At 35.4% G+C, this 60,948-nt stretch overlaps 3 protein-coding genes across 3 annotated transcripts; all 3 read right to left on the bottom strand.

Moving 5' to 3' along the window:
• Positions 1–19,465: 19,465 nt before the first annotated feature.
• LOC130965718 (protein FAR1-RELATED SEQUENCE 5-like) lies at positions 19,466–20,412 on the bottom strand. Its single transcript, XM_057890476.1, has 2 exons — positions 19,938–20,412; positions 19,466–19,584 (listed from the first exon to the last, which is right to left on the bottom strand). The coding sequence occupies exons 1-2, from the start codon at positions 20,410–20,412 to the stop codon at positions 19,466–19,468; spliced, it is 594 nt and encodes a 197-aa protein (XP_057746459.1).
• A 12-nt stretch (positions 20,413–20,424) lies between these two features.
• On the bottom strand, positions 20,425–21,054 carry LOC130965717 (protein FAR-RED IMPAIRED RESPONSE 1-like). Its single transcript, XM_057890475.1, has one exon. It carries the CDS (start codon positions 21,052–21,054, stop codon positions 20,425–20,427), a length of 630 nt encoding a protein of 209 aa, XP_057746458.1.
• A 159-nt stretch (positions 21,055–21,213) lies between these two features.
• LOC130965716 (uncharacterized) lies at positions 21,214–23,753 on the bottom strand. Its single transcript, XM_057890474.1, has 3 exons — positions 23,626–23,753; positions 23,392–23,497; positions 21,214–21,678 (listed from the first exon to the last, which is right to left on the bottom strand). The coding sequence occupies exons 1-3, from the start codon at positions 23,751–23,753 to the stop codon at positions 21,214–21,216; spliced, it is 699 nt and encodes a 232-aa protein (XP_057746457.1).
• Positions 23,754–60,948: the final 37,195 nt, after the last annotated feature.

Below are 60,948 nucleotides of genomic sequence, written 5' to 3'. Positions count from 1 at the left end.
TAAGGGTGAGGGGCAAGGATATCCCTAAGACCGCTTTCAGGACTCGTTATGGTCATTACGAATACACTGTGATGTCTTTTGGGTTGACGAACGCTCCAGCAGTATTCATGGATTACATGAATAGAGTCTTCCGTCCGTTTCTGGATAAATTCGTTGTTGTCTTCATTGATGACATACTAATTTATTCCAAGACTGAAGAAGAGCATGCGGAACACTTGAGGACCGTATTGCAGATTCTAAAGGAGAAGAAACTTTATGCAAAACTGTCTAAGTGTGAGTTTTGGAAGAGTGAGGTGAAGTTTTTGGGCCATGTGGTGAGTAAGAAGGGAATAGCAGTAGATCCAACTAAGGTGGAGGCAGTGATGGATTGGAAACAACCAACCACTATAACAGAGATAAGGAGTTTTCTGGGTCTAGCTGGCTATTACCGAAGGTTTATCAAGGGCTTTTCACAGATAGCTTTGCCATTGACAAAGTTGACCCGCAAAGACACTCCGTTTGTTTGGACTCCTGAGTGCGAGGAGAGCTTTCAGACATTGAAGAAAAAGTTGACCACTGCACCTGTGTTAGTGTTACCCGAGTCGAATGAGCCATTTGAGGTGTATTGTGATGCCTCATTGAAGGGTCTAGGGTGCGTGCTGATGCAACATCGTAATGTGGTGGCGTATGCCTCACGACAGTTGAGACCTCATGAAGTTAGTTACCCTACGCACGATTTGGAACTCGCTGCGGTTGTGTTTGCCTTGAAGGTGTGGAGGCATTATCTCTATGGGGTTAAGTTCCAAGTTTTCTCTGATCATAAGAGCTTGAAGTATCTCTTTGATCAGAAAGAGCTCAATATGAGGCAGAGGAGGTGGATGGAATTGTTGAAAGACTACGACTTTGAGTTGCATTACCATCCGGGAAAGGCAAACGTAGTGGCGGATGCGTTAAGTCGGAAGTCATTATACGCGTCTTGGATGATGCTTCGAGAGGAGAAGTTGCTCAAAGAATTTGAGAGTCTTAAAATTGGTGCTCAAGAAGTATCCGGAAGTTTGTGTTTGAGCCGATTAGAAATCTCAAGTGATTTTAAGTCCGAACTCCTAAAGGCTCATCAAAATGATGATGCGTTATGGAAGGTGTTACCGGCCATTGAGCAAGGAAAACAGTGGAGAGTGTCGGAAGAAAAAGATGGGTTATGGAGATTCAAGGGTAGGATCATTGTGCCGGATGTTGGCACTTTAAGGCAAGATATTTTAAAGGAGGCATACAAAAGCGGATTCTCCATTCACCCGGGAAGTACTAAGATGTACCATGATTTAAAGGCGATGTTTTGGTGGCCGGGTATGAAGAATGATGTGGCGGAATATGTTTCAAAGTGCTTAACTTGTCAAAAGGTAAAGATTGAACATCAAAAGCCCGCCGGTATGTTGCAACCTCTAGAGATTCCACAATGGAAGTGGGAAAGTATTGCAATGGACTTTGTGTCAGGATTGCCAAGGACTAGGGCTGGCTTTGATGCTATTTGGGTGATTGTGGACCGACTGACGAAGTCAGCTCACTTTTTACCCATTCGTATGACTTACACCCTTGAGGAGCTAGCACGGTTATACATAAAGGAGATTGTGAGACTTCATGGTGTACCTGCTACTATAATCTCTGATAGAGATCCTCGTTTCACTTCGAGGTTTTGGGGTGCATTTCAGAAGGCTTTTGGAACCCGATTAAGCTTGAGCACGGCTTACCATCCTCAAACAGATGGTCAATCCGAGAGGACGATCCAAACACTAGAAGATATGTTGAGAGCTTGTGTTTTGGACCAACTGGCAAGTTGGGATCGGTATATGCCATTAGTGGAGTTTGCATACAATAATAGTTATCATACGAGCATCGGAATGGCTCCGTATGAGGCCTTGTATGGGAGGAAATGTCAATCTCCGTTATGTTGGTATGAAGCTGGAGAGAAAAGCTTGTTGGGGCCAGAAATGATAGCTGAGACTACTGAACAAGTCAAGAAAATCCGTGATAGGATGCTTACGGCGCAGAGTCGTCAAAAGAGTTACGCCGATCAGAGGCGAAAGCCCTTAGAATTTGAGGAAGGAGATCATGTTTTCCTTAAGGTTACTCCGACTACGGGAGTAGGTAGGGCGATTAAGGCAAAGAAGTTGAATCCTCGATACATTGGTCCATTTCAGATCCTAGAGAGGATTGGACCGGTGGCGTATCGGATGGCTCTACCACCTCATCTTTCGAACCTGCACGACGTGTTTCACGTGTCGCAGCTTCGGAAGTACACTCCTGATGCTAGTCATGTGTTGGAACCTGAATCGGTTCAGTTGAGGGAAGATTTGACGCTTCCAGTGGCTCCGGTCAGAATTGATGATACTAGTATCAAACGGTTGCGTGGAAAAGAGGTTTCTTTAGTGAAAGTGACTTGGAGTCGAGGCGGTGTTGAGGAACACACTTGGGAACTTGAGTCGGAGATGCGAACGGATTATCCGCATTTATTATCAGGTAATTGCATTTGAATTTTGTGGGCAAAATTCCCAATTAGGTGGGTAGAATGTAAAACCCGGTTAATTAACGGCTAATTAACCCATAAATGAGAATTTATTCTAGAAAGCCTAAAATGTGATTTTCATGGCTAAATGTGATAGAGGAGACTGAGACGAGAATTTTGGTACCAATTTTATAGAATTCGGACCAAGATTGGACCGAACAGGCCAAACCGGGCCAATTGGACCCAAAGTGGGCCCTTGGCCCAACATAACTTAACCAAAACCCTAGTTTTCAGCACTCTCTCTCCTCATTTGTTACACACACAAGCTGAAATTAGAAAGAAAGGGAGGAAGAACACTCTCTTAAGTTCTCTCCCTTGGTTGATCTTCAAATCACCATAACTTTTGATCTAGAGCTCCGATTGCCGCTCCGTTTGTGGCCACGCGTTCACCGCGGAGAGCTCTACAAAACCCATACAACCAATCTTGAGGTAAGCCACGTGTTGCTGTTCGAAATCTCAGCCCTTATTTTCGAGTTTCATGGGTTAAATGTTGAGATTTTGGGTTCTTTGATGTTATAGGACCCAACCCTCTTGAAGGAGAAGGTTAATCTTGTCTCCTTGGACCTTGGGTGTGGTAAGATTCTCAACCCTAGTGTATTTTGTTGTTTTATGATGCTTGGGTTTTGAGATGTTGTGTATGGGTATGATGGTTGTGGCTTAGGTTGTGTATATGTGAATATTAGAGCTTGATTGGTGACTTTGAAAAGCTTGGAAAGGGTTTGGTGGTGAAAAATCTGTTCTTGGAGGTGTTGAGGCCTTGAGAGCTTGTGGATAGGTGGTTTGGAAGTGCTCCGGTGGAGTTTGGGAAATTCGGCTAAGGTATGGTTTCGGTTTCCCGTATCTAATATGTAATGTGGTAGGAAATACTTAGGCTAGAGGCCCTAAGATAGGCATTGAATTGTTGATGTTGTTGAATGATTGAGATATATGATGTGGTCATATATGTGATGATGATATTTGATGCTTTGGTGATATGATGTATGAGAAATATGCATGTTGTGATATATGCTTGATGATTGGTTATGGTTGAATTGAGGGTTGAACCATGTTGATGGTGAGTATGATGTTGATTGTGGACACTAATGATTTATTGGAATTGGTGTTGTTGAAAATTGGCATGAGGAATAGTATATGATATGTCAATATGTTTGAGTTGAGCCACTTGGGTGAAGTGGGATAAAATGATGAGTTAGTGATTTGGTATATTGTGGTAATGTGTCAATGTGTGGGTTGAGGAGGCTTGATGTTGAGTTTGATACATTTTGATTGTTTTCAAAGAAAAGGGATGAAATTGGCATGTTTTGATTGACTTTGAAAGGAGTTGAAAATGGTTTGTTTTGAAAATGGCATATTGTGGTTTTGTATGAAAATATGGTTTTTGGGCATACTTTGACGGGACATAACTTGGACTACGGATCTCCGTTTTGTACCAAATCTGTTTAGAAATGAAATTGGATTCGGGATGTCCATGCCGTTCGAAGAACGGGTGAAAAACGATTTAAAATGAGGAAGTTATGTCCGTTGGAAGATTGGGGTTTAAATCTGTGAAATTCTGCAGCTTTTAACTTAGAAAATTTTTAGCAGAATGACCCCTTGCGCGTGGGCGCACCTGGCGCGTACGCGCCGACCTTCCGTGAAGTGCAATCCACGCGTACGCGTGATGTGCGCGGGCGCGCCGATTGTGCTGCACCCAATGCCCAGTCATTTTCCCGAGAGTTATGCCAGAACTGTGCCGGTGTTGTGCCTGGGGCACGAGAACACCCGCGCGTACGCGTGGTTGACGCGTGCACGTCGATGGGCAAGTTTGGAATCCACGCGTTAGCGTGCATGACGCTTACGCGTCGATGAGTTTTTGAGGCCATCCACGCGTGCGCGTGGAGTGCGCGTACGCGCGGCCCTGTTTTCATCCCAAAGTTATTTTTGAGTTTTAAAAGCCAAATCTCATACTTCTAAGCCTCCGATCTCACCATTTATGTCTTAAATCATTATGGCATGCCTAGCTATTAAGAAGGGGCTAGTGAATGAGGTAACTTGCGAGTGAAGCAAGGGAAAAATGAATGATCAATGAGGATCAAGATGATTATGTGAGATGCGGAGGATGGTGGTGGAAGTGCTTGTGATGCCATGGGCCGAAAGGCTGTAATTGTTAATGAATTGGCTGGTTATGGATTTAACCGTGAGCCGGAATAGCTGTGTATGCTATGAATATTGGCTGGTTATGGATTTAACCGTGAGCCGGAATAGCTGTGTATGCTATGAATATTGGCTGGTTCTGGATTGAACCGTGAGCCGGAATGGCTGATATGGATGTTGATCCATGGATGAGAATTCATGCATGTTGATGTTGAATTATTGATAATTGTGATTTGCACTTCCACTATCAGAGATACGAGTTTCCCTGGGTAGTAGCAGTGGCTAGCCACCACGTGCTCCAGGTTGAGGCATGAGACTCTGTTAACCCTATGTCGTAAGTGTGGCCGGGCACTGTGAAAGGCCCGGATGAGCTCGAACCCCCGTAAATAATCACCAGTGAGGGTGATGTATATGGATCATGTTTATGATCAAGTTTATAACGAGTATAACTCGAGTTTGGGGATGCACGACAGAGGGACAGTCCAATGGTTAGCGACCAGGACTTGTCGGGTTGGCTCTATAACCGACAAGATGATATCATCGGCCACTAGGGACAGGCATTCATCATATGCATACTATGTGAATTGTTTGAGATTGCCTTTTTGACTGCATATTACTTGCTAATTGTCTAAATGTCTTAACTGCTACTATTTGTATATTCTTTGTTTGATATATCTGTGTTTGCTATAATATACTCCTGCTGGTGGTTGGGAGGTTTGAAAGAATTAGAAAGGGAAGTATTAGTTAGACTGAAGAATCTTTAGTCAGATGCCCTTATATGGTTTAGCTTGTTTATAAGCTTTGATATTATCTGGAGGGAGTTATAGGATTGCCTTTGGCTTTCCCCTATTATTATGTATTATATATGTGGAAGCTGTTACCATGCTGGGGACCTCTGGTTCTCACCCATGCGGATTTTGTGGTTTTCAGATGCAGGACGTGAGGTTTCCCGCTGAGGCATGCTGGAGACTTCTAGAATTGCGAAGATCCTTTGTTCTCGGGGCTATGTTTTGGTTTATATGTTTTGCTTAGATACTTTTATCTCCATTAAATAATACAAACTGTGATGACTCCTCTTATGGGAGAATTTGGAGAATAGGTTTTATGTATTTGTGTCCCTTTGGGTCTCCTTTGGGGTTTTCCTTATTTTATCATATGTATATATTGTTATGCTCGGACCGGTTATCTTCGCAGCCGGATCTTGAGTCTTGATATTCCTGTTTTTGACACTCTTTTGTATATATAATCTCGCGTTGGTCTATCCTTATTCGATACGTTATCGATCGGAATGATGCGCTTTGAGTTGCGGTTTTTGTTTACCCCTTTTTCCACAAAGGCTCCTAGTTATAATTAATCATTCATACTAATATATTTACTAAATTTTTATTTTAGAGGTCGTAATACCTTGCCATCTCTGAATTATGACTTAAGCATAAGACTTTGTATGGTAGGGTGTTACACAAAACTCAGAACCATCAACAAAATTCAAAACTAAAAATCCAGTTCACAGAAGAAAAAGAAGAAGAAGCGGCGGGCGGTGAGGGTCGTGGAGCAACAGAAAAGACGCAGGTAACAGTGCGATCGGCGAGGAGGAGGTGCGGCGAGACGAGGACAACAGGAAAAGTGAGGTGATGACGTCGGCGAGGACGAGGAGGATGAGCAATGGCGGATCACAGGCGGCAGGGCGGCGGTGCGGCTTCCCTTCCCTCTCCCGCGTTTCTCGCGTCCCCCTCTTTTCTTTCTCTCCCCTAATTCTCTGTATCCCTTTTTTTCTTTTTTTATTTATTTTATATTTATTTTATTTTATAATTTTTTAATGAGGGATAATTCGGTAATAAAAAAATAAAATTGATATAAAATACGATTTTAAAATAAACTAAAATTTTAGGGACTATTTTGTTGTAAAAAAGATCAGAGACAAAATCGATTTTCGATCTTTACGTTGAAAACCAAAATCATACTTAACCCTAAACTTACGTGAGTTAGCCTCAACGCGAGTTGTTAGGCCAAGAACTGTGTCAATCAAGTGTGAATGGAAGAACAAATTTGTCTACTAAGTAACAAATTAAGGAGCAATTGGCTGCAGTGTTATTGTCATTCTAGGTTTGAATGCAAGAACAAACAAGTGAGCTATAGAAGGCTATCGAGTGTGGCTTTCTTGACTGAAATGGAAGTGAACACTATAGTCAAGGCAATAGCCGTGTCATCATGTCTCTTGAATATAATTGTTGAGATCACTATTTTTGTTTTTTACGTAAATAAAATGAAAATCCAAATTATTACCAGAATTTTTTAAATCAAAATTAATTATCCTATTCTTAATATTATATAAATTATGTCCAAATATTATATATTATTTAAATTTGTACATAAATTATTGAAAGGTGTCATAATTTATATAATAAATTTTTAATTTATTTTTTACGTAAATTGTAATAGAGTTTTGTGGATCTAAATTGGCCATAAATCGTACAAGACTGCTGCGATTTATACTTAAAAAAAAAATACAAAAATATTGTGATAAGAAGCTAAGTTGGATGTCCATTAATATATATGCGGCTCATTTTTTTAATGAAGAAAATTATTGTTCTTCAATAAATGAAGTGTGGAAAAATAATGTTCCATATGTGTATAAATAGAGACTTAAACCTCGGATGACATACATCAATAACAACTACAATCTTCTCTCTTATATTATTCTCTCTCTCTTCATATTTAATATTAGTAAATATATTAATCATCTTTATATTAAGAAAGGAATTGTGGTGAATATTGTTATATAAGTATACCTCTTTATTTTATTTATTTATTTATTTTACATTACATTATTAGCACGAGACTCTGATCAAATTTTTTGGAAGACTCAAGTAACAAATTTTTATTATGTCGGAGCTCTCTCATCTTGAATTCAATGCTCTTGATATATCTGAAAACAATTATTTATCATGGATACTAGATGTTGAAATCTATCTTGATTCAATGGATCTTGGAGATACCATCAAGGCTGAAAATAATGCATCCCAGAAGGATAAAGCCAAAGCCATGATTTTTCTTCGTCGTCATCTTGACGAAGGATTGAAAAATGAATATCTCACATTAAAATATCCTGCAGATCTTTGAAAAGACCTTGAAGAAAGGTATAATCATCAGAAAATGGTGATACTTCCTCAGGCACGATATGAATGGGCGCACTTGCGTCTACAAGATTTTAAATCTATAAATGAATATAATTCTGCAATGTTTCGAATCACCTCACGAATGAAATTATGTGGGGAAAAGATATCTGATAATGATATGTTAGAGAAAACTTTCTCAACCTTCCATGCCTCGAATGTGCTCTTGCAGCAGCAGTATCGAGAAAAAGGATTTAAAAAATATTCTGAGTTAATTTCTTGCCTTCGTGTTGCTGAACGTAACAATGAGTTGTTTTTAAAGAATCATGAAGCGCACCCAGCTGGCGCCGCCCCATTTCCTGAAGTAAATGCGGCAAATTACCCCAAAAAAGGTAAATGGCAAGGTTTTAATAACAAGAAAAATTATGGAAGAAAAAGGAATTATATTCAAAAGAGAGGATCTCACCAGAAGTAGGATAAAGAAAGAAATATCGGGCAGAATAAATCAACAGAGGATAAGTGTTTCCGCTGTGGTGGAAAGGGCCATTGGTCACGTACCTGTCGTACCCCGAGGCACCTAGTCGATCTTTACTAGGCATATTTGAAAAAGGACGACAAGAGAAAAGAGTCGAATTTTGTTTCAAATGATGCTAAAAATTCCACCACTCATTATGATGTATCTGATTTTTTTGAGGATCCTGAAGGAAATATTGGTCATTTGATCAATAATGGAATAGTTTAATATGTGGGATTATTAAGTATCCATGTAAATAAATAATGTAAAGAACTTATTGTTAAGTTTTATTTTCTATGCATTTAAGTTTCAAATGTGATATATATAAATAATAAAATATTAATGTTTATGAATTTTGAAATTATTAAATGTGTCAAGTTTTAAAATAAAATTTTAGTATATGACATTATGTGCAGTGTTTCTTAAAAAAATAATTCCAATCAAGAATTCGATTTGACTGTGCATGTATTACTACTCATTTTACTATTATTTATCTTTGAAGAAAATGGCAAGGATATGTAATGAAGATGTATGCCTTGCGGATAGTGCAAGTTTGCACACTATTCTCAAAAGTGATATATATTTTACCCATCTTGTACCAAAAGAAGAATGTGTTAATACTATTATTGACTCAGGCAATGTGATTGAAGGCTCCGGAAGAGCTATAATTTTGTTTCTCAGAGGAACAAAATTCATAATAAATAATGCATTATTGTCTACCAAGTCTCGAAGAAACTTGTTGAGCTTTAAAGATATTCGGCAAAATGGATATCATACTGAGACTATAAATGAGAGAATTCATGAGTACTTATGTATCACAACTCATGATTCAAATAAACAGGTTATATTAGAAAAGTTGCCCTCACTTTCATCTGGGTTATATTATACCAAGATTAGTACAATTGAATCACATGCCATTGTAAACCAGAAGTTTACTAGCCCAAATAAATTCATAACTTGGCACGACCGATTGGGTCATCCAGGAACAACCATGATGAGGAGAATTATTAAAAACTCTCATGGACATTCACTAAAGAACCAGAAGATTCTTAAAGCTAGTGAATTTTGTTGTGCTACATGTTCTCAGAGAAAGTTAATTTTAATACCATCACTAGTAAAGATTGGATTTGAGTCCCCTGAATTTTTAGAAAGGATTCAAGGTGATATATGTGGACCTATTCATCCACCATGTGGATCTTTTAGATATTTTATGGTCCTAATAGACGCATCTTCGAGATGGTCACATGTGTGCTTATTATCTTCTCGCAACCTGGCGTTTGCGAGATTATTGTCTCAAATTATTTGATTAAAAGCACAATTTTCAGAAAATCCAATTAAAGCAATTCGTCTTGATAATGCTGGTGAATTTACTTCCGAAGCATTTGACGCTTATTGTATGGCTAATGGAATAAGTGTTGAACATCCAGTAGTTTATGTTCACACACAAAATGGGTTAGCAGAATCACTTATTAAACGCCTCCAATTAATTGCTAGACCCTTGCTTATGAGAATAAATCTCCCAACCTCGGTTTGGGGGCATGCTGTTTTACATGCCGCATCACTTATTCATTTGAGGCCAACAAGTTACCATAAGTTCTCTCCTATGCAATTAGCTTTTGGCCAGCAGCCAAATATTTCCCATTTAAGAATATTTGGGTGTGCGATATATGTTCCCATTGCACCACCTAATCGCACCAAAATGGGACCTCAAAGAAAATTGGGGATATATGTTGGATATGATTCTCCCTTTATAGTGAGGTATCTTGAGATACAAACTGGATATGTATTTAAAGCCCGATTTGCTGATTGTCATTTTGATGAATCAAAATTTTCAACATTAGGGAGAGAGAATAAGCTTCCTGAAAAGGAACTTAATTGGGATGCATCATCGTTGATGCATTTAGATCCTCGATCAGGGCAATGTGAACTAGAAGTTCAAAAGATTATACATTTGCAAAGAATAGCAAATGAATTGCCTGATGCATTTTTTGATACAAAGAGGATAACCAAGTCTTATATACCAGCGGAAAATGCACCAATTCAAATTGATGTCCCAGTAGGACAAGTAGTCACTGAAGCAAATTCACGCCAGAAGCGTGGCAGGCTTATCGGTTCCAAAAACAAAAATCCTCGAAAGAGAAAAGAGGTAAATACTATTCCTGTTGAAAAAGACATAGTAGAGATACCTGTAGTTGTCCAAAATCTTGATATAGTTTTAACGGCAAAAGACGTTCAGGTACCTAAAACTTGTGAAAATGACGAGATCTCGATAAATTATGTCTTTACAGGAGAGAAATAGGACCGAAATAAGACAATTGTCAATTAAATATTTACATATAACGTGGCATTAAATATCATGCATGAAAGTAAGGATCTTGAGCCAAGATCAGTCGAAGAATGTCGACAAAGGAATGATTGGCCAAAATGGAAAAAAGCCATGAAGACTGAGTTAGACTCACTTGCAAAAGGTGAAGTCTTTGGACCTGTAGTCCGTACACCAAAAGATGTAAAACCTGTTGGATATAAGTGGGTATTTGTAAGAAAACGAAATAAAAAAAATGAAATTGTGCGCTACAAAGCCCGACTTGTGGCACAAGGTTTTTCACAAAGGCCCAGTATAGATTATGAAGAAATGTATTCTCCTGTAGTGGATGCGATAACATTGCATTATTTGGTCAGTTTATCTGCATATCATAAACTGCATATGCATTTACTGGATGTGGTAACAACCTATTTATACGGCTCATTAGATCAGGATATCTATATGAAATTCCCTGAAGGACTAAAGATATCTAAACCCTCCAATGAATATTCGCAAGAGTTATACTCAATTAAATTGCAAAGATCTTTATATGGTCTAAAGCAATCTGGACGAATGTGGTATAATCACCTTACTGAGTATTTGGCCAAAAACGGATTCAAGAATGTTGATATCTATCCATGTGTCTTCATAAAAAAATCTGCATCTGGGTTCATTATAATTGTTGTGTACGTTGATGATTTAAATATCATTGGGACTCCTAAAGAGATTCCAACAATTATAAAAACTCTAAAAGAAGAGTTTGAGATGAAAGATCTTGGAAAGACTAAATTTTGTCTCGGCCTGCCAAGGTTGCGAGAACCGAATTGGTCATTGAACCGGTCAAGTTACTGGTTCAATGGTTCAATGGTCTAACCGTGGTTGAACCGTGGTCAAACCGGTTTCGTTAAATATAAATTAAAATTATTAAAAATATAATATAAATCTTTTAAAATTTAAATTCAATCATTCATATAATAATAAAATTTAAAATTTCATAACCTACCCACTAACTAAACTATATCTCATCTCATCATTAAAATTCTACATTCAAATTTAAAAATCACAATTTATAAATAAAAGAAATCATGGCATAAATACTATATCCATAATCAATCAACAATCACCAACAATCAATAATAATATCAATAATTATTTAATTAGACAAAATTCACTCAATTAATGTCAAATTACTAATTAGAAATAGCTATGAACCAATCTCAGCAGCAACAATTTTTCAAGGTGTGCAAAACAAACTATCCCCTGCCCCCTTAAAACCTAACTTCATGTTTTAGCAACTACAGCAATTACAGTAAAATAAAACCTCAGCCATTACAGCATTTACAGCAAAATTCAGAATTACAGCAATTCAAAATCTAAAATTATATCAATTCTGTTCAGCATTATAAAATTATACCAAAATTCAATTCAGCATTCAAAATCCAGGATCTGAAATTATATCAAAATTAGAAGGATAATTAGAAGAATACATTACAGAATATAGAATTCCATAATGAGATCACTAGTTTTCAGCCATTAACAGAAAATAAATTCAAAAGAAAAATTCAAGTTCCTTCATAAACCAAAGAACAAAACAGAAAATAATGTTAGAATTACTTTCAATAGCAAGGGTATGTGCCAAATATTCGGCACATCATGGAGACAGAAGTAATGTTCTGAAAAACGATTTTGAAATTCTATTCAGCATTCAGTGTTACAGCAATTCTGTAGCATAATTAACAGAATAAAAAATTAATTGAAAAATAAAGAACTCTACAGCAACTCTAACAAGCCAGTGATTCATATAATTAATAGAATAAAAAATATTAATTGAAAAACTGAAAAACTCTACAGCAACTCTAGCAAGCCAGCAATTCATATCATTATGAGTTTATCAAAAAAATTAATTAAAACATTAAGAAGCTCACTGAGACAGAGAAAGCAGAGACGGCTTAAAGTGGCATAGAGATGCTCGGCAGGACAAAGGCGGCCGACGACAGAAGCTATGCCCCGATCTTCTGACGACGAGGGCGACAGAAGCTTCAAACGGACCACCCGACGACGACGATGGCGATAGAAGCTTCGAGTGGTGATGGTGGCAACGACTGGTGGCCACTGCCGGTGCCGATAGTGGTAAGGACGGTGGAGCGGAGGCGTTCCTGCTGGCTTCAGCCTTCAGCTCATTGAGGAAAACAGGGTTAGAAGGGGAGAGAGAGGCATTAGGCTCGAAGGGATTGGGTGGGTTATGGGCCTTTCAAACTTTTTGTTTTCAAGCATCAAAAAACGACGCCGTTTTCTATAAGAATGGCAAAACCAGACTTCTGAAAAACCCGTCTGGTTCGTCCGGTTCCCCGGTTAACCACCGATTTGTCCGATTTTTTAACCGGTTTTTTACAGAACGGTTTTAAAAGTCACCCGGACCGGCCAGATGACCCGTTCCCGGTTAATTCGGTTGAACTGGCCGGTCCGGTCCAATTTTCAGAACATTGCGGCCTGTAGATCAAGCATACAAAAAATGGGATCTTTATTCATCAAACAACATACACAGAAAAGATCTTGAAAAGATTTTATATGGATAAGTCACATCCGTTGACTACCCCAATAATCGTAAGATCTTTGGATGTGGAGAAGGATCAATTCCGTCCTAAAGAAGAAAATGAAGATATCCTTGGTCCAGAAGTACCATATCTTAATGTCATTGGAGCGCTAATGTATCTTGCTAATAATACACGACCTGATATATCATTTGCTGTGAACTTACTAGCAAGGTATAGTTCCTCTCCAACCAGAAGACATTGGAGCGGAATCAAGCAAATCTTTCGGTATCTTCATAAAACGGTTGATATGGGATTGTTTTATCCTTATGGATCCAAGTCACAACTAGTTGGTTATGCAGATGCTGGCTACTTGTCTGATTCACATAAAGGGAGATCTCAAACAGGATACCTGTTTACATATGGTGGAACAGCTATATCATAGAGGTCCACGAAACAAACAATTTCTGCAACATCCTTTAATCATGCCGAAATACTAGCAATAAATGAAGCTAGTCGAGAGTATTTTTGGTTGAGGAGTTTGATCCAATATATTTTGTCATCATGTGGACTGATTGATCATAAGATAGCTCCAACTGTCCTGTTTGAAGATAATACAGCATGCATTGCTCAACTTAAAGGCAGATACATCAAAGGTGATAAAACAAAGCATATTTCTCCCAAATTCTTCTTCACTCATGATCTTCAAAATCAAGGGACAATTGATGTCCAACAGATCTGCTCAAGTAACAATCTGGCGGATTTATTCACAAAGTCACTCCCAAAATCTTCCTTTGAAAGATTGGTGCGTGAGATTGGGAAGCACCGATTTCGAGATATTAAATGATGTCGACAAAAGGGGGAGACTGTACTCTTTTTTTCTTGGTCAGGTTTTTTCCCATTGGATTTTTCTTGACAAGGTTTTTAATGAGGCAGTCCTCATCACTAAAGGATTTTGTACTCTTTTTCCTTCACTAAGATTTTTTTTCATTGGATTTTCCTTAGTAAGGTTTTAACGAGGCATAATCCTAAATGGTCATTCAAGGGGAGTATTGTGATAAGAAGCTGAGTTGGATGTCCATTAATATATGGGCAGCTCAGTTTCTCAATGAAGGAAATTTTTGTTCTTCAATAAATGAAGTGTGAAAAAACAATGTTCCATATGTGTATAGATAGAGGCTTAAACCTCGGATGACATACATCAATAACAACTACAATTTTCTCTCTCTTATATTATTCTCTCTCTCTTCATATTTAATATTAGTAAATATATTAATCATCTTTATATTAAGAAAATAATTGTGGTGAATATTATTATATAAGTATACCTCTTTATTTATTTATTTATTTTACAACAAAAAGTTCGTCACCTAAGTATAATTTACAAAGTTGAGAAGCCATCATCACCATATATAACATGGTAGGGTGTAGAATATCCAAAATTATTCATATCATCCACCACTTTATCACGATTTATATAGAAATTTCGTCATGCAACAACTTAGAATGATTTACACATACACTAGATAATTCTATAAAGGAAAGTTTTCTAGTGGTCAAGGTTACAATGACTAAGAATGACCAAAATTTGACTATCCTATAAACAGATGACATATGAAAAGGTGTATGCAGGTTTTTAGTGGAATGGATTGTTATAAATGCTAGTAATTATTGAAAAACAAAGAAGGAAATGTCTATGACCAAAATTATGTGTACATTATATGGGCCTTTTATGTAAAAAAAAAAAACCCTATTAATCATTTTTGAGTGAATAATACCCAAAACTAAAAATCCATTATAATGATGGGTCAACAAAACCTCCTGAGTTATTAATAAACAACGGTAATATGAAGGAAAAAATAGAACAAAATCACGGGACATTTATATAAATTCTTGCTATTAATGTATTTGTAATATGGATTATATGAGAGAATAAATTTATGAAGTGTTTAAATTTTATAAAAAAATATTATTTTGATAAAAATTATTATTATTATTATTATTATTATTATTATTATTATTATTATTAATATTTTTATATTTATATTATCAGGAACGGATCTAAAATTTTGAATATGGAGAAGTCGAATTATAGACAAATTTTTTATATTCTATTTTAGATTTTTTCATCACATAAAAGTAATTTAAGAATAATATATAGTTGTTAAATTGGTTTTATCGAAATAGAAAGAATAAATCTTATAAATTTTTTTTGTTATATCATTTTTTATATGACAATTACATAGAAGATACAACAATATCAAAAATATATTATAAAATTATAATATACCAAAAATTTATAGTGTATTTAGTTAAAAAATTATTAATTAAAATTACTTGAAAACAAATAATAAATTATTAATTACTTGAAAGGCATAACACTCTTATCAAATATAAGATACAAACGTTATTAAAATAAAATGATAGATGGAATTAAATAAGTTAAGATAAAAAAAAGTTAGGTAGATTTTTTTCTTTTGAGAATGTAAAATTAAACGAAAATTGCGTTTTTTTACAAGAAAATAACATCTACGATACACAATATAATTGCCAGAACATAATTCTTTAATTCATTACTAATATTTTATATAATAATATAAATGTTAAACATGTTATTATTAAAAGAACAAACAAATTTCTTAAAAATAGATATAGAGATGAATATATAAAAACTAATTTTATAAGTACAGAAACTTGAGTGTATGATATTAAATTAGTTAAGTAAAAAATATCAGGGAGCTAAATAACTAAAATATAAATGCATCATGTAATAAAAAAAAGACATATAAAACTAATAAATTACATAATATTTTTTATTTCTTTAACATATATTCTATAATCCATATGTAGACATAGTTCTTTAAAATTTTTGGGTAGTGAAAGCCACTAGTGTCCCCTGCATGTCATAATAAAAGATAAAAACAGAGTAAAAATTAAGAAAAACTGAAATTCAAGTTTTTTATTTGACTGAAACTCAAATAAAGTTACATATCTACAAACATATAAGTTTAAATCATAAATTTTATTTTTGAAAAGAATAATCTATATATAACCATCTAATGTGGTATGTCAGTATAAATTTTTTACATTTTAAATTTGAACATAACAAAGAATTATAATAAAAATATTTTTAATTTTTAACCAAATTTATACCGTATAATTCTAAAAATATTATAACATAGCATTAGTAAAATTATTTTTAACTTTTAAAATAAATATGATATAATAAAACTCTAAAATGGTTATCTGTTAATACAAACTCTAAAATTTTTAGAGTTTGAGTTCATGTCTCCTATGTCACATGGAGAACTATATATTTATATCTTATATGTATCTTTTTAGAATCAGAATTTCGATAATAATTCTTTAGATGAAAATAAATTAAATAATAAATTTTAGAAAATTATTAATCTTTTTAAACTCATAAATTTAGTTAATTTTACTAAAGTTGAATAAAGCACTAAATTAGAAGTTTTGTTCGTATCAATTTATTTGTTAATATTTTATTTGAATAAAAATAGAAATAAATTTTTATTAATATTTTATATAAATGTGAATAGAAATAATTTTGTATTAGATTCTCTTTGACCCTGGCGCTTGGAGTTTTTTACATTTAAATTAGTATTTTTTTGTATATGTTGTTAAACAATCATTTAAAATTCATCTTTCATATTATTAGCTCTTGATGATATTTATAGTTAAAACAGTTCATTTAATTAGTGTAGTTATTCTGAAAAAAACTAAAGTTAATTTTAAAAGAAAAAACACAAATGGATAGATAATATTTTTTCGAGTCGATTTCTAAGAAAGAACATCAATCTTATTTAAATTTGAAACTTGATCATTATAATGAAAATCTAATATGAAGTTTTCAAATTGGCTATCAAGTGTCGAAAGTTGAATAAAAAATTATTGTGAGGTCAAATTTAATAATTTTATGGGGACAAATAAATATTATTATTATATACTACTCAATAAAATTCTAAATTATAGTGGGGACGCTTGCCCATACATCCTAAGGAGTGGATCTGTCCCTGACTGTATGGGATAATACATAAAAATATATTGTAATTTCTAATATAAATATTTTATAAATATAGTAATTCAATTTTATTTCATTTGAAATACAACACACCTCACCCAATGAACTAAAGATGTCTCTTGTCTCTCTTTTTTTTTCACATCACACTACGTGATCTCTAAAGTAAAAGAAAGAAAAAGAAATAGTTAGGACAGAATCAAACAACAACAAAAAAATTTCAAATCAAATAAAAAAGAGAAGGTCAAAAGGTCTATAACAAAAGGGAAGATCATGTCAGAAAAGCAAATCACGAAAGGATGTTACTACATTTGTGTTTCATCGAAAATTGCTGAAGGAATCTTCTATGTTACAAGCACCGATCCGAAAAAAACGAAGACAATAAATTTAATGGTGCTCTATTGTGAATCAACATTCAAGAATCTGATTTGATTCCATCAATACTTCTATCCCGTTTCTCTACTATCACGTCGCTGCTATTTCTGATTTTTTGGAGATGAAGACCAACAAATGCTAAATCAAAGTTTCAAGTCATGAAAATTTTACTCCTGTATTTATCCAAAATTGTATTAAATTAAATGAAATTTCATTCCAATAATTAGTATGTTGATGACGAACTTTTATAACTAAATATGTCACATTAGTTAATAGAACTTTGAAAAACTAAGGTTATATTTTATGTGATAAATTGATTGAAAGATATCGCATGTTCACTATTTATCATTGTAAAAGAACAGTTTAATATTTTATGTCTTTCAGATACTAATTAGTTTGATATCAAATTCTGTAGATATCTAATTCTCATTTTATTATTATTTAAATGTAGTCTAAATTCTATTTGGATTAAGTATTCATCATTCCATTTCATCGAATAAAATTATTCGAATTAACTAAAAAAAAGTAATAATCTTCGTTCATCAAAATTCTTTCCCTTTTACTTTCACATACATTAAAGAGAATTACTTTGCCTCAATCTCTTCCAAAATTCAAACTCTTCTTATATGTTTAATCGGGAGTATAGTTAGTTTGTGTTCTAGCAATAATTTAACGTTCTAGTTTTGCCGAAGTAATAAGATGGTAAAAACTCAGGTGCAGTCGACTTCACGTGAAGTTGATAGTTAAGAGCTATTGAATGAAAATTTAGTCAAATCAGTCAAATCATCTAACGGCTCTCAGTTATCAATTTTACGTGAAGTCGACTGCACCTGAAATTTCGACCTATTTAAATTCATGAGATATATTTTTGCTAAGGGTGATAAAGTGGGCTGGCCCGTCCCAATCCGCTCTGTCCCGCATAGGCCCGCACCATTAACGGGGCGAACCGGCCCGAGCGCCAATTATAGTGGATTCAAAATACTAGCCTGTCCTATTTTATGGCAGATTGGCGGGCCGGCAGGTTAGCCCGCCTGACTTTTTATTTTTTTTGAAAAATAAAATTCATTAAAATTAATCAAAAAATAATTATTAAAAAATTAGATACGGATAGAAAATAATCAACTTATAATATAATTTTTCATTATCTTTTTTGTAATTTTTAACTTTTAAAAAAATTGTTCAAAATAATATTTGTCAATAAAATCATCTGTATTTTAAGAAATAAGTCACATAATATGAGTATGTACAGAAAATTGTAAAATAAAATAAATAAATTTAATAACTAAAAGAAGAATACAAATAAAAAATAAAAAATGTGTGAAAATTATATAATTAGTAATTCTGTAATAGTAATCACTCTTTTATTTAATAAAAAAAGAAAGAAAAACAATATTTTTTGGGTCGGGCGACCAATATGGCCCGCCTCGCCAAAATCTGTAAATTTAGCGGTACAGATTTGGCAAATTTTTTTAATTTATCGGATTTCAGATCCTAACTCGACCCGCCCTTCTTAGTGGATTCTGCGAATCGCTCCGAGTTCAACCAGTTTTACCACAACTAATTCCTGCTTAATCTACAACTCATTTCTGATTTTGAAATATTAATTTATTTTTACCCTCCGTTCTTATTTAATTCTTAAGGATTTTAACTGTCAAAACTCGTCCTTTTCATTGTTTTAATTTTTTAATTTGAATATTTTATTATTTTTATAGTTGGTCATAGTGAAAACCATAAATCTTTTCTCGAACATGATAAATTAATTAATTGAAATTAATTAATCAAGTGTTATTCAAATCTAAAATTATATGAATAATTACATAATATTATTATTATTATTATTATTATTATTATTATTATCTTTTTTACAAAAAAAATTAAAACATTTTAAATCATAAAAATCATAAAAGCTAAAATTTAATTCATCGATCATGTCTAAAACCGTGGCAACGCCTGCACCACCTAGCCATTTTGTCGTTGCCGGTTGATCGCGGTGCACCTTTTGACTTGATAATCTTTGGATCCAAAATATCTTCACTATCTACATTATCATGTACGAAAGTTGAACTGTTATCCTTCGGAACTTGTGCTTCAATCTCTTTTAATAGCTACGCTATCTTGGCAACAGCGTACTCGTACGTGGCATGCTGTTGAGCCGCTAACAAATACATAGGGAGGTAAGAAGTTCACAACGAACCATACCGCCCCCAAAATGCTCTATTACTATCCAAACCTCCGTCCGAGTTGTGGAATTATCCAGACTTAGCATCTTTGCACCACCTTTTCAACACCAACCACATCGGCAAGGCATCCTTCTTCAGCTCTTTCAAAACACATATGATATGGCTGTATGGAATTCCTATGCTGTTCCAAAGCTTGAAAGAACACTCATACCTTTCTTGCTTTCATATAGTACAGAGTAAACCTGACGAGGTTTAAGAAACTTTCTAAACATGAACTTCTCTGTGCTACCATAACTCTCCCTATGAAGAACTATCAACGCAGCCACCCCTTCGATCTGTTTCTTGACCTCGAAGAATATCTCTCTGGTGTAGATTTGAGACATGGCCCTCTCAATTGATTCCAGTCCAGTAGTTATGACCGGTTCTGAATATAGAGATTTGTAATCCGCAATAAACTCATTATTCCTGTAGTCCTTAACTACACATTCAAGATTCTCCACCAACTCCAACAAGCAATTTGAGGACTTGATAAACCTTTTAAGTGATGCATTAATTCCCTCGCATCTTGACGTCGTTCTCAACCCAGCACAAAACGTATCACACAAATACACATTTTTCCAATGTACCCTCTTCTCGTACGTTGCCCAAATCCATTCGTTCTCCTGTAACTCGAATGCAGCAACCATGTCTGCCCAATACTAATCAAACTCCTCTACCTCAAAATGACCATACACAGCCGTCTTAAAAGCAACACAAAAATCATTATCCTTGATGTTTGAAACAGCATTCCGCGCTAAATGCCAAGTGCAAAGTCGATGTGTGGCATTAGGGAATTCTGTCCTAATAGCCTCCTTCATTGACTCGTCTCCATCTGTAACCACAACTTTGGGCTGTTTTTGATGCATGACCTCTAGGAAAGTGCCTATCAGCCACTTATAAGATGGAATTTTCTCGTCCTCCAGCAACCCGAAACCAAAAGATATTGTCTGTCGGTGGTGATTAGTGCCAGAAAATATTACTAAAGACCGGTTGTATAGATTCTTTCTATATGTCGAATCAAATGCCAACACGTCACCAAAGCACTCATAGTCATACTGCATCGCTCCGTCTGACCAAAATAGATGACCTAGGTGGTTTTCGGGACAATATGTATACATCACAACAGCTAATGGATTCATCTCGGTTTTTTCCTTCAAATAACTTATTGCTGCTGCCGCATCACCCTGAACAATCTGAGAATGATGTACATCATCGATATAGTTGTAAACATCCTTCTTTATGAAGTGCAAGTTTCGATAACCCCCAGACAAATATGCAAAGAACCCCATGATCTAACTGGTTTGGAATCCTGCTTTGTGCATACTATGAATGTGGACTTTATCACCTTCGTTGATATTGCGGTGGGCTGCCATCACATTAGTGAAAGCAGGCAAAGTCAAATCATGATTATGATCTTGAACAAATGTCTTCGTCCTCCACTTGCCACTCTATTTGTCTAAAAATATAACGAACTTCGCACTACAGTTGGTCCTAGTCTCTTCCTTATGCGCCCTCTTCCTATCCGCCCTCTCATAATGCTTCTTCTCCCGCAAGTCCTGTCGATTGCAATAGAAAAATTTCCTCACAACATTGCCTTCATCATCTTTAATGGAATCCCTTTTTCGAACAGCAAATCCAGTCACCTTTGCATACTCCACATATCTTGCATAAGCCTCTTCAACCCCATGAAATTCGGCATCAGCCAATGCCGCGGTTGAAAGCATCGAAGTGTCTACATCATCACTCATTTGATCGCTTGAACCACGTGGTGACTGCGATGAAGTCATTCTTCCACCATCGTCCCCTTCACCAAATACATCAACTCTCTCTACTGGCTCACTATCCTTGCCCACTCGTGACGGTGACTCTAACCCCTTAGACACCTCTTCCTCTTCCTCTTCAGATTCACTACTCTATCCATCGATCCATTAACCCGAAAAGTCCGAGTTTCCTTCGCTGTCACTATCCATTCCAAGGCGTTACTAAGTATCTGCATTATACAATTCAAATTTAAACACACTGGCAACACCGAAGATAACATGAAATTCTAACATTTGATTCATAACATTGATCACAATTCAAAAAAAAAGTATAATTTTCAATTCTCTTAGGAATTCCAATTCTCTTCAAAGTAAATCAGATGAAGAATAGAGTGCTACTTGGCTTTCATAATGCTTTGAAGATATTTTAAAGCCTTTAGCTAATTATACAAAAGCAATAACTTTATATATAAGAGAATAATTTCATCAAAAAAAGAAACAAGTTTATTTTAATTACCTCATCAATCCTTGTGATTCTGGTAGTCCAACCCTTCCAAAAAAAGAGGGAGAAAGAAGATACATAAGAGAATTTATTGGAGAGAAAATAGTACTAGTGGAACTAAAGCATAACTCAAAATTAACACGTTAATTTTATGTAGAATAGAAATTGGAAATCAAAATCAAATAAAACAAGAAAAACTCAAATACATACAATATTAGATCATAGCTTATAGTGGAATTTGTAGAGAAGTATTAAAATCTCCTTCAACCCTTCCAACAAAAGGAGACAAAAAAGATAAATAATTTCTTATTTTGAATCAAGGATATCAGACAACAAAGAGTATTAGTAGAACTAAGCATAACTCAAAAGTAAAAGATTTAATTTTGTACGAAAAAATTGAAAATAAAAATAAACTAAAATAAAAAAATATGAAATAGATACATTAGATCATAACTTACAGTGGCATTTATGAAGAAGTACTCAAATCTCCTTCAACCCTTCTAAATAAAAAAAAAGAAAGAAGATAAACATGGGGTTTATTTTAAACAGAGGATATCGGACAAAAAAGAATACTAGTAGAATTAAAGCATAACTCAAACACAAGAGGTTTATTTTGTGCGAAACGTTTTGAAAATTGAAATACAATAACATAAAGAAAATTCAAATATAACTTGCAGTGGCATTTATAGAGAAGTATTCAAATTTCTTTTAACCCTTTTAACGAAAGATCGAGAGAAAGAAGATAAATAGGAGAGTTTATTTGGAAACAGAACATTCAAGAAAATAAATACAAACTAAAGCATAACTCGAAAGTAAAAGATTTATTTTGTGCAAAAACAATTCGAAATCAAAATAACATAAAATACAAATCACTCAAATAGATAAGTAAGATCATAACTTGCAGTGAGATTTATGGAGATGTACTCAAATTTCTTTCAATCTTTCCAACAAAAATTTCTAACACAAACACTTTTTATGGCTAATGACTCTCTCAAAACCATCAATGTGAATAAGCTAAATATACATAAATGGTCTGACACATACATCTCTCAGCAACTAAACCAATAATATTTTCTAAAGATAAGAAGAAAATGAGGGAAAAATTTGATTCATGAATGCTAAAACATGTACACACATTATTGTTAAACTTTTTGTACAACAACATGGCATGTTTTAGTACTTTATTTAATTCATTCATATTGGATACCAACAAAAGTAAGGTACTTTTATTGAAGTTTCAATAATAATCCAAAGATGACCATTTAATATGGTTCCAGAAGCCATACTCATTCAACATACTAAGAACAAAAACAAAATTCTCAACAACGATTGCAGACAAAAATGAAAAAAGGATGATAACATACCTGAATGTAGCGACTGCCAATGCCACCGACGATATACCCGTTGTGCCAAGCCGCTTCTGATACCTTGATGTTCAATTCCACCCACACAGCCTTCTCCAATCCGCACCTACCAGATACGACGCCAGTGACCCACCACGCTTTTTCCCCGCTTTCACCTCCAACTAGCACCCTTCAACGCTGCCCATGATATATTCCTGTCTCCGACACCTTGATAAAATAATCCACGCAAATCACCTTCTCCAATCAATTTCTAACAGGTACCGCGACAACGACCCACAACAAATTTTACCTCTGCAGACCACCACCGGATACAAAGAGAGGCCAGCAACCTTTAATAACGATAGACTCACTACACCATTCATTCCCTGTTTGAATTTGGAACCCTAACTGTGGCTTTCAAATTTCTTTTATTTTTTTCTAATAAACTTTTTCTCAAAAATAAATTTTAATTTTATGATTTTTTCCTTCATTAATGTTATCAATTATTATTATTTTTATTGTAATTAAAAAATTCATTTGGTCATAGTATAGTCAATCACAAGCTCCAATTGCACGTGTCATCAAGAATTAGAGTACACATCATATGATCACTTTGGCCAACTTAACTTCTTGGCCACCATAGAAGTTCCCTTCTAGAAATATCAAACGAATGTTGATGTTGCTTTAGAACATTATAGAAAAAGAAAAATATGTCTAAGAGTTAATTTATTTGTGTTAGTACACCATGATGGGAAAATTGAAGTTAAGAAGGAAGATATGGCAGTTAGATTAGTAGATCTACTATAAACCCTTAATTTGACAGAATAGCAAGGAGTTCTAGTCACTTCTAGTGTCGTTTTCAATAATGGATTCTCAATTGCATATGTGTCATTGCTATTATTTGCAGTAGATTTACCTTCTTGAAATGACAATGCGTACAACTTGGACGATGATAGCAGTTTTGGGGAGCATGGAGTTTTAGGTGAAGTCCCACACTGATTGCAAAAGAGAATGAAACATGTTTATAAGAATGTGGAGAACTTTTTCTTGTAGATGTATTTTGATGGGTGAATGCGACGGATTTTTTCATCATCTTTACTCTCAAGAACAAAATAATAGGACTTTTTCTATACTTTTTTTATTTTTTTAGATTTTTTTAGGATTTTGTTAGGTATTTTATTAAATTATTAATTAAATTTTTTAATGAAGTATGTAATTAGAGTTTGTTATATTAATTTAGTGTAATTAAGAATTAAATAATGTTAGGTTAAGTACATGAAATTAAGAGTGCTTGAGCTGTTGGTAAATGAGTTTCTTTCTTGCATTGAATTTATATCATTTATTTTTTATATGTTAGTTGTTAATTTGGTAAAATTAGAATTAGGTTTTAATTAATTACATTTTTGAGTTTTACTTATTCCTTCTAAATTAGTTTTTGAATTAGTTTCACTTTGTGAATTTAATAACTTGTCTTTTTTTAGGACGGTGTTAATTTCTTTGAGATCAATTAAAGTTTGCTTCTTTTATAGTTTGTACAGTCATATTTTAAGTTGGTTTTCTATCTTTGAATATAATAAATTATTTAAGTTTTATGTCGGACTTACTTTTTCTAGCATAGAGTTTTATGACAAGTGGGAGAAGGTTGCGTAGTGGCACCTTCTCAAAACTCTTGTTTGCTGAAAAATTGTGGAGTAATAAGGGGTTGCACACTAGAATGGCTAGGATTTGACATTCTATTGAATGTGTATTTGTTCTAATTAATGAGAAGTTCTGTTGAATTTTTATTTAAATTTTTTAAAATATGTTTAGCTTGTGAGGAAATGATAATTAGATTTGGAGAGATTCTAATTATAGAAGAAACGCTATCAAATTTTCTTAAAATTTTAATAAGTTGTGTTGTTGGTTAAATTCTAGGGTGTTTATTGCAAAATGACTCCAAGTTATCGTCTGTGGATGTATGATAGGAATAATGGGGTACGGGGGGAAGGGGTTTAAAACCTGAGTTCTTTGAGGGAGTTGACAAGTTTGTTGCGTACGTCTTTAACATGAAACTGTTTTGGTCTCAAGGAGTATCTAGGTATCCGTGCTATAAGTGTCGACTGACTAAGTGGTTAGGACCTTCATATATAACACTTCACCTTTAACGTAATGGGTTCAAGGATGGGTATTGGATGTAGATGGAACACAGAGAAGTGGATGAGCAGATAATCAACCGGTCTACCTCGAATTCTAATAGGTCTAAGGATCGATCAACGAAATTACGGGTGGTTAGAGAACTAAACATGGAAGAAATGAATTGGGAGGACAACCAAGAGAGATACAATGAGATGGTGTTTAATGCAATTGGTGTTACTGATATGGAAGATGCTGAATAAGAACCTAACCCAAAAATAAAGAGATTTTATCATCTGTTAAAATTTGCCATGAAACTTTTGTTCGAAGGGTACGTTCATTTAAAATTGTCTGCATGTGTTAGAATGATGAATATTAAGTCTGAATCAAATTATACACAAGATTCTTTTTATAAGTGGACACCTATGCAACAAATTAGTACTTGGCAGCACTATTGGCATTCCTCAGAGCCACTATGAAGCAAAGAAGTTAGTTTTAAAATTTGATCTAAATTCGATAAAAATCGATTGTTGTTTGAATGGTTGTATACTGTATTACAAGGGGAACGTAAACCTAACTGCTTGTAAATTTTATGATGCACTGAGGTTTCAAGTCGAGAGAGAATGGATTGGTAAACAGTAGTTAAAGGGAGGTTCAAACAAATGGATGCACTACTTGTCCCTAATTCCTAGGCAAAAAAAATTGCATGAATCAATGAGTTCAGCCCTCACATGACCGGTATAGTAACAACAAGAGAGATGATGATTTATGATACACCCGTCACACGGAGATGTTTGAAAGCACTTTGATTAGGTCCACCCTACATTTACGAGCGAGCCTAAAAATATTAGATTAGATTTGTACTCTGACAAATTTGCACAGAACTATAATTTCGGTAATGCATACTCTTGCTGGCCTGTTGTGGTAACTCCTTATAACTTACCTCCCAAAATGTGCATGGATGACTTATACATGTTTCTAACTTATATTATACCTGGTCCAAGCAATACAAAGACCAAAATAGATGTCTTCTTGCAATTCTTGATGGATGAGTTGATTGAGTTTTGGATTCATGATGTAGAAATATATAATATTTCAACCAACACAAATTTCCAACTACATGCTGCGCTGATGTGGACCATCAACCACTACAAGAAAAAATCTTAGTACCATCGGATTTATAGGCAAATTTTTCATCGGTAATATATTTACCAACAGGTTTTCTATCGAAAACGAATCTGATGGTATAACCCTCGCCGATAATCAATTACTGTCAGATTTTTCAATCTGACGATAAATTCTACAACGGACACCTAAAAACTATTTAATTATCGAAAAATTTTTTTTGGTAATTTTGGTGCTCCACTATTTTTTTTGTTTAATTATTGTAGGATTTGTCCCATGGTAAATCCGACTATAAATTTTAATTTTTTTAAAAAAATTTTTAAACATAACTAATGGTCTGGTCAATTTTTTAAAAATTTTATTTTTTGCACAATTAAATAGGAACCAAATATAGTAAATTAAATATCAAATGTACAAATAAAATGAAAAGTCAAATAAATAAGATATAACGAAACACTCTAGAATAAAACTCTAACCACTAAAGATCCTTATAGTTGTCATTGTCATCATTCCCTAGCTAGTTGTGTTGAGGTGGTAGACTAGGCAATAATGTCAATGCCCCTTGAGCAATGCCGCTGCCATTAGTGCGCATCTTATCTTGGTACCATATGTTGCTCCATCCGTTAAAGCCACTTCAGCTCTCACCTTCACTCCATTCTGAGAAAATATGTGTCTGACTGTCGGAATTAGAGACAGATTATAGATTTTGATGATAAGTTTTTTTTGGGAACAAATTGTCACTCATGACCGTTAGAAAACCACCACTAAATCCATCGGCAAATCTGACAGTATTTAACATTTTTCTTGTAGTGAACAACTTTTTTGCATATGGGATGTTATCAAGTTGGTTCACTCAGAGAAGAATGTCGTGTCCTATTTGTATGGAGGATACAAAGGCATTTTGGCTGACGAATGGGGGTAAGAATTCATAGTTTGATTGTCATCAAAGGATCTTCGATATTATCATCATTTTTTGCACAACAAGAACTTGTTTAGGTAGAATAAAAATGAATAGGAAGAGGCACCCGTTAAGTGAGTATCAGGCTCCATAGTGATTAGGGCTTTGGTTAGGGCTTTGGTTAGGGATTTTTTTATTATGTATATTTGATAATTCGCATCATATATGAATCATTTTTTTCAGATAAATTATTAATTTATTTTTTATTAATTGGGAGTTGATTATCAATTTTTAACTATCAGAATTAAACCTATTGTCGGATTTATCATCGGAATTACTCAACGATAACGATAATCCAGTTTAATAAAATAAAAAAATAAAGCCACCGTCGAATTTTTCCAACGGTAACTCGACGCGAAGTCACAACGTCTGGCGCCAAATTTACTGTTGAAAAATTATTCAATGGTAACTGGCATTAGATTTTCATAACCTTAACATCATATTTCGATGCTAATTCCGCTGCAAATTACCGTTGAAAAAATAAATCCGTCGATAAGCAATTACTGGTGAGGTTTATACTGTCGAATTGTATCCGACGCAAAATTCGACTGTAATTGATTTACCAGCAAATTATTTTCGTTATTCTATCAATAAATATGACTCAACATTTTTCTTGTAGTATCTCTAAATGTCACCAAAAATATGCAACAGATCAAAATTGAGTTAGAGCCAAATTTAGAATACAAAAAATAGGGACACTAAAATATCAAAAACTTAACTAATTAAAAAATTAAATCAATTAAAATTAAAAAATACCACGAATCCAATAACAATACTGAAATCTAGATCTGAGATATGAGGAAGGAGAAATTTTAAAGAGAAAGCCTGGATAGAGTGAGAAAAAGAAAGATTAGACAAAGGAATGGAAATGAGAAATGAGAAGGGAAATAGAGTGTGAGAAATAGAAAGGTTAGACAAAAGAATGAAAATGAGAAATGAAGAGAAAGAGAGAGTTGGAGACTACGTTATAAATATATAGCGATGACACAAAATACAATATTTCATTGGCCAGTTCTACGGTGCCATAACTTGTAGTGGCTAAGGGTGACAAATTATTGACCCACCAATAAATATATGACATTTGGCAAATGAGGTTATGAATGATAAGATATTTAATTAACGTTGAATCTGTGCAACTGGTTGTAAGTCATCCATTATTACATGAGGATAAAATTGGAAAGTGACACCAAAAATTGAATGATGATGGCTGGCTGCTGTTCCTGTGGAGATCGCACATCTCCATCTATGACGATGGTCGGCCGTTGCACCTCTTACTGACACACGCGTTTTGCACGGAATTCCACCGTAACTGCTCTTCTCCAGTTCTCCTCACCGGATTCCAATGACTCACTTCTCGCCCTCACTGACGCACTGCACGCACATGCTCCGTGCATAGCTCCACCGGCCACCGCAATCGCTCTTCTCCTCACTGAATTCCAACGATTCACTGCTAGCAGTGACTTGCAGAACCCACCCTTCCAATAGGAAACACCCCTCACAGCTCGAACCGTAGTTCTTCATTCTCTCAACACAGAACCAAGCTTTTAATACATGATTTGGAGATTTTTTTATTTTTTTTCCAAACGTTGTTACCAAATTTTTCATCCAATTGCATTATGGAATTTTTGTACTTTACTTAATCTAATTTTGTGTTGCAAATGATTTACAACCCTTCATTAGTCGAGTTATCATATCATTAGCATAGTTAAACATTGCTCCCATAGATTTAAAGGTCATACGTGTCATTCTCACATTTGATGAAATTTTTTAGCCACCATAACCACGAATAATACTTAGTCACCACAGACCGCACCTATTTCATTAATCCACTTTTATCGACAACTCACCGACGACTTGAATATATAAATATCCAAAATATCAAAAATTTAAATTATTAATTTACCAAATGTTAATGTTATATCAAATTAATTATGAAATAAAATAAATATTTAATTATCTTTACTGACGGCCAAGTTGTCAGTGATGATCAACGTTTAATTAATTTTTATTAAAATTATTTTACACGTTAAAGCTTACCGTAAGCTAAACCGTCGAAAAGTTATAAAGTTATTTTTTTCATAAAATTTAATTTATATTATTGATGGCTAAGTTGTCAATAAATAATTAACTTATTTATAATTAATTTCTAAATGATAAATACTTACCAAGAACTAAGTCATTAATAAAGGCTACTAGTTGATAATAATATTAGAAAAATACAGGTACACAATAAAAATACTAAATAATATGAATAATAAATATATTTATGTTTAATTTACTGTTGTATTTGTTTCTAAGAATAGAATAGGATAAGACACTGATTGACAGAGATACAAAATTTTGTGTTCTTATATTCTGTTTAGTGATAAACTAAAACAAATTATGAAAATTCAATTTATTCTCTTTTTTTTTTTCATTCAAAAAATTTGAGATGAAAAATATAACAATAAAAAATATAAGTATGAAAAATTAACAAGAATAATGAAAGAAAAAATAAAAAATAAGTTGTCCCTTGTTAGTGTCTTTGTGTCCTTCCTGTCATGATCGACACAAAATACACTAATTCAGTGTCTCTAGACACATTGTCTCTGTCCATGTCTCTTCTGCCAAACACGATTTTGTGTCTCAGTGTCTCCTGTCTCAATGTCTATAAACAAATGCAGCCTTGTGTGGATGATCCTAATATTAAGATTTAGGTGGACTATTTAGAGTGTAGTGTGTTTTTATTTTATTAGACCATTTTAAAATTTATTGTTCACATTATTCACAAAAATCATTGTGTACCTAACAAGTTTAATAATATTACATGCCAAAATTCACGGACGACATGGACCACGCTGTCGATTTATGAATTCCTCGAAAAACTTTTTGGCTTATTTTAGCGACGTTATTTGTAAATTCTGCCTTAGGAAGAGCGTGGGAACGCCTGTCGGTAATGAGATTTAGTGTAGTAGTGAATATTTTAAAACATAAATGTATTAAAAAAATTAAAGAAATACAAAAACAAAAGTAATTAAGATACTATATTTATTCAAGTAAAAATTAAAAAATTTGGAGTTACCTTATATGATGTTTTTGACTAGGGTTTATATGTCTAGTAAGATAAAAACGGAAAGAGTAATAAGATGACAAGGAAGAAAATGAAAAAAAAAATCATGAAATTGGTGAGAGTGAGATTCTGAATTTATGTATTAAAGTTTGTGGGTTGAATTATGAAAACTAGAAATAAAAAAATTGAGAGAATAATGAAAGTGACGAAGGAGAGGATGAGAAAGTGAGGATAACCATTTTGATCGAGAAGATGAAGAGTGCAAAAGTAAAATTAAAAGAGAGCGGTTTCCTGTATATTAGAGTATTCTATTTTGTGGGTGAGAAATTTTAGACCAATAAATATTAGGCCAATTTAAATAAATAACAGACTTTATCATGTATAGTAGCTAACAGATTATAGGATTATGTTTTATTGCGCAGGCATGGACTAAAGCCACGGCTTCTCCTACAAAATAATAATCCAAACATTGAATAATAATTGATGCTAAAAGCTAATCGTCATATAAAGCTTTATGTACAAAGGAGTAAATAAAATGGGAAGGGATGTATGTATAAAATCATAATGATGATAAGGTTTGATTCTAATGTACATGATTAACATTGTAGCGTAAATGATACACATGCACATGCATGTATAATATGAGATAAAAGATTAATCATTCTTCTTTTGGTCAAAGGCAAAATGATTTCCCATCCTCCTTTGCCTTTCTCTACTAGCAATTAAAAAGACATCAACCATATCTATTCTACCTAGCACTATTATTGATAATCAGATGTGTTCATGATGCAAAATTGGTGGTTCATTCATTTTTGGATTATAAAAAATCACATTAGGAGTTTGGTATCCTTATTAAAAAATATTTTTAATTTTTTAAAAAGTTAATTTAAATTTTTTGAAAAAGTAAAAATATCACTTTTTTATTATTAAAAGTTATTTTATAATTCTCATTAAAAAAATTTGACTTCAAAATAAAAAGAGATTATTGTGCTTCTTTTATTCTTGATCTGTGAAAAATATTTTCTATTGTTTTTACTGAAAATACTAGTCCTCTATTACCATTTTCAGGTAATGTTTCATTTGCTAAAAATTCTGGCCTTCTACCACTATTTTTACGCAATATTCCATCTACTAAAAGTATTGGCACTTTACTACCATTTTTCACACAATGTTTCATCCACTTGAAATACTAACTCTCCACCACCATTTTTCACAATATTCTATCTGAACCACTTGCTGCATATACTCCTTTCAGGTATTTATTTTTATCATTCTACCACTCTATTTTTATTATTAAATTTGTATTTAACATTGTGTGTAGTATAAAATTTCAGTTTCAATTCTATTTTTTTCACATGTAATTTTGTTTTATATAACTTGCTATTTTTTTATAGTTGTTACAGCAAGTTCTTGATCTCAATACATGTCATCCTCTTATTTTGCAATGAGAAAAGTTTGGTAATAAAAAAATTTTCAGCTATAATTAGTTAAAATTTTCCATAATTTACTTCATTCACATCACTTAATAATAGTTTTATTTTTTATCCCACTCTCTTATCATTCCATTGATCATATTCTTATCAACTCCACTTATTAATGATATTAATTATAATATTATATTTCTTACTATTAAGCATTCTTGTAATTAATACTTAATATTTTTTTATAATTTAATTTTTATATAATAATGATAATAATAATAATAATAATAATAATAATAATAATAATAATAATAATGGACGGTAATAATAATATATATTGAGTTAATTGCAATTGATTCTTTGTTTTTCTTAAGGCATTTAATATCAATAAATGGAGATACAAAAAAATCATTAATTCTTTGTTTTCATTAAGGCATTTTAATTGCACTTGATTCTTTATAATATATACATTCCATTAATTTAATTATGATCATTCAAAAATCATGACTCTAATACCATTGCAAGCACAATAGTGTATAAGTCAAGGAATTTTATAAGAAGTCGCATTTATCATTGTAAATAGTATGACATTTGAATTCGACCTTAATACGGTACTTATGGTAGAAGGTGCTGATGAAGAATTTGAACAACAAACGGACTCACCCGTCAGGGACGGATGTATGTACATGAGTGTGGGGGCAATCGCCCCCACTACGATTTGAAATTTTTTTGAATAATATATGATAATAATATTTATTTGCCCCCACTTAATTATTAAATTTGATCCCACAATAATTTTTTACTTAATTTTTGGTACTTTATAGTCAATTTAAAAATTTTATATTAAATGTCATTAGAATGACCAATTCTCAATTTAAATGAAATTTGTGTTTTTTCTTAGAAATCAACTCGAAAGAGTGTTATTTATCTTTTTTTATATTAGTTTTAATTTTTTTCTGTAACAACTATATTAATTGAAAGAACTTTTTCAACTATGAATCTTAATAAGAATTGACTTCTAATTGTATAAGAAGTAAATTTCTAAATAAGTATTTACTTATATATACGTAAAAGAAATACTACACATCCAAGTCTTTTTATGAACTAAGTCTAACCAAGTTAAACAATAAAATTTAAAATAATATTAGTCATAACTGATTTTTGTTGTTTTAGACAATTTAATTGGATTTGGTTAATAAAAAAATATGAATATGTAGCATTATCCTATATAAAAAAATAGATATTTATAAGGGTAAAGTATATTTTATGTCCTCGAAATTTGGTAAAAGTTTTAAAAATACTCCTAAGTTTTATTTTGTTTCAATTTTATCCCAAAAGTTTTTGATTTGCATCAAATATACCCTCGGAGGCTAAATTTTCAAAAAATTTAAGACCAATATAACAATAATGTATAAAAATTATGCTTGATTTGCTTGTGTTGAGGGGTTGTTCTTATGAAATTGTTGTTGAATTGATCTTAAATTTTTTGAATAATTAGTCGTCAGGGGTATATTTGATGCAAATCGAAAACTTTTGGGACAAAATTAAAAAAAATAAAATTTAGGGATATTTTTGAAATTTTTGTCAAACTTTAAGGATAAAAAATATACTTTACCCTATTTATAAATGATTATTTTAGTGTTTTAATTTGTAAAATGAGATATTATAAAAACTAATCATGTTATATTTACATCGAAAATAACTATCTGTGTAATACACATTAAAAATAAATTAAACAATACATATATTTATAAACGAATACATAATGATTAATAAATAATTTGATAACTAATTTTTATGTACACATAATATTTTTATTATAAAAATTATTATTTTATATATATATATATATATATATATATATATATATATATATATATATATATATATATATATATATATATTGCCCCCACTATCAAAATTTTCTGAATCCGTCACTGTCACCCACCGAGGTTGTTGTCAGTCAACTAATTTTCGAGAATATGGAAAACACACTAGCTTTGATGAGGTATGGTAATAAACTAATTTAATTTTTTTGTGCTTTTATGTGCATTTATAATTATATTGTACTAACTAAGTTCATACATATAACATTCATATGTTTATATACATAACATCCATAATTACATACAACGTAACTAACATCTAAAAATTAAATTTATGTTTATTAGATATTATATCCATACACATATCATTTTTTAATTATTGCATAAGTAACTATAAAGTTCACACAGATGTTTTTAAATTTTATCATTATTGAATTTAAAAAAAATCAAATTGTTAAATTAATTTATTCAACATAACATTCATAAATTCATATACATAACATTCATTATTTCATGTTAATAACATCCATAATTTGTACTCATAATATTCATAATTTGATACCTATGATGTCTATAATTTATAAATTTTTATAATTAATATTATCAAATTTTAAACTATACGTCTTATTATATTTTTTAAATTATCTCGTGCACTAATAGATCATAATTTTAATATTTTTATTTAATATTCATATATATGCTTATTTATTGATTTTAATATGGCGAGTTAATAATTATTTTTAGAATTTATTTTTTTAATTTTTGTTTATATTTTATATTATATTTTTTAATAGTCTATATGTAGAATATAAGTTGTATAGTAGAAGTTGTTAAAAAATTTTAATTTAATTTCTATAATTTTTGCAAAGAATTATTGCATTTTAATGGATAATAATGTAATTGAGAGATGTTAAGGATTTGATTTGGGAGAAACTGAAATTAATTTTGGAAAGAACATTAATGACTCCAAACATGCAGCAAAATAGGTGATAAGGAGGTGTATGTCACTTGCTTATCAAGAGAAAGATTTGGCTATCTAGCATAACTCTTTTGCAATATCTCTCCACTTTTTTAGAAAAATGAAACTAATAAGAGAACAAATAAAGAATCAATTGCCTAATCGATTGCAATATATTAGTGATTATGTTATGTAAAATCAACATTCAATATTGAAATATATTTGTTATCATCTTTATTTTTATATCCATTCTCTTGTATAAAAGAAAATTGTATTTTTTGACTCATTTATTCAAACGCTATAATTTTAAAACAAGTACTTCTGTAACTAAAAATTCAATACAAAATAACTTATCTATAAACTATTATTAATAAAAGTCCTTATATTTTAAACTCTTTTTTCAAAAGAACTTATTTAAATTGTTTAAAATTGGCCTAAATTACACACAAAATTTATCTACTAAATCATGGATTTAGAAATATAAATAAACATTAGGCTTAAGTACAATTTTAGTTTCTAACATATAGGTTGAAAGTTTTTTTGTTCCCAACTTTTTTGCATACAAAATCTTTCCTAAGGTTTAACATAATTTTAAAATTGTCCTTCTTTATCAAAATACTTAGTTTCTATTCCTCTTTATCCTCTTACTTAAACCACTTGTTTTCATATTTTCATCATCATTATTACAAGAACACTACACTATGAATTTATTTTTAGCTTCTACTTTCAAAAAGCATAATAGTAGCTATAGCAACCCTTCACAACTTCACAATAAATGATCAATACTACAACTAAAAGACAATTTTTTCAGACATTCAAGATGAAGATAAAAACAAACCTCATCACCCCCAAGAAACGGCAATTCCTTCGACAATCGGACCTCAGGTGGTTAAAGAATATGCCGGCAACCGGCCCCGATCACGGGAACTGCCAGCCACTCCAGAGCTCAATTGTAATGTAGACATCGACAAGTACCACCTTCTTTACCTCCTTTCCTTCTTCGACCTCCACCGACACCACTTGAGCATCACTCATCATGTAGTTGCGGCTCACCAGAGTGTGAAGCTAGTGAACCACGCTAATGCTTCCATACACCATCATAATCTTATTCATCCTCCTCCCTTTCGACGAGGATACGCTGCTACTACCACTGCTACTACTCTCTCCCTGTTGCATTGTCCTGAATCCGAACCAGTCCCAAAGACACAAAATGACGCTATTTCAGGACCGGAAACCATCGCTGAAGATGTCGCATTGGTCGTTGAATAAAGAAGTGGAACTATATCCTTTAGATTGAATTGGAGAAGTGACTCTGAGAATGACAGAGAGAAAACTGCATAGTTTGTGGTCGTTCTCTTTGTTTTATTTTTTTTCTTTTTATAATTTTTTTGTTAAAGGTAATTTGATCCAAAATTTTAATATTTAATTTTAAAAGATGATTTTAAAATTACGCTGAATTTTAGGGACAATTTTATATGTAAAAAAAATTAAAAAAATCGAACTTATACCTTATAAACTAAAATCGTATTTAACCCTAAACATTACAATAAATTTGTGTTATATATAGACCAATCTGATGGGACGTACTCTCCTACTATTATCTCTAAGTACTAGTACAGTTTTGTGCCTTTTTATCTCACTCGCACTCATTTGTTTTCATCCTAAAATCAAACCAAATATAGTCTTGAATAACTATCAATTGAACACTTGTTATTATGGTTGGCACTTGGCACTGTTTTCAATAACAAATTCAAATCCTCTATTGAAAATGAAATCTAAGGTAGCGTTTGGTGAAAAGACAGAAACAGAAAAATTGAGACTAAAAGACAGAGATTAAAAGATAGAAATTGAAATAAAATTTAGTATTCTGTTTAGTGCAAAGTGGGAGACAGAAATTGAAACAAAAATAAAATTCCAATTTAATTTGTACAAAGGGTAAAATTGAAATTAATTAATTGAAATAAATGTATTTTAGGTATAAAATGTTATTAAAGTTTCAGTCTCCATCTTTAAAAATTTTAGTTCCATGTGTCCTCACTTTTTGGAGGTACTGAAATACTGAAATTTTGGAGACAGAGACAGAAATTTTAATACCAGTATCTGAACCAACAAACATGATACTGAATCTCTGTCTCCCAGTCTCTGTCTCAGTACCTCAAAACAAATGCTATCTAAAGAGAAGTAAAATATATTTTTTAATATTTTTAATATTTTATAAAAATATTTTTAACATTCAATTTTATTGTTAATATTTTATTTATTTAATTTTATATTTAATGTTTTTATTTATATTAAAATTATTTTTAGATATTTTAATTTTATTTTTAATATTTTAGATAAAATTAAAATTTAAAAATAATTTTAACACAAATTAAAAATAAAATTAAATATTAAAAATATCATAAACATTGAGAATAAAAAACATATTTTTTTTACCCAAATAAAAGATAGTAATAAGTAACAACTATTGACTTCTCAGAAGATACTCTCATGACTTAATAAGAGATGGCAAAAAAATCTGAATCTATAGATACCCGTGATGATTACTAACGACGGAAAAAAAATGATCAAGACTTACAAAGTCTCAACGGAAAAGGGACGGGGACTAAAGTACCCGCTCCATGGGAACCCGTTAAATCTCTGCTAGAATAAAATTACTTAAATGCTCTTTATATATATATATATATATATACACACACACACGACAACCACGCCATCGCCGACTCCAATCACGTCGTCACCATCCTCGCTGAAGTTTGAACGTCTTCCATGCAAGCTTTGTCGTCGCCTGAAGGTCTCCTATCGCTGAAATATGATCGACTCCAAACACGGTCTCTCGTGCAAGCTTCGCGTCGCTGACTCCAACCACGTCGTCGCCATCCTTTCCTTTCATCGCGGAAGGTCTCATGTTGTCGTCGCTGAACCTCTCCCGTAGCCTTACCAAAGGTCTCCTGTCTCCCTTGGGTTGTCGAACCTGTTCTTGCCTATGAATACCTTCCAGGTTCATCTTCCTCTTCTCCTGAAATTGTTATTGCACTTATTATCATGTTGTTAATGTAAAAATTTCACTTTCTTAGTATTATTGGTAGTTGGAGTTAATGTTAAAAATTCACTCTCTAAGGGTTATTATTATGTTGTTGTTAATAGATTTTATAATTTTATTAATGATGATTGAGTTCGTTGTTTTTTTTTATGTATGAACTATTTTGTTTTGTTTCTATTCTTATTATGTCTAGCCATGAGAATATTAATGCTCAAGAATCTTTCACCATTCACAAGTGAAGGTGAAACACAAGGTACATTGGTAGTGTTGCTGGCAATGGTTAAGTCTCAACAGGAAGTTAATGTTGTTTTAGAAGTACCAATACCAACTCAAACAGCACAATAACAAACAGAATGCTCAATTCAATAATCTCCTGCTAATGCTATTTTTTAATATTTATGTTATTTTGTTGAATGTGTTTGAATTGAGTTTAGTTTGATATATTTTAATGAATTTAATGGAATTTTTTCATAGTTGTATTTTTTTATTTTTTAAAAAATTAATATTCAAGAATACTTGTGAATACCCATATCTTTTACGAAGAGAAATAAATAGAGATTCGTAACAAAAATAAGATGGAGATGAGAGACCATTTATTAAAAGAAAATAGGCATGCTACACATCCATATAATTTTGTATCCAAGTCAATCCAAGCTGGTTGGTGCACGAAATTGTGATCATCAATGGCGCCATCAACATGGTACGCTCAATTGCAATCTCAACTCTTTATCACAACTTTGCACAACTAACCAGCAAGTGTACTGGGTCGTCCAAGTAATAAACCTTACGCGAGTAAGGGTCGATCCCACGGAGATTGTTGGTATGAAGCAAGCTATGGTCACCTTGTAAATCTCAGTCAGGCAGATTCAAATGGTTATGGATGATATATGAATAAAACATAAAATAAGGATAGAGATACTTATGTAGTTCATTGGTGAGAATTTCAGATAAGCGTATGGAGATGCTTTGTCCCTTCCGTCTCTCTGCTTTTCTACTGTCTTCATCCAATCCTTCTTACTCCTTTCCATGGCAAGCTGTATGTTGGGCATCACCGTTGTCAGTGGCTACAGTCCCGTCCTCTCAGTGAAAATGTTCAACGCACCCTGTCACGGCACGGCTAATCATCTGTCAGTTCTCAATCAGGTTGGAATAGAATCCATTGATTCTTTTGCGTCTGTCACTAACGCGCATCCTTCAGGAGTTTGAAGCTCGTCACAGTCATTCAATCTTTGAATCCTACTCAGAATACCACAGACAAGGTTTAGACCTTCCGGATTCTCTTGAATGCCGCCATCAATTCTAGCTTATACCACGAAGATTCCGATTAAGGGATCCAAGAGACATCCACTCAATCTAAGGTAGAACGGAGGTGGTTGTCAGGCACACGTTCATAGGTGAGAATGATGATGAGTGTCACGGATCATCACATTCATCAAGTTGAGGAACAAGTGATATCTTAGAACAAGAACAAGCATCCAAAGATCCAAAGATATCAAATACAATAGCAAAAGGTCCTATTTGTAGATAACTAGTAGCCTAGGGTTTACAGAAATGAGTAAATGACATAAAAATCCACTTCCGGGCCCACTTGGTGTGTGCTTGGGCTGAGCATTGAAGCATTTTCGTGTAGAAACTTTTCTTGGAGTTAAACGCCAGCTTTTGTGCCAGTTTGGGCGTTTAACTCCCATTCTTGTGCCAGTTCCGGCGTTTAACTCCAGGCATTCTTGAGCTGATTTGGAACGCCGGTTTGGGCCATAAAATCTCGGAAAAAGTATGGACTATTATATATTGCTGGAAAGCCCAGAATGTCTACTTTCCAACGCAGTTGAGAGCGCGCCAATTGGGCTTCTGTAGCTCCAGAAAATCCACTTTGAGTGCAGGGAGGTCAGAATCCAATAGCATCTGCAATCCTTTTCAGCCTCTGAATCAGATTTTTGCTCAGGTCCCTCAATTTCAGCCAGAAAATACCTGAAATCACAGAAAAACACACAAACTCATAGTAAAGTCCAGAAAAGTGAATTTTAACTAAAAACTAATAAAAATATAATATAAACTAACTAAAACATACTAAAAACATACTGAAAACAATGCCAAAAAGCGTATAAATTATCCGCTCATCACAACACCAAACTTAAATTGTTGCTTGTCCCCAAGCATCTGAAAATAAAATAAGATAAAAAGAAGTGAATATGCAATGAATTCCAAAAACATCTATGAAGATCAGTATTAATTAGATGAGCGGGGCTTTTAGCTTTTTGCCTCTGAATAGTTTTGGCATCTCACTCTATCCTTTGAAACTCAGAATGATTGGCTTCTATAAGAACTCAGAATCCAGATAGTGTTATTGATTCTCCTAGTTAAGTATGATGATTCTTGAACATAGTTACTTTATGAGTCTTGGTCGTGGCCCAAAGCACTTTGTCTTCCAGTATTACCACCGGATACATACATGCCACAGACACATAATTAGGTGAACCTTTTCAGATTGTGACTCAGCTTTGCTAGAATCCCCAATTAGAGGTGTCCGGGGTTCTTAAGCACACTCTTTTTGCCTTGGATCACAACTTTATTTTTTTCTTTTTCTTTTTCTCTTTTTTTTCGTTTTTCTCTCTTTTCTCTCTTTTTTTTTTGTATTCACTGCTTTTTCTTGCTTCAAGAATCATTTTTATGATTTTTCAGATTCTCAGTAACATGTCTCCTTTTTCATCATTCTTTCAAGAGCCAACATTCATGAACAACAAATTCAAAAGGCATATGCACTGTTCAAGCATACATTCAGAAACCAAAATATTGCCACCATATCAAAATAATTAATCTGTTATAAAATTCAAAATTCATGCAATTCTTCTCTTTTTCAATTAAGAACATTTTTCATTTAAGAAAGGTGATGGATTCATAGGACATTCATAACTTTAAGGCATAGACACTAAGACACTAATGATCATGTAATAAGACACAAATATAGATAAACATAAGCATGATTTTTTGAAAAACAGGAAAATAAAGGACAAGGAAATTAAAGAACGGGTCCACCTTAGTGATGGCGGCTTGTTCTTCCTCTTGAAGATCTTATGGAGTGCTTGAGCTCCTCAATGTCTCTTCCTTGCCTTTGTTGCTCCTCTCTCATGATTCTTTGATCTTCTCTAATTTCATGGAGGAAGATGGAATGTTCTTGGTGCTCCACCCTTAGTTGTCCCATGTTGGAACTCAATTCTCCTAGGGAGGTGTTGATTTGCTCCCAATAGTTTTGTGGAGGAAAGTGTATCCTTTGAGGTATCTCAGGGATTTCATGATGAGTGGGATCTCTTGTTTGCTCCATCCTTTTCTTAGTGATGGGCTTGTCCTCATCAATGAGGATGTCTCCCTCTATGTCAACTCCAACTGAATAACAGAGGTGACAAATGAGATGAGGAAAGGCTAACCTTGCCAAGGTAGAGGACTTGTCCGCCACCTTATAAAGTTTTTGGGATATGACCTCATGAACTTCTACTTCCTCTCCAATCATGATGCTATGAATCATGATGGCCCGGTCTATAGTAACTTCAGACCGGTTGCTAGTGGGAATGATTGAGCGTTGGATAAACTCCAACCATCCCCTAGCCACGGGCTTGAGGTCATGCCTTTTCAGTTGAGCCGGCTTCCCTCTTGAATCTCTCTTCCATTGAGCGCCCTCTTCACAAATGTCTATGAGGACTTGGTCCAACCTTTGATCAAAGTTGACCCTTCTAGTGTAAGGGTGTTCATCTCCTTGCATCATGGGCAAGTTGAATGCCAACCTTATATTTTCCGGACTGAAATCCAAGCATTTCCCCCGAACCATTGTAAGCCAATTCTTTGGGTTCGGGTTCACACTTTGATCATGGCTCTTAGTAATCCATGCATTGGCATAGAACTCTTGAACCATTAAGATTCCGACTTGTTGAATGGGGTTGGTAAGAACTTCCCAACCTCTTCTTCGGATCTCATGTCGGATCTCCGGATATTCACTCTTTTTGAGTTTGAAAGGGACCTCAGGGATCACCTTCTTTATGGCCACAACTTCATAGAAGTGGTCTTGATACACCCTTGAGATGAATCTCTCCATCTCCCATGACTCGGAGGTGGAAGCTTTTGCCTTCCCTTTCCTCTTTCTAGAGGTTTCTCCGGCCTTGGATGCCATAAATGGTTATGGAAAAACAAAAAGCAATGCTTTTACCACACCAAACTTAAAAGGTTTGCTTGTCCTCGAGCAAAAGAAGAAAGAAGAGAGTAGAAGAAGAAGAAATAGAGGAGATGGAGATGGCTTTGTGGTTTGGCCAAAGGGAGAGAAGTAGTATTTAGGTTGTGTGAAAATGAAGGAGTGAAGATGGGTTTATATAGGGGTGGAGAGAGGGGTGGGGTTCGGTTTTGTAAGGGTGGGTTTGGGAGGGAAAGTGGTTTGAATTTGAATGGTGAGGTAGGTGGGGTTTTATGAAGGATGGATGTGAGTGGTGAAGAGAATAGTGGGATTTGATAGGTGGGGGGTTTTTAGGGAAGCGGTGTTGAGGTGATTGGTGAATGGGTGAAGAAGAAGAGAGAGGGTGGTGGGGTAGGTGGGGATCCTGCGGGGTCCACAGATCCTGAGGTGTCAAGGAAAATTCATCTCTGCACCATGTGGCGAGCAAATATGCTCTTTATGCCAATTCTGGCGTTAAACGCCGAGCTGGTGCCCATTTCTGGCATTTAATGCCAACTTCTTGCCCTTTCCTGGCGTTTAACGCCAGTCTGGTGCCCCTTTCTGGCGTTAAACGCCCAGAATGGTGCCAGACTGGGCGTTAAACGCCCATTTGCTGCCCTTACTGGCGTTTAAACGCCAGCAAGATCTTCCTCCAGGGTGTGCTATTTTTCTTTCTATTTTTCATTCTGTTTTTGCTTTTTCAACTGATTTTGTGACTTCTCATGATCATCAACCTACAGAAAACATAAAATAACAAAGGAAAATGGATAAATATAACATTGGGTAGCCTCCCAACAAGCGCTTCTTTAATGTCAGTAGCTTGACAGAGGGCTCTCATGGAGCCTCACAGATACTCAGAGTAATGTTGGAACCTCCCAACACCAAACTTACAGTTTGAATGTGGGGGTTCAACACCAAACTTAGAAGTTGGTTGTGGCCTCCCAACACCAAACTTAGAGTTTGACTGTGGGGGCTCTGTTTGACTCTGTTTTGAGAGAAGCTCTTCATGCTTCCTCTCCATGGTTACAGAGGGATATCCTTGAGCCTTAAACACAAAGGATTCTTCATTCACTTGAATGATCAATTCTCCTCTGTCCACATCAATCACGGCCTTTGCTGTGGCTAGGAAGGGTCTGCCAAGGATGATGGATTCATCCATGCACTTCCCAGTCTCTAGGACTATGAAATCAGCAGGGATGTAATGGTCTTCAATCTTTACCAGAACATCCTCCACAAGTCCATAAGCTTGTTTTCTTGAATTGTCTGCCATCTCTAGTGAGACTCTTGCAGCTTGCACCTCAAAGATCCCTAGCTTCTCCATTACAGAGAGAGGCATGAGGTTTATACTTGACCCTAGGTCACACAGAGCCTTCTTAAAGGTCATGGTGCCTATGGTACAAGGTATTGAAAACTTCCCAGGATCTTGTCTCTTTTGAGGTAATTTCTGCCTAGACAAGTCATCCAGTTCTTTGGTAAGCAAAGGGGGTTCATGCTCCCAAGTTTCATTACCAAATAACTTGTCATTTAGCTTCATGATTGCTCCAAGGTATTTAGCAACTTGCTCTTCAGTGACATATTCATCCTCTTTAGAGGAAGAATACTCATCAGAGCTCATGAATGGCAGAAGTAAATCCAATGGAATCTCTATGGTCTCATTCTGAGCCTCAGATTCCCATGGTTCCTCATTAGGGAACTCATTGGAGGCCAGTGGTCGTCCATTGAGGTCTTCCTCAGTGGCGTTCACTGCCTCTTCCTCCTCTCCAAATTCGGCCATGTGGGTCATGTTAATGGCCTTGCATTCTCCTTTTGGATTCTCTTCTGTATTGCTTCGAAGAGTACTAGGAGGGAGTTCAGTAACTCTCTTACTCAGCTATCCCACTTATGCCTCCAAATTCCTAATGGAGGACCTTGTTTCAGTCATGAAACTTTGAGTGGTTTTGATTAGATCAGAGACCATGGTTGCTATGTCAGAGTGGCTCTGCTTAGAATTCTCTGTCTGTTGCTGAGAAGATGATGGAAAAGGCTTGCCATTGCTAAACCTGTTTCTTCCACCATTATTGTTGTTGAAACCTTGTTGAGGTCTCTGTTGATCCTTCCATGAGAGATTTGGATGATTTCTCCATGAAGAATTATAGGTGTTTCCATAGGGTTCTCCCATGTAATTCACCTCTTCCATTGAAGGGTTCTCAAGATCATAAGCTTCTTCTTCAGATGAAGCATCCTTAGTACTGCCTGGTGCAGCTTGCATTCCAGACAGACAATGAGAAATCAAATTGACTTGCTGAGTCAATATTTTGTATTGAGCCAGTATGGCATTCAGAGTGTCAATCTCAAGAACTCCTTTCTTCTGATTCGTCCCATTGTTCACAGGATTCTTTTAGAAGTGTACATGAATTGGTTATTTGCAACCATTTCAATTAGTTCTTGAGCTTCTGTAGGCGTCTTCTTCAGATGAAGAGATCCTCCAGTAGAGCTATCCAATGACATCTTGGACAGTTCAGACAGACCATCATAGAAAATACCTATAATGCTCCATTCAGAAAGCATGTCAGAGGGACACTTTCTGATCAGTTGTTTGTATCTTTCCCAAGCTTCATAGAGGGATTCACCTTCCTTCTATCTGAAGGTTTGGACTTCCACTCTAAGTTTACTCAATTTTTGAGGTGGAAAGAACTTTGCCAAGAAGGCATTGACTAGCTTTTCCCAAGAGTTCAGGCTTTCTTTAGGTTGTCAGTCCAACCAAATCTTAGCTCTGTCTCTTATAGCAAAAGGGAATAGCATAAGTCTGTAGACCTCAGTGTTAACCCCATTAGTCTTGACAGTGTCACAGATTTGCAAGAATTCATCTAAAAACTGATGAGAATCTTCCAATGGAAGTCCATGAAACTTGCAATTCTATTGCATTAGAGAAACTAATTGAGGCTTAAGCTCAAAGTTGTTTGCTCCAATGGTAGGGATAAAGATGCTTCTCCCATAGAAGTCGGGAGTAGGTGCAGTAAAGTCACCCAGCACCTTCCTTGCATTGTTGGCATTGTTGTTATTTTCGGCTGCCATGTCTTCTTCTTTGAAGATTTCTGTTAGATCCTCTATAGAGAGTTGTGCCTTAGCTTCTCTTAGCTTTCGCTTCAAGGTCCTTTCAGGTTTAGGGTCAGCCTCAACAAGAATGCTTTTGTCTTTTCTCCTGCTCATATGAAAGAGAAGAGAACAAGAAAATACGGAATCCTCTATGTCACAGTATAGAGATTCCTTGAGGTGTCAGAGGAAAAGAAAATTAGAAGGAAGAGGTAGAAGAATTCGAACTTATCAAGTATGATGGAGTTCGAATTGTGCATTGAGGAATAGTGTTAGTCCATAAATAGAAGGATGTGAGAAGAGGGGAAGAAATTTTCGAAAATAAATTAAAAAGATTTAAAAAACATTTTTAAAAAAATGAAGAATGATTTTCGAAAAAAATGATTGAGAAAGAAATAAAGTGATTTTTGAAAAAGATTTTGAAATTAGAAATCAAAAAGATATGATTGAAAACTATTTTGAAAAAGATGTGATTAACAAGATTTGATTGAAAAGATATAGTTTTAAAAAGATATGATTGAGAAGATATGATTTGAAAAACAATTTAAAAAGATTTGATTTTTTTAAAATTAATGACTCGGCTAACAAGAAAAGATATGATCCAGACATTAAACCTTTCTCAACAGAAAAGGCAACATACTTGAAATGTTGAATCAAATCATTAATTGTTAGCAAGTATCTTTGAAAATGGAAAGAAATTGATTTTGAAAAAGGTTTGATTGAAAAGATATGATTTGAAAAAGATTTGATTTTGAAAAATTTTGAAAACTCGAAAAAAATCTGCATTAAAAACAAAATCTTTCCTCTTGTGCCATCCTGGCGTTAAACGCCCAGAATGGTATCCATTCTGGCGTTTAACGCCCAAAATACTACCCTTTTGGGCGTTAAACGCCCAACCAGGCACCCTGGCTGGCGTTTAAACGCCAGTTTTTCTTCTTCACTGGGCATTTTGAACGCCCAGCTTTTTCTGTATAATTCCTCTGCTGTATGTTCTGAATCTTCAATTCTCTGTATTATTGACTTGAAAAGACACAAGTTAAAAATTTTTTTGGATTTTTAATAATGCAACTAAAATCAAATAACAATGCATGCAAGACACCAAACTTAGCAGTTTGTATACTACTGACACTAACAAAATGAGAATGCAGATGAGAAAAACAAAATACTCAAGTCAAGAGAATTCAAAGATCAGAGCAATGAAATCATCAAGAACAACTTAAAGATCACTTAAGACAAATGAATGAATGCAAGAAGAACAGAAACATGCAATTGACACCAATCTTAACATGAGACACTAGACTCAACAAGAAACATACAATATTTTTGGTTTTTATGGTTTTGTAATTTTTTTTGGGTTTTTTCGAAAATTAAGTGGGAAAAAAATGAAGATATCAAAATTCTTAATGAGAATTCCAGGAATCATGCAATGTTAGTCTAAAGCTTTAGTCTAAAGAAATTAGACATGGCTAGCCAAGCTTCAGCAGGACATTGCATTCAAGAGCTAAATTGATGAGAATCAATCAGCTTTGGTGATGATGAGAACATCACCTTGAAACACTAGAATTCATTCTTAAGAACTCTAAAGAAAAATGCCTAATCTAAGCAACAAGATGAACCGTCAGTTGTCCAAACTCAAATAATCCCCGGCAACGGCGCCAAAAACTTGGTGCACGAAATTGTGATCATCAATGGCGCCATCAACATGGTACGCTCAATTGCAATCTCAACTCTTTATCACAACTTCGCAAAACTAACCAGCAAGTGCACTGGGTCGTCCAAGTAATAAACCTTACGCGAGTAAGGGTCGATCCCACGGAGATTGTTGGTATGAAGCAAGCTATGGTCACCTTGTAAATCTCAATCAGGCAGATTCAAATGGTTATGGATGATATATGAATAAAACATAAAATAAGGATAAAGATACTTATGTAGTTCATTGGTGAGAATTTCAGATAAGCGTATGGAGATGCTTTGTCCCTTCCGTCTCTCTGCTTTCCTACTGTCTTTATCCAATCCTTCTTACTCCTTTCCATGGCAAGCTGTATGTTGGGCATCACCGTTGTCAGTGGCTACAGTCCCGTCCTCTCAGTGAAAATGTTCAACGCACCCTGTCACGGCACGGCTAATCATCTGTCAGTTCTCAATCAGGTTGGAATCGAATCCATTGATTCTTTTGCGTCTGTCACTAACGCCCAGCCTTCAGGAGTTTGAAACTCGTCACAGTCATTCAATCTTTGAATTCTACTCAGAATACCACAGACAAGGTTTAGACCTTCCGGATTCTCTTGAATGCCGCCATCAATTCTAGCTTATACCACGAAGATTCCGATTAAGGGATCCAAGAGACATCCACTCAATCTAAGGTAGAACGGAGGTGGTTGTCAGGCACACGTTCATAGGTGAGAATGATGATGAGTGTTACGGATCATCACATTCATCAAGTTGAGGAACAAGTGATATCTTAGAACAAGAACAAGCTGAATTGAATAGAAGAATAATAGTAATTGCATTAATACTCGAGGTACAGCAGAGCTCCACACCTTAATCTATGATGTGTAGAAACTCCACCGTTGAAAATACATAAGAACAAGGTTCAGACATGGCCGTGAGGCCAGCCTCCGAATGATCTAAGAACTAGACGTCCAAAGATGATCAAAAGATCTAAAATGATCCAAAGATCCAAAGATCCAAAGATATCAAATACAATAGCAAAAGGTCCTATTTGTAGATAACTAGTAGCCTAGGGTAGAAATGAGTAAATGACATAAAAATCCACTTCCGGACCCACTTGGTGTGTGCTTGGGCTGAGCATTGAAGCATTTTCGTGTAGAGACTTTTCTTGGAGTTAAACGCCAGCTTTTGTGCCAGTTTGGGCGTTTAACTCCCATTCTTGTGCCAGTTCCGGCGTTTAACGCTGGGCATTCTTGAGCTGATTTGGAATGCCGGTTTGGGCCATCAAATCTCGGGAAAAGTATGGACTATTATACATTGCTGGAAAGCCCAGGATGTCTACTTTCCAACGCAGTTGAGAGCACGCCAATTGGGCTTCTGTAGCTCCAAAAGATCCACTTCGAGTGCAGAGAGGTTAGAATCCAACAGAATCCGCAGTCCTTTTCAGCCTCTGAATCAGATTTTTGCTCAGGTCCTTCAATTTCAGCCAAAAAATACCTGAAATCACAGAAAAATACACAAACTCATAATAAAGTCCAGAAAAGTGAATTTTAACTAAAAACTAATAAAAATATAATATAAACTAACTAAAACATACTAAAAACATACTGAAAACAATGCCAAAAAGCGTATAAATTATCCGCTCATCACTGGTCCAATACCAAAAAAATCCAATACTATTATATGAGCGTGTATTACATGCGCCCCAAACCCTCGAGACATTAACATTCATTTGTGCTTCATTATGAAAAAATGTTCATTCTTCAACTTTGAAACCGCTGCTGGAGAACTTCGAATCTCTCTCAAAATCTCTGAAAGATCGATTGTTTTCTCTACAAAAACTGTTTTTACTCAGGAATCGCGAGAAGATTTTGAAAGGAATAAGAAAAAACATATGAAAACAGCAATAGAGACTGTGAAAGGTATGATAAAAACTACTGTTCATTTAAAATATCGCAATCTCGCATTTCTTTTAGTTGCATTTTAGGTTTACTGGATTGAGTTGCTTCGTTTAGTAGATCGACTTATTTTGAATCAAATTTTTTTGCGTAACTAGGGCATAGGAATGAAAATGTGTTCTTATTTTCATTTAGTTCAGTGGAGTTGTTCATTTTGGTTTACTTGATTGTTAGTGTGTTTACTTGAGTCCTTTTCCATGCAAAAAAGCTTTTGTTGCTGATTGAATGTTTATCACGTTTTATTCACAACATGAATGGTGTTCTATTCAGTGGGCTTGGTAATTTTCATTCACTTGATTGTTAGTGTGTTCAGTTGACTCTTTTTGCATGCAAAAAATGTTTTTCTTGATGATTGAATGTTTATCATGTTTTATTCAAAATATGAATGATGTTCAGTTTAGTGGAGTTGGTCATTTTCATTCCTTTGATTGCTAAGTGTTCAGTTGAGTCCTTTTGCATGAAGAGATATTTTTCTTGATGATTGAATGTGTATAACATTTTATTCAAAACATGAATGGTGTTCAGTTCAGTGCAGTTGCCCATTTTGATTTACTTGATTGTTAGCGTGTTCAGTTGAGTCCTTTTCTTGATGATTGAATATTTATCACATTTTATTCAGAAAGTGATGAACTGAAATGTGTAGATTTGGTGAACGTAAAGACTTAATTTGGGTGAACCGAATACCTATTTGTGTTGTAGGTGGTGTCGAATGAAACCATGTCTCTGAAATACTCGCATGCAGCCCTGCTTCTTGCGTCGGCCCAAAATGCATTTTTAATAGAGTGATCGCCTTCGAAGTTGAGCTCGAAAAATAAATTTTGGATCTTCTCTCTCATTCTTAATAGGTACTTTCCAAATTCTTTGGCATTGTCTTGTTTGGAAACATTCCAGACTTCCCTTGTGATGTAATTTCTCACGTCTTTTTCTATAAAACTTAGTTCCCAGTGACTGCCGGCTACTGCTACGAATGATTGGTAAGTTTTGCTTGGTCTGATTCCGGCTTTGATGAGCGGATAATTTATACGCTTTTTGGCATTGTTTTTAGTATGTTTTTAGTATCTTTTAGTTAGTTTTTATTATATTTTTATTAGTTTTTAGTTAAAATTCACTTTTCTGGACTTTACTATGAGTTTGTGTGTTTTTCTGTGATTTCAGGTATTTTTTGACTGAAATTGAAGGTTCTGAGCAAAAATCTGATCCAGAGACTGAAAAGGACTGCAGATGCTGTTGGATTCTGACCTCCCTGCACTCGAAGTGGATTTTCTGGAGCTACAGAAGCCCAAATGGCGCGCTCTCAACGGCGTTGGAAAGTAGACATCCTGGGCTTTCCAGCAATATATAATAGTCCATACTTTGCCCAAGATTTGATGGCCCAAACCTGCGTAGCAATCCGGCCTCAGAAATTCCAGCGTTAAACGCCGGAACTGGCATAAAACTTGGAGTTAAACGCCCAAACTGGCATGAAAGCTGGCGTTTAACTCCAGAAAAGGTCTCTACACGAAAATGCTTCATTGCTCAGCCCAAGCACACACCAAGTGGGCCCGGAAGTGGATTTTTCTGTCATTTACTCATTTCTGTAAACCTTAGGACACTAGTTTACTATTTATAGGATCTTTTGACATTGTATCCGGACCTTATGACCTCATAACATTTCTTACACGTTTCTTTCCACAGTATGAGCCTCTAAACCCCATGGTTGGGGGTGAGGAGCTCTGCTGTGTCTTGATGGATTAATGCAATTACTACTGTTTCTTATTCAATCATGCTTGCTTCCATTCTAAGATATCACTTGCTCTTAACCCGGATGAATGTGATGATCCGTGACACTCATCATATTCTCAACTATGAACGTGTGACTGACAACCACCTCCGTTCTATCTTAGATTAAGTAGATATCTCTTGGGTTCTTTAATCGGAATCTTCGTGGTATAAGCTAGAACTGATGGCGGCATTCAAGAGAATCCGGAAGGTCTAAACCTTGTCTGTGGTATTCTGAGTAGGATTCAATGACTGAATGACTGTGACGTGCTTCAAACTCCTGAGGGCGGGGCGTTAGTGACAGACGCAAAAGAATCACTGGATTCTATTCCGGCCTGATTGAGAACCGACAGATGATTAGCCTATGCTGTGACAGAGCATCAGGGACGTATTTTCACTGAGAGGATGGGAGGTAGCCACTGACAATGGTGAAACCCTACATACAGCTTGCCATGGAAGGAGCCTTGCGTGTTTGATGAAGAAGACAGTAGGAAAGCAGAGATTCGGAAGATGGAGCATCTCCAAAGCCTCAGCCTATTCTCCATTACTGCAAAACAAGTACCTTTTTCATGTTCTTTTGCTTTTTACAATCAATCCTGATAATTTCTGATATCCTGACTAAGATTTACAAGATAACCATAGCTTGTTTCAAGCCGACAATCTCCGTGGGATCGACCCTTGCTCACGCAAGGTATTACTTGGACGACCCAGTGCACTTGCTGGTTAGTTGTGCGGGATTGCAAAAGTGTTATTGCAATTTCGTGCACTAAGTTTTTGGCGCCGTTGCCGGGGATTGTTCGAGTTTGGACAACTGACGGCTTATCTTGTTGCTTAGATTAGGACTGTTTTATTTTTGTTTTTGTTGGTTTAGAGTCTTTTAGTTGAGTCTAGTTTCATATTTTAAGTTTGGTGTCCATTGTATGCTTTTGTTTTTCTTTTAGTTTTTCGAAATTGCATGTTCTTAGTCCCTTTTTGATTCATAAAAATTCTAAGTTTGGTGTCCTCTTTGTGTTTTTCCTTTAAAATTTTCGAAAACTAGTGTTTGATTTTCTAAAAATTTTAAGTTTGGTGTCTTTTTGCTGTTTTTCTCTTTCCTCTTTTTAAAAATCAAATCTTTTTTCATAAAAATTTTTTCAATCATATCTTCTTAATTGCTGTTTTCAAAATCTTTTTCTTTACTAATTGATTCAGTTCTCAATTTGCTTTGATCTTATTTTATTTTTAATTTTTGAATTTTATTTTATTTTCCTTTTGTCTTATTTTATTTTATTTTAATTTTCTTTTTTTTCGGTTATTTCAAAAAAAAAAAGAAAAAAAAATAATAATAATAATAAACAAAATTTATCTCTTTGCAATCATTATCATTTCCCTTTTGTCCATTATGGACTCAAGTGGAATTAATCAGTCCAAGAGGACTCTGGGGTCATATGCTAACCCCATTACAGCTGCATATGGGAGTAGCATCTGTATACCTCCCATCAAAGCAAGCAGCTTTGAGCTAAACCCTCAACTCATTATCATAGTGCAGCAAAATTGCCAGTATTCCGGTCTTTCACAGGAAGAACCTACTGAGTTTCTGGCGCAGTTCTTACAAATTGCTGACACAGTACATGATAAAGAGGTAGATCAGGATGTCTACAGACTATTACTGTTTCCATTTGCTGTAAAAGATCAAGCTAAAAGGTGGTTGAATAACCAACCTACAGCAAGCATAAAGACATGGAAACAGTTATCAGACAAATTCCTGAATCATTTCTACCCTCCAAAGAGGATGACACAGCTAAGGCTGGACATCCAAGGCTTTAAACAAGAGGATAATGAATCCCTTTATAATGCCTGGGAGAGGTATAGAGGTATGCTTAGAAAATGCCCCTCTGAAATGTTTTCAGAGTGGGTACAGTTAGACATCTTCTACTATGGGCTCACAGAAAAAGCTCAGATGTCTTTAGACCACTCAGCTGGTGGATCTATACACATGAGGAAGACAATTGAAGAAGCTCAAGAGCTTATAGACACTGTTGCTAGAAACCAATACTTATATTCTAGCAGTGAGTTCGTTCCAAAAGAGGAGGTCATGGCATTAGTCACTGATCCTAATCCTCAAGAACAGATGAATGAGCTTAATCAACAATTGCTCCTGATGACAGAACAGTTAGCAGAATTTAAAGAAATGCTCCATGATACTAAAGTTGCTAACAAGAACATAGAACTGCAGTTGAATCAAGCAAAACAGCAAATATCTAAACAGATAACAGAAGGATGTCAAGCAGTTCAACTAAGGAGTGGGAAAATATTGAACACCACTGCTCAGAGGAGCAAGAAGGCAAACAAAGAACAATTGACAGAGGATAACCAACCCACTGTTCAAAATCCTTCTGAGAACAACAAGAGTCCAGAGAGGAATATTATTGGCGTTCAAACGCCAGAAAGGGAAGGAAAGTTGGCGTTAAACGCCCATTCCTTGCCCAGTTCTGGCGTTCAAACGCCAGAAAAGGGGGAGAAGTTGGCGTTTAACGCCCAATCTTCACCCATTCCTGGCGTTCAAACGCCCAAGGAGGATCAGGCACCTGAGAGTGCTGATAATTATCCCTCTAACAAGACTTCTTCAACCACTTCTGTAAGGAATAAACCTGCAGCATCTAAGGTTGAGGAATATCAAGCCAAGATGCCTTATCCTCAGAAACTCCGCAAAGCGGAACAGGATAAGCAATTTGCCCGCTTTGCAGACTATCTAAGGACTCTTGAAATAAAGATTCCGTTTGCAGAGGCACTTGAGCAAATACCTTCTTATGCTAAGTTCATGAAAGAGATCTTAAGTCATAAGAAGGATTGGAGAGAAACTGAAAAAGTGTTTCTCACTGAAGAATGCAGTGCAGTCATACTAAAAAGCTTACCAGAAAAGCTTCAAGATCCTGGAAGCTTTATAATACCATGCACATTAGAAGGAGCTTGCACCAAGACAGCCCTATGTGATCTTGGAGCAAGCATCAATCTAATACCTGCATCCACTATCAAAAAGCTTGGGTTGGCTGGAGAAGTCAAACCAACCAGGATATGCCTCCAACTTGCTGATGGCTCCATTAAATACCCATCAGGCATAATAGAGGACATGATTGTCAAGGTTGGGCCATTTGCCTTTCCCACTGACTTTGTGGTGCTGGAAATGGAGGAGCACAAAAGTGCAACTCTCATTCTAGGAAGACCATTCCTAGCAACTGGACGAACTCTCATTGATGTACAAAAAGGGGAAGTAACCCTGAGAGTCAATGAGGATGAGTTCAAGTTGAATGCTGTGAAAGCAATGCAGCATCCAGACACACCAGATGACTGCATGGGCGCTGACATTATTGACTCTCTGGTAGAAGAGATCAATATGACTGAAAGCCTAGAATCAGAGCTTGAGGACATCTTCAAAGATTCTCAGCCTGATCAAGAAGAACTAGAGGAAGTAAAGGAATTTTCGAAAATTCCTCAGGAGGAGGATAAACCTCCCAAACCTGAACTCAAACCTCTACCATCATCTCTGAAATATGCATTTCTGGGAGAAGGTGACACCTTTCCAGTGATTATAAGCTCTGCTTTAAATTCACAGGAAGAGGAAGCACTGATTCAAGTGCTAAGGACGCACAAGACAGCTCTTGGGTGGTCCATAAGTGATCTTAAGGGCATTAGCCCAGCTAGATGCATGCACAAGATCCTGTTGGAGGATAATGCCAAACCAGTGGTCCAACCACAGAGGCGGCTAAATCCAGCCATGAAGGAGGTGGTGCAGAAAGAGGTCACTAAACTACTAGAGGCTGGGATTATTTATCCTATTTCTGATAGCCCCTGGGTGAGCCCTGTCCAAGTTGTTCCCAAAAAGGGAGGCATGACAGTGGTTCATAATGAAAAAAATGAACTGGTTCCTACAAGAACAGTTACAGGGTGGCGTATGTGTATTGACTACAGAAGGCTCAATACAGCCACCAGAAAGGATCATTTTCCTTTACCATTCATAGACCAAATGCTAGAAAGACTAGCTGGTCATGACTATTACTGCTTTTTGGATGGCTACTCAGGCTACAACCAAATTGCAGTAGATCCCCAGGACCAAGAGAAAACAGCATTTACCTGCCCTTCTGGCGTGTTTGCCTATAGGAGAATGCCTTTTGGTCTGTGCAATGCACCTGCAACCTTTCAGAGGTGCATGCTCTCTATCTTCTCAGACATGGTAGAGAAATTTCTAGAAGTCTTCATGGATGACTTTTCAGTATATGGAGACTCATTCAGCTCCTGTCTTAACCACCTATCACTTGTCCTGAAAAGATGCCAAGAGACTAACCTGGTTTTAAACTGGGAGAAATGTCACTTTATGGTGACTGAAGGAATTGTCCTTGGGCACAAAATTTCAAGCAGGGGGATAGAGGTGGATAAGGCAAAGGTAGAGGTAATTGAAAAATTACCACCACCTGCCAATGTTAAGGCAATTAGAAGCTTTCTTGGGCATGCAGGATTCTACAGAAGGTTTATAAAGGATTTTTCAAAAATTGCCAAACCTCTGAGTAATCTGCTAGCTGCTGACACTCCATTTATCTTTGATGATGTGTGTCTGCAAGCGTTTGAGACCCTGAAAGCTAAGCTGGTCACAGCACCAGTTATCTCTGCACCAGATTGGACATTGCCATTTGAATTAATGTGTGATGCCAGTGATCATGCCATTGGTGCAGTGTTGGGACAGAGGCATAACAAGCTCTTGCACGTCATTTATTATGCCAGTCGTGTTCTAAATGACGCACAAAAGAACTACACAACCACAGAGAAAGAGTTACTTGCAGTGGTCTATGCCATTGACAAGTTTAGATCCTACCTAGTGGGATCAAAGGTGATTGTGTACACTGACCATGCTGCTCTTAAATACTTACTCACAAAGAAGGATTCAAAACCCAGGCTTATCAGATGGGTGTTGCTTCTGCAAGAGTTTGATATAGAAATAAGAGACAGAAAAGGGACAGAAAACCAAGTAGCTGATCATCTGTCCCGAATAGAACCAGTAGCTGGGGCGTCCCTCCCTTCTACTGAGATCTCTGAGACTTTCCCAGATGAGCAACTCTTTGCCATTCAGGAAGCTCCATGGTTTGCAGATATGGCAAACTATAAAGCTGTGAGGTTCATACCCAAGGAGTACAGCAGTGTGCAAAGAAAGAAATTAATTTCAGATGCCAAGTACTACCTTTGGGATGAACCATATCTCTTTAAGAGATGTGCTGACGGAGTGATCCGCAGATGTGTACCCAGAGAAGAAGCACAAAGGATCCTATGGCACTGCCATGGATCACATTATGGAGGACATTTTGGAAGTGAGCGAACAGCCACTAAAGTCCTCCAGTGTGGATTCTACTGGCCTACTCTCTATAAAGATTCCCGAGAGTTTGTGCGTAACTGTGACAGTTGCCAAAGAGCTGGTAACCTGCCTCACGGATATGCCATGCCTCAACAAGGGATATTAGAGATAGAATTGTTTGATGTATGGGGAATTGACTTCATGGGGCCATTCCCACCATCATACTCAAACACTTACATTCTGGTGGCAGTGGACTATGTATCTAAGTGGGTAGAAGCAATTGCTACACCCACTAATGATACCAAGACCGTGCTGAAATTCCTCCAGAAAAACATTTTCAGCAGGTTTGGCGTTCCCAGAGTGCTAATCAGTGACGGGGGCACTCATTTCTGCAATAAACAGCTATACTCTGCTATGGTTAGATATGGAATTAGCCATAAAGTGGCAACTCCGTATCATCCACAGACAAATGGGCAAGCAGAAGTCTCTAACAGAGAGCTAAAAAGAATCCTAGAACGGACTGTGATAGCCCGAAGAAAGGATTGGGCAAAGAGCTTGGATGATGCTCTGTGGGCATACAGAACAGCATTCAAGACTCCTATAGGCACCTCTCCATACCAACTGGTGTATGGGAAGGCCTGTCATTTGCCTGTGGAACTGGAACATAAAGCCTACTGGGCAACCAGATTCCTAAACATGGATGCTCAGTTAGCTGGTGAGAAAAGACTGCTCCAGCTAAATGAGCTAGAGGAGTTCAGACTCAGTGCCTTTGAAAATGCAAAAATTTATAAGGAAAAGGCAAAGAAGTGGCATGACAAGAGATTGTCAACCAGAGTCTTTGAGCCAGGACAAAAAGTTCTGCTCTTCAACTCCAGGCTCAAATTGTTCCCAGGAAAACTCAAATCCCGGTGGAGGGGTCCGTATGTGATTACAGGAGTATCACCATATGGATATGTTGAGCTTCAGGATATTGATTCTGACAAGAAGTTCATTGTTAATGGACAAAGAATCAAGCATTATCTTGAAAGCAATTTTGAGCAGGAATGCTCAAGACTGAGACTTGAGTGATTCTTAGCAGAAGTCCAGCTAAAGACAGTAAAGAAGCGCTTGCTGGGAGGCAACCCAGTCATTAGGAAGGTATATGATTAGTTCTTACAGAGGCAAGTATCAAAAATGAAGGAATTCACAGAGTTACAGAAGGATTCAGCTCAAAAAGCAGAGAAAATGAGCTTACTGGCGAAAAAAACGCCAGTAAGGGGCATTTTGGGCGTTAAACGCCAGAATGGGTACCATTCTGGGCGTTTAACGCCAGGAATGGTGCCATTTTGGGCGTTAAACGCCAGAATGGGCACCATTCTGGGCGTTTAACGCCAGGTGTGCAGCATCCTGGGCGTTTTGAAAAACGCCCAGTGACAAAGGATTTCTGGCGTTTAACGCCAGCCAGGGCACCTGGCTGGGCGTTAAACGCCCAAAAAGGGTAGCAAATGGGCGTTAAACGCCAGAATGGGTGCCATTCTGGGCGTTTAACGCCAGAAAGGTGGGGGGACCACATTTTTGTTTTCAACTCAATTTTTTTCAAACTTTCCTCTTTTTAACCATACTCTTCTACGTAAATGCACTTCAACCTTTCATCATTCACTTTCAAATCCTCACAAATCAAAACCATTCTTCAAATCTATTTCAAATTAATCCCAAATCTTCTTCAAAAACTCACCCTTTTCTCAATTTCTCCCCATATCTTCTCAAATCTTCTTTCTAATTTTTATTTTTTTCGAAATCTCTTCTCCCCTCCCTTATAAATTCACGTTTGGAACCCCCTTTACCCACACCATTCGAATTTCCTCTTCCTCCCCCTCTCTTCTCTCTTTTCTTTTGCTTGAAGACAAGCAAACCTTTAAGTTTGGTGTGCTTTTCCGTGATCACTAAGCCAAGATTCATCAATATCATGGCTCCTAAGGGAAAACAAACCAATTTAAGAGGAAAGAAAGAGACTAATCCAAAGAATCTTTGGAATCAAGAGAAGTTCTTAACTAAAGAACATGAAGACCATTATCACAAAATAATGGGTCTGAGGTCAGTGATCCCGGAAGTTAAATTTGATCTGAAAGAAGATGAATATCCGGGGATCCAAGAGCAAATTCGAAACAGAGGATGGGAAGTTCTAACCAATCCTGAGACAAAGGTTGGAAGGAACATGGTTCAGGAATTCTACTCAAATCTGTGGCTGACAGATAAGCAGAGAATGACTGGAACCGCTTACCATACCTACAGAACCATGGTCAGAGGGAAAGTTATGTACTTCCATCTGGACAAAATAAGAGAAATCTTCAAGTTGCCTCAACTGCAAGATGATCCTGACTCCTTCAATAGGAGGATGGTGAGAGTAGATAAAGGGTTGGATCAAGTTCTAGAGGACATATGCCTTCCTGGAACTAAGTGGATAACCAATTCTAAGGGTGTCCCAAACCAACTCAAGAGGGGAGACCTCAAACCAATTGCAAGAGGTTGGCTAGACTTTATTGGGCGTTCCATATTGCCCACTAGCAACCGTTCAGAGGTCACCATCAAGAGAGCAGTGATGATTCATTGCATTATGCTTGGAAGAGAAGTGGAGGTGCATCATGTGATTGCTTGTGAGATCTACACAATTGCAAATAAAAATTCCACTGAAGCCAAATTGGCTTACCCAAGCTTGATCTCTTTGCTCTGTAAAGAGGCTGGGGTGAAGATGGGAGTAGATGAGTTCATACCCATTGAACACCCAATTACCAAGAAGTCAATGGAAGGACAAGTGCAAGACAACTCTATCAAAAGGAGGGCGCATGAGTTCCTCCCTGAATTCCCTGAAATTGGCTACTGGGCCAGCCTAGAGGCATCTATCAACAAGTTGCAAGAGACTATGGAGTAACTTAAGGAAGAACAGCAGAATCAAAACTGCATGCTCTGCAAATTGCTGAAGGAACAAGAGAAGCAGGGGCGTGAGATTCAAGAGATGAAACGCCAAAAGCTCTCCTCTCAAGCTGAGGGAGCATCCACTTCTCAAAATCAAGGTTGTTGAGTCCTAACTCTGTGAAAATCTCTATCATTAGGAGCCTATTTTTTTCGTTTTTCTTATTTTATTTTATTCTTCTATTTCTAGTTTCATCTTATATTTATTTTCTGAGTCTTGTTCTTAATTCATAATTAATAAAATTAAAGCTTATGCCTTAAAGCTATGAATGTCCTATGAATCCATCACCTCTCTTAAAAGAAAAATGCTTTAATCACAAAAGAACAAGAAGTACAGGGTTTCGAAATTTATCCTTGAAACTAGTTGGATTAGTTTGATGTGGTGACAATACTTTTTGTTTTCTGAATGAATGCTTGAACAGTGCATATGTCTTTTGAATTTGTTGTTTTAAGAATGTTAAATTTGTTGGCTCTTGAAAGAATGAGGAGAAAGAGAACTGTTATTGAGGATCTGAAAAATCATAAAAATTGATTCTTGAAGCAAGAAAAAGCAGTGAAAAAAAAAATTTCAAAAAAAAAAGAAAAGAGAAAAAGAAAAAGAAATAAAGATGTGATCCAAAGCAATAAGAGTGTGCTTAAGAACCCTGGACACCTCTAATTGGGGACTTTAGCAAAGCTGAGTCACAATCTAAAAAAGGTTCACCCAATTATGTGTCTGTGGCATGTATGTATCCGGTGGTAATACTGGAAGACAGAGTGCTTTGGGCCACAGCCAAGACTCATACACTAGCTATGTTCAAGAATCATTATACTTAACTAGGAGAATCAATAACACTATCTGAGTTCTGAGTTCTCATAGATGCCAATCATTCTGAACTTCAAAGGATAGAGTGAGATGCCAAAACTGTTCGGAGGCAAAAAGCTACTAGTCCCGCTCATCTAATTGGAGCTATGTTTCCTTGATATTTTGGAGTCTATAGTATATTCTCTTCTTTTTATTTTGATTTTCAGTTGCTTGGGGACAAGCAACAATTTAAGTTTGGTGTTGTGATGAGCGGATAATTTATACGCTTTTTGGCATTGTTTTTAGTATGTTTTTAGTATCTTTTAGTTAGTTTTTATTATATTTTTATTAGTTTTTAGTTAAAATTCACTTTTCTGGACTTTACTATGAGTTTGTGTGTTTTTCTGTGATTTCAGGTATTTTCTGACTGAAATTGAAGGTTCTGAGCAAAAATCTGATCCAGAGACTGAAAAGGACTGCAGATGCTGTTGGATTCTGACCTCCCTGCACTCGAAGTGGATTTTCTGGAGCTACAGAAGCCCAAATGGCGCGCTCTCAACGGCGTTGGAAATTAGACATCCTGGGCTTTCCAGCAATATATAATAGTTCATACTTTGCTCAAGATTTGATGGCCCAAACCTGCGTAGCAATCCGGCCTCAGAAATTCCAGCGTTAAACGCCGGAACTGGCATAAAACTTGGAGTTAAACGCCCAAACTGGCATGAAAGCTGGCGTTTAACTCCAGAAAAGGTCTCTACACGAAAATGCTTCATTGCTCAGCCCAAGCACACACCAAGTGGGCCCGGAAGTGGATTTTTCTGTCATTTACTCATTTCTGTAAACCTTAGGACACTAGTTTACTATTTATAGGATCTTTTGACATTGTATCCGGACCTTATGACCTCATAACATTTCTTACACGTTTCTTTCCACAGTATGAGCCTCTAAACCCCATGGTTGGGGGTGAGGAGCTCTGCTGTGTCTTGATGGATTAATGCAATTACTACTGTTTCTTATTCAATCATGCTTGCTTCCATTCTAAGATATCACTTGCTCTTAACCCGGATGAATGTGATGATCCGTGACACTCATCATATTCTCAACTATGAACGTGTGACTGACAACCACCTCCGTTCTATCTTAGATTAAGTAGATATCTCTTGGGTTCTTTAATCGGAATCTTCGTGGTATAAGCTAGAACTGATGGCGGCATTCAAGAGAATCCGGAAGGTCTAAACCTTGTCTGTGGTATTCTGAGTAGGATTCAATGACTGAATGACTGTGACGTGCTTCAAACTCCTGAGGGCGGGGCGTTAGTGACAGACGCAAAAGAATCACTGGATTCTATTCCGGCCTGATTGAGAACCGACAGATGATTA

Source organism: Arachis stenosperma, chromosome 3, assembly GCF_014773155.1.
Source record: "Arachis stenosperma cultivar V10309 chromosome 3, arast.V10309.gnm1.PFL2, whole genome shotgun sequence".
Classification (NCBI taxonomy): Eukaryota; Viridiplantae; Streptophyta; class Magnoliopsida; order Fabales; family Fabaceae; genus Arachis; species Arachis stenosperma.
The sequence above is the reverse complement of the archived record's forward strand: the minus strand, read 5'-3'. Positions and strand labels throughout refer to the sequence as shown.

What these genes read in the sequence shown, in the direction of transcription:
- LOC130965718 (XM_057890476.1), bottom strand. Translation starts at nt 20,412, where the DNA reads ATGGTTGCTGCATTCGAGTTACAGGAGAACGAATGGATTTGGGCAACG. An exon ending in ACTATATGAAAGCAAGAAAG is followed by an intron (nt 19,585 to 19,937) that starts GTATGAGTGTTC and finishes ATGATAATGTAG; the next exon opens with ATAGTGAAGATATTTTGGAT.
- LOC130965717 (XM_057890475.1), bottom strand. Translation starts at nt 21,054, where the DNA reads ATGGGGTTCTTTGCATATTTGTCTGGGGGTTATCGAAACTTGCACTTC.
- LOC130965716 (XM_057890474.1), bottom strand. Translation starts at nt 23,753, where the DNA reads ATGAATGGTGTAGTGAGTCTATCGTTATTAAAGGTTGCTGGCCTCTCT. An exon ending in TTAGAAATTGATTGGAGAAG is followed by an intron (nt 23,498 to 23,625) that starts GTGATTTGCGTG and finishes CGTATCTGGTAG; the next exon opens with GTGCGGATTGGAGAAGGCTG. An exon ending in TTGGCAGTCGCTACATTCAG is followed by an intron (nt 21,679 to 23,391) that starts GTATGTTATCAT and finishes ATCGATGGATAG; the next exon opens with AGTAGTGAATCTGAAGAGGA.